The sequence below is a fragment of the Triturus cristatus genome, chromosome 1_1 (genome assembly GCF_964204655.1).
Source record: "Triturus cristatus chromosome 1_1, aTriCri1.1, whole genome shotgun sequence".
NCBI lineage: Eukaryota > Metazoa > Chordata > Amphibia > Caudata > Salamandridae > Triturus > Triturus cristatus.
In genome coordinates, this window is record NC_140579.1 from 570,606,256 (window position 1) to 570,678,344 (window position 72,089).

Consider the following 72,089-nt stretch of genomic DNA (forward strand, 5'->3'; position numbering starts at 1 on the left):
ACCTCCTACACTACACAACCACCACGGCATTGCCTAAACCCTAAAACACTACCTCCAGCCTGACCCCCTTCACTACCCAAACACCAATGCACTACCCTAAACCATAAAACTCTACCCCCAGCCCGACCCCTACACTACCCAAACACAGCTGCACTACCCTAAACCCTAAAACACTACCCCCAGCACGACCCCCTACACTACCCAAACACCGCTACACTACAATAAACCCTAAAACACTACCTCCGCACAACCCCCTACACTACACAAACACTGCTGCACTACCTTAAACCTAAAAGCAATACCCCCAGCACGACCCCTACACTACACAAACACCACTACACCACCCTAAACCCTAAAACACTACCCCCTACACTACACAAACACCAATGCACTACCCTAAACCCTAAAACACTACCCCCGGCACAACCCCCTACACTACCCAAACACCACTGCACTACCCTAAACCCTAAAACACTACCCCCAGCAGAACCCCCTACCCTACCCAAACACCACTGCACTACCCTAAACCCTAAAACACTACCCCCAGCAGTACTCCCTACACTACCCAAACACCACTACACTATCCTTAACCCTAAAACACTACCCCAGCACGAACCCCTACACTACCGAAATACACCACTGCACTACCTTAAACCCTAAAACACTACCCCCAGCATGACCCCTACACTCCCCAAACACCACTGCACTGCCCTAAACCCTAAAATACTACCCCCAGCACGACCCACTACACTACACAAACACCAGTGCACTACCCTAAACCCTAAAACACTACCCCCAGTACGACTCCCTACACTACACAAACACCACTGCACTGCTCTAAACCCTAAAACACTACCCCCAGCATGACCCCCTACACTACACAAACACCACTGCACTACCCTAAACCCTAAATCTACCCCAAGCATGATCCCCTACACTACACAACCATCACTGCACTACCCTAAATCCTAAAACACTACCACCAGCACGACCCTCTACATTACACAAACACTACTGCACTACCCTAAACCCTGAAACACCAGCCCTAGCATGACGCCCCACACTGCCCGAACCCACTGCACTGCCCTAAACTCTGAAACACCAGCCCCAGCAAGACCCTCTACACTGCCCAAACAACACATGCCCTAAACCCTGAAACACCACCCCCAGCAAGACCCCCTACTGTGCCCGAACACCACTACCCTAAACCCTGAAACACCACCCCCAGCAAGACCCCCTACACTGCCCTAACACCACTGCACTGCCCTAAACCCTGAAGCAACATACCCTGCACAACCCCTACACTGCCCGAGCACCACTGCACTGCCCTAAACCCTGAAACACCAAGCCTGCACGACCCCCTACACTGCCCGAACACCACTGCTCTGCCCTAAACCCTAAAAAACCACCCACAGCACGACCCCTACACTGCCCGAACACCACTGCTCTGCCCTAAAACACCACCCCCAGCACGACCCCCTACACTACCCGAACACCACTGCACTGCCCTAAACCCTGAAATAACACCCCCTGCAAAACCCCCTACACTGCCCGAGCAGCACTGCACTACCCTAAACCCTGAAACACCAACCCTGCATGACTCTCTTCACTGCCGGAACACCACTGCTCTGCACTAAACCCTACAACACCACCCCCAGCACGACCCCCTACACTGCCCGAACACCACTGTTCTGCCATAAACTCTAAAACACCACCCCCAGCATGACCCCCTACACTGCCCGACTACCACTGCACTGCCCTAAACCCTAAAACACCACACCCAGCACGACCCACTACACTGCCCAAACACCACTGCACTGCCCTAAACCATAAAACACCACCCCAGCACGACCCCCTACACTGCCGAACACCACTGCACTGCCCTAAACCATAAAACACCCACGCCAACACGACCCCCACACTGCCCGAACACCACTGTACTACCGTAAACCCTAAAACACCACCCCAGCACGACCCCCTACACTGCCCGAACACCATAGCACTGCCCTAAACCCTAAAACACTACCCCCAGCATGACCCCCTACAATACCCGAACACCACTTCACTGACCTAAACCCTAAAACACTGCCCCCAGCACGACCCGTATACTACCCAAACACCACTGCTCTGCTGTAAACTCTAAAACAGTTCCCCCAGCATGACCTCCTACACTACACAACCACCACGGCATTGCCTAAACCCTAAAACACTACCTCCAGCCTGACCCCCTTCACTACCCAAACACCAATGCACTACCCTAAACCATAAAACTCTACCCCCAGCCCGACCCCTACACTACCCAAACACCGCTGCACTACCCTAAACCCTAAAACACTACCCCCAGCACGACCCCCTACACTACCCAAACACCGCTACACTACAATAAACCCTAAAACACTACCTCCGCACAACCCCCTACACTACACAAACACTGCTGCACTACCTTAAACCTAAAAGCAATACCCCCAGCACGACCCCTACACTACACAAACACCACTACACCACCCTAAACCCTAAAACACTACCCCCTACACTACACAAACACCAATGCACTACCCTAAACCCTAAAACACTACCCCCGGCACAACCCCCTACACTACCCAAACACCACTGCACTACCCTAAACCCTAAAACACTACCCCCAGCAGTACTCCCTACACTACCCAAACACCACTACACTATCCTTAACCCTAAAACACTACCCCAGCACGAACCCCTACACTACCGAAATACACCACTGCACTACCTTAAACCCTAAAACACTACCCCCAGCATGACCCCTACACTCCCCAAACACCACTGCACTGCCCTAAACCCTAAAATACTACCCCCAGCACGACCCACTACACTACACAAACACCAGTGCACTACCCTAAACCCTAAAACACTACCCCCAGTACGACTCCCTACACTACACAAACACCACTGCACTGCTCTAAACCCTAAAACACTACCCCCAGCATGACCCCCTACACTACACAAACACCACTGCACTACCCTAAACCCTAAATCTACCCCAAGCATGATCCCCTACACTACACAACCATCACTGCACTACCCTAAATCCTAAAACACTACCACCAGCACGACCCTCTACATTACACAAACACTACTGCACTACCCTAAACCCTGAAACACCAGCCCTAGCATGATGCCCCACACTGCCCGAACCCACTGCACTGCCCTAAACTCTGAAACACCAGCCCCAGCAAGACCCTCTACACTGCCCAAACAACACATGCCCTAAACCCTGAAACACCACCCCAAGCAAGAACCCCTACTGTGCCCGAACACCACTACCCTAAACCCTGAAACACCACCCCCAGCAAGACCCCCTACACTGCCCTAACACCACTGCACTGCCCTAAACCCTGAAACAACATACCCTGCACAACCCCTACACTGCCCGAGCACCACTGCACTGCCCTAAACCCTGAAACACCAAGCCTGCACGACCCCCTACACTGCCCGAACACCACTGCTCTGCCCTAAACCCTAAAAAACCACCCACAGCACGACCCCTACACTGCCCGAACACCACTGCTCTGCCCTAAAACACCACCCCCAGCACGACCCCCTACACTACCCGAACACCACTGCACTGCCCTAAACCCTAAAACACCACCACCAGCACGACCCCCTACTCTACCCGAACACCACAGCCCTACCCTAAACCCTAAAACACGACCCCCAGCACGATCCCCTATACTACCCAAACACCACTGCTCTGCCCTAAACCCTAAAACAGTAACCCAGCACGACCCCTTACACTACAAAAACACCACTGCACTACACTAAACCCTAAAACACTACCCCCAGCAGTACCCCCCTACACTACACAAACACCACTGCACTCCCCTAAACCCTAAACCACTATCCCCAGCACGACCCCCTGCACTACACAAACACCGCTGCACTACCCTAAACCCTAAGACACTACCCCCAGTATGACCCCGTACACTACACAAACACCACTGCACTGCCCTAACCCTAAAACACTAACCCCAGCCCGAACCCCTTCACTACCCAAATACCAATGCACTACCCTAAACCCTAATACACTACCCACAGCCCGACCCCCTACACTACCCAAACACAGATGCACTACACTAAACCCTAAAACACTACCCCCAGCACGACCCCCTACACTACACAAACACCACTGCACTAAACCCTAAAACGCTACCCCCTACACTGCACAAACACCACTGCACTACTCTAAACCATAAAAAATGACCCCAGCACGACCCCCTACACTACCCAAATACCACTGCACTACCCTAAACCCTGAAACACCACCCCCAGCAAGACCCCCTACTGTGCCCGAACACCACTACCCTAAACCCTGAAACACCACCCCCAGCAAGACCCCCTACACTGCCCTAACACCACTGCACTGCCCTAAACCCTGAAGCAACATACCCTGCACAACCCCTACACTGCCCGAGCACCACTGCACTGCCCTAAACCCTGAAACACCAAGCCTGCACGACCCCCTACACTGCCCGAACACCACTGCTCTGCCCTAAACCCTAAAAAACCACCCACAGCACGACCCCTACACTGCCCGAACACCACTGCTCTGCCCTAAAACACCACCCCCAGCACGACCCCCTACACTACCCGAACACCACTGCACTGCCCTAAACCCTGAAATAACACCCCCTGCAAAACCCCCTACACTGCCCGAGCAGCACTGCACTACCCTAAACCCTGAAACACCAACCCTGCATGACTCTCTTCACTGCCGGAACACCACTGCTCTGCACTAAACCCTACAACACCACCCCCAGCACGACCCCCTACACTGCCCGAACACCACTGTTCTGCCATAAACTCTAAAACACCACCCCCAGCATGACCCCCTACACTGCCCGACTACCACTGCACTGCCCTAAACCCTAAAACACCACACCCAGCACGACCCACTACACTGCCCAAACACCACTGCACTGCCCTAAACCATAAAACACCACCCCAGCACGACCCCCTACACTGCCGAACACCACTGCACTGCCCTAAACCATAAAACACCCACGCCAACACGACCCCCACACTGCCCGAACACCACTGTACTACCGTAAACCCTAAAACACCACCCCAGCACGACCCCCTACACTGCCCGAACACCATAGCACTGCCCTAAACCCTAAAACACTACCCCCAGCATGACCCCCTACAATACCCGAACACCACTTCACTGACCTAAACCCTAAAACACTGCCCCCAGCACGACCCGTATACTACCCAAACACCACTGCTCTGCTGTAAACTCTAAAACAGTTCCCCCAGCATGACCTCCTACACTACACAACCACCACGGCATTGCCTAAACCCTAAAACACTACCTCCAGCCTGACCCCCTTCACTACCCAAACACCAATGCACTACCCTAAACCATAAAACTCTACCCCCAGCCCGACCCCTACACTACCCAAACACCGCTGCACTACCCTAAACCCTAAAACACTACCCCCAGCACGACCCCCTACACTACCCAAACACCGCTACACTACAATAAACCCTAAAACACTACCTCCGCACAACCCCCTACACTACACAAACACTGCTGCACTACCTTAAACCTAAAAGCAATACCCCCAGCACGACCCCTACACTACACAAACACCACTACACCACCCTAAACCCTAAAACACTACCCCCTACACTACACAAACACCAATGCACTACCCTAAACCCTAAAACACTACCCCCGGCACAACCCCCTACACTACCCAAACACCACTGCACTACCCTAAACCCTAAAACACTACCCCCAGCAGTACTCCCTACACTACCCAAACACCACTACACTATCCTTAACCCTAAAACACTACCCCAGCACGAACCCCTACACTACCGAAATACACCACTGCACTACCTTAAACCCTAAAACACTACCCCCAGCATGACCCCTACACTCCCCAAACACCACTGCACTGCCCTAAACCCTAAAATACTACCCCCAGCACGACCCACTACACTACACAAACACCAGTGCACTACCCTAAACCCTAAAACACTACCCCCAGTACGACTCCCTACACTACACAAACACCACTGCACTGCTCTAAACCCTAAAACACTACCCCCAGCATGACCCCCTACACTACACAAACACCACTGCACTACCCTAAACCCTAAATCTACCCCAAGCATGATCCCCTACACTACACAACCATCACTGCACTACCCTAAATCCTAAAACACTACCACCAGCACGACCCTCTACATTACACAAACACTACTGCACTACCCTAAACCCTGAAACACCAGCCCTAGCATGATGCCCCACACTGCCCGAACCCACTGCACTGCCCTAAACTCTGAAACACCAGCCCCAGCAAGACCCTCTACACTGCCCAAACAACACATGCCCTAAACCCTGAAACACCACCCCAAGCAAGAACCCCTACTGTGCCCGAACACCACTACCCTAAACCCTGAAACACCACCCCCAGCAAGACCCCCTACACTGCCCTAACACCACTGCACTGCCCTAAACCCTGAAACAACATACCCTGCACAACCCCTACACTGCCCGAGCACCACTGCACTGCCCTAAACCCTGAAACACCAAGCCTGCACGACCCCCTACACTGCCCGAACACCACTGCTCTGCCCTAAACCCTAAAAAACCACCCACAGCACGACCCCTACACTGCCCGAACACCACTGCTCTGCCCTAAAACACCACCCCCAGCACGACCCCCTACACTACCCGAACACCACTGCACTGCCCTAAACCCTAAAACACCACCACCAGCACGACCCCCTACTCTACCCGAACACCACAGCCCTACCCTAAACCCTAAAACACGACCCCCAGCACGATCCCCTATACTACCCAAACACCACTGCTCTGCCCTAAACCCTAAAACAGTAACCCAGCACGACCCCTTACACTACAAAAACACCACTGCACTACACTAAACCCTAAAACACTACCCCCAGCAGTACCCCCCTACACTACACAAACACCACTGCACTCCCCTAAACCCTAAACCACTATCCCCAGCACGACCCCCTGCACTACACAAACACCGCTGCACTACCCTAAACCCTAAGACACTACCCCCAGTATGACCCCGTACACTACACAAACACCACTGCACTGCCCTAACCCTAAAACACTAACCCCAGCCCGAACCCCTTCACTACCCAAATACCAATGCACTACCCTAAACCCTAATACACTACCCACAGCCCGACCCCCTACACTACCCAAACACAGATGCACTACACTAAACCCTAAAACACTACCCCCAGCACGACCCCCTACACTACACAAACACCACTGCACTAAACCCTAAAACGCTACCCCCTACACTGCACAAACACCACTGCACTACTCTAAACCATAAAAAATGACCCCAGCACGACCCCCTACACTACCCAAATACCACTGCACTACCCTAAACCCTAAAACACTACCCCCAGCAGTACCCCCTACACTACCCAAAAACCACTGCACTACCCTAAACCCTAAAACTCTATCCCCAGCAGTACCCCCTACACTACCCAAACACCACTGCACTACCCTAAACCCTAAAACACTAACCCCAGCAGTACCCCTACACTACCCAAACACCACAGCACTACCCTAAACCCTAAACCACTACCCCCAGCATGACCCCTACACTACCCAAACACCACTGCACTACCCTAAACCCTAAAACACTACCCCAGCACGATTCCCTACACTACCCAAACACCACTGCACTACCCTAAACCCTTAATCTACCCCAGCACGACTCCCTACACTACCCAAACACCACTGCATTACCCTAAACCCTAAATCTACCCTGGGCACGACTCCCTACACTACCCAAACACCACTGCACTACCCTAAACCCTAAAACACTACTCCCAGCTGTACTCCCCACACTACCCAAACACCACTGCACTACCCTTAACTCTAAAACACTACCCCAGCACGAACCCCTACACCACCCAAACACCACTGCACTACCTTAAACCCTAAAACACTACTTTCAGCACGACCCCCTACACTCCCCAAACACCACTGCACTACCCTAAACCGTAAAAAGTTACCCCCAGCATGACCCCCTACACTACACAAACACCAGTGCACTACCCTAAACCCTAAATCTACCCCAAGCATAATCCCCTACACTACAAAAACATCACTGCACTACCCCAGACCCTAAAACACTACCACCAGCACGACCCTCTACATCACACAAACACCACTGCACTGCCCTAAATCCTGAAACACCAGCCCCAGCACAACCCCCTACACTGCCCGAACACCACTGCACTGCCCTAAACCCTGAAACACCAGCCCCAGCAAGACCCCCTACACTGCCCGAACAACACTGCCCTAAACCCTGAAACACCACCCCCAGCAAGACCCCCTTCACTGCCCGAACACGACTCACCCTTAAACTCCATCCCAAGCAAGACCCCCTACACTGACCTAACACAACTGCACTGCCCTAAACCCTGAAACATCACCCCCTGCACAACCCCCTACACTGCCCGAGCACCACTGCACTGCCCTAAACCCTGAAACACCAACCCTGCACGACCCCCTACACTGCCCGAACACCACTGCTCTGCCCTAAACCCTAAAACACCACCCGAGCACGACCCCCTACACTGCCGAACACCACTGCTCTGCCCTAAACCATAAAACACCACCCCCAGCACGACCCCTTACACTGCCCGAACACCACTGCACTGCCCTAAACCATAAAACACCACCCCCAGCACAACCACCTACACTGCCGACCACCACTGCACTGCCCTAAACCATAAAACACCACCGCCAGCACAAACCCCTACACTGCCCGAACACCACTGCACTGCCCTAAACCATAAAACACCACCCCCAGCACAACCACCTACACTGCCGACCACCACTGCACTGCGCTAAACCATAAAACACCACCGCCAGCACGAACCCCTACACTGCCCGAACACCACTGCACTGCCCTAAACCCTAAAACACCAACCCCAGCATGACCCCTACACTGCCAGAACACAACAGCATTGCGCTAAACCCAAAATAACTACCCCCAGCATGACACCCTACACTACCAGAACACCACTGCACTGCACTAAACCCTAAAACACTAGCCCGAGCAGGACCCCCTATACTACCTATACACCACTACTCTGACGTAAACCCTAAAACAGTACCCCAGCATGACCACCAACACTACACAAACACCACTGCACTGCCCTAAACCCTAAAACACTACCCCCAGCCCGACCCCCTTCACTACCCAAAAACCAATGCACTACCGTAAACCCCAAAACACTACCTCCAGGCCGACACCCTACACTACCCAAACACTGCTACACTATCCCAAAACCTAAAACACTACCCACAACATGACCCCTACACTACCCAAACACCGCTGCACTACCATAAACCCTAAAACACTATCCCCACACGACACCCTACACTACACAAACACCGCTGCACTACCCTAAAGCCTAAAACACTACCCCCAGCACAACCCCCTACACTACACAAACACCACTGCACTACCCTAAACCCTAAAACACTACCCCCTACACTACACAAACACCACTGCACTACCATAAACCCTAAAACATTACCCCCAGCACAACCCCCTACACTACCCAAAAAGCACTGCACTACCCTAAACCCTAAAACACTACCCCCAGCAGTACCCCTACACTACCCAAACAGCACTGCACTACCCTAAAACACTACCCCCAGCAGTACCCCCTACACTACCCAAACACCACTGCACTACCCTAAGCCCCAAAACACTACCCCAGTAGTAACCCCTACACTACCCAAACACCACAGCACTACCCTAAACCCTAAACCAATACCCCCAGCCCGACCCCCTACACTACCCAGGCACCACTGCACTATCCTAAACCCTAAAACACTACCCCCAGCACGACCTCCTACACTACCCAAACACCACTGCACTACCATACACCCTAAAACACTGCCCCCCGCACGACCCCCTACTCTACCCAAAGACCACTGCACTACCCTAAACCATAAAACACGACCCCCTACACTACACAAACACCACTGCACTACCCTAAACCCTAAAACACCAACCCCAGCACCCCCCCTATACTACCCAAACACCACTGCACTGCCCTAAACCCTGAAACACTAACCCCCAGCACGACCCCCTACACTACCCAAACACCACTGCACTATCCTAAACCCTAAAACACTACCCCCAGCACAACCCCCTACACTACCAAAACACCACTGCACTACCCTAAACACTAAAACACTAGCACCTGCACGACCCCATACACCACACAAAGACTACTACACTACCCTACACCCTAAAACACGACCCCCTGCACTACACAAACACCGCTGCACTACCCTAAACCCTAAGACACTACCCCCAGCATGACCCTGTACACTACACAAACACCACTGCACTATCCTAAACCCTAAAACACTACCCCCTACACTACCCAAACACCACTGCACTACCCTAAACCCTAAAACACTACCCCCAGCACGACCCCCTACACTACCCAAACATCACTGCACTACCCTAAACCCTAAAACACTACCCCCAGCAGTACCATCTATACTACCCAAACACCACTGCACTACCATAAACCATAAAACACTACCCCCAGCCCGACCGCCTTCACTACCCAAAAACCAATGCACTACCCTAAACCCCAAAACACTACCTCCAGGCCAACACCCTACACTACCCAAACACCGCTACACTATCCCAAAACCTAAAACACTACCCCCAACATGACCCCTACACTACCCAAACACCGCTGCACTACCATAAACCCTAAAACACTACCCCCACACGACACCCTACACTACACAAACACCGCTGCACTACCCTAAAGCCTAAAACACTACCCCCAGCACAACCCCCTACACTACAAAAACACCACTGCACTACCCTAAACCCTAAAACACTACCCCCTACACTACACAAACACCACTGCACTACCCTAAACCCTAAAACATTACCCCCAGCACAACCCCCTACACTACCCAAACAGCACTGCACTACCCTAAACCCTAAACCAATACCCCCAGCCGACCCCCTACACTACCCAGGCACCACTGCACTATCCTAAACCCTAAAACACTACCCCCAGCACGACCTCCTACACTACCCAAACACCACTGCACTACTATACACCCTAAAACACTGCCCCCCGCACGACCCCTTACTCTACCCAAAGACCACTGCACTACCCTAAACCATAAAACACGACCCCCTACACTATACAAACACCACTGCACTACCCTAAACCCTAAAACACCAACCCCAGCACCACCCCTATACTACCCAAACACCACTGCACTACCCTAAACCCTTAAACACTAAGCCCCAGCACGACCCCCTACACTACACAAACACCACTGCACTATCCTAAACCCTAAAACACTACCCCCAGCACAACCCCCTACACTACCAAAACACCACTGCACTACCCTAAACCCTAAAACACTACCCCCAGCACGACCCCCTACACTACCCAAACATCACTGCACTACCCTAAACCCTAAAACACTACCCCCAGCAGTACCATCTATACTACCCAAACACCACTGCACTACCCTAAACCATAAAACACTACCCCCAGCAGTACCCCATACACTACCCAAACACCACAACTGCACTACCCTAAACCCTAAAGCACTACCCCAGCAGTAACCCCTACACCACGGAAACATCATTGCACTACCCTAAACCACTACCCCCAGCCCGACCCCCTACACTACCCAGGCACCACTGCACTACCCTAAACCCTAAAACACTACCCACAGCACGACCTCCTACACTACCCAAACACCACTGCACTAACATACACCGTTAAACACTGCACCCCGCATGACCCCCTATACTACCCAAAGAGCAATGCACTACCCTAATCCCTAAAACACGATCCCCTACACTACACAAACACCGCTGCACTACCCTAAACCCTAAAACACTACCCCCAGCACGACCCCCTACACTACACAAACACCACTGCACTACCCTAAATCCTAAAACACTACCCCCTACACTGCACAAACACAATTCCACTACCCTAAACCCTAAAAAACCACACCCAGCTAGACCCCCTACACTACCCAAACACCACTGCACTACCCTAAACCCTAAAACACTAACCCCCAGCACGAGCCCCTACACTACCCAAACACCACTGCACTACCCTAAACCCTAAAACACTACCACCCGCATGACCCCCTACACCACCCAAACACCACTACACTACCCTACACCCTAAAACATGACCCCCTACACTACACAAACACCGCTGCACTACCATAAACCCTAAGACACTACCCCCAGCATGACCCCGTACACTACCCAAACACCACTGCACTACCCTAAACCCTAAAACACTACCCCCATCAGTACCACCTATACTACCCAAACACCACTGCACTACCCTAAACCCTAAAACACTACCCCCAGCAGTACCCCCTACACTACACAAACACCACTGCACTTCCCTAAACCCTAAACCACTATCCCAGCACGACCCCCTGCACTACACAAACACCGCTGCACTACCCTAAACCCTAAGACACTACCCCCAGCATGACCCCGTACACTACACAAACACCACTGCACTACCCTAAACCCTAAAACACTACCCCCTACACTACCCAAACACCACTGCACTACCCTAAACCCTAAAACACTACCCCCAGCACGACCCCCTACACTACCCAAACACCACTGCACTACCCTAAACCCTAAAACACTACCCCCAGCAGTACCACCTATACTACCCAAACACCACTGCACTACCCTAAACCCTAAAACACTACCCTCAGCAGTACCCCCTACACTACCCAAACACCACCACTGCACTACCCTAAACCCTAAAACACTACCCCAGCAGTAACCCCTACAATAACGAAACACCATTGCACTACCCTAAACCCTAAAACACTACCCCCAGCAGTACCCCCTACACTACCCAAACTCCACTGCACTACCCTAAACCACTACCCCCAGCCCGACCCCCTACACTACCCAAACACCACTGCACTACCCTAAACCCTAAATCTACCCTCAGCACGACCCCCTACTCTACCCAAACACCATTGCACTACCCTAAACCCTAAAACACTACCCCCAGCAGTACCCCCTACACTACCCAAACTCCACTGCACTACCCTAAACCACTACCCCCAGCCCGACCCCCTACACTACCCAGGCACCACTGCACTAGCCTAAACCCTAAAACACTACCCCCAGCACGACCTCCTACACTACCCAAACACCACTGCACTAACATACAGCCTAAAACACTACACCCTGCATGACCCCCTATACTACCCAAAGACCACTGCACTACCCTAAACCCTAAAACACAACCCCCTACACTACAAAAACACCGCTGCACTACCCTGAACCCTAAAACACTACCCCCAGCACGACCCTCTACACTACACAAACACTACTCCACTACCCTAAACCCTAAAGTACTCCCCCAGCACGTCTCCCTACACTACCCAAACACCACTGCACTACCCTAAACCCTAAAACACTACCACCCGCATGACCCCCTACACCACCCAAACACCACTACACTACCCTACACCCTAAAACATGACCCCCTACACTACACAAACACCGCTGCACTACCATAAACCCTAAGACACTACCCCAGCACGACCCTCAACACTACCCAAACACCAGTGCACTACCCTAAGCACTAAAACACTACCCCAACATAACCCCCTACACTACACAAACACCACTGCACAGCCCTAAACCCTAAAACACTACCCCCAGCATGACCCCCTACACTACACAAACACCACTGCACTACCCTAAGCACTGAAACACTACCCCAACACAACCCCCTACACTACCCGAACACCACAGCACTGCCCTAAACCCTAAAACACGACCCCCAGCACGACCCCCTATACTACCCAAACACCTCTGCTCTGCCCTAAACCCTAAAACAGTACCCTAGCACGACCCCCTACACTACAAAAACACCATTGCACTACCCTAAACCCTAAAACACTACCCCCAGCAGTACCCCCTAAACTACACAAACACCACTGCACTCCCCTAAACCCTAAACCACTATCCCCAGCACGACCCCCTGCACTACACAAACACCACTGCACTACCCTAAACCCTAAGACACTACCCCCAGCATGACCCCGTATTCTACACAAACACAACTGCACTACCCTAAACCCTAAAACACTACCCCCTACACTACCCAAACACCACTGCACTACCCTAAACCCTAAAACACTACCCCCAGCATGACCCCCTATACTACCCAAACACCACTGCACTACCCTAAACCCTAAAACACTACCCCCAGCAGTACCCCCTACACTACCCAAACACCACCACTGCACTACCCTAAACCCTAAAACACTACCCCAGCAGTAACCACTACACTACCGAAACACCATTGCACTACTCTAAACCCTAAAACACTACCCCCAGCAGTACCCCCTACACTACCCAAACTCCACTGCACTACCCTAAACCCAAAAACCCTAAAACACCACACCCAGCACGACCCCCTACACTACCCAAACACCACTGCACTACCCTAAACCCTAAAACACCCCCCAGCACGTCTCCCTATACTACCCAAACACCACTGCTATACCCTAAACCCAAAATCTACCCCCAGCATGACCCCCTACACTACCCAAATACCACTGCACTACCCTAAACTCAAAATCTACCCCAGCATGACCCCTACACTACCCAAACACCACTGCACTACCCTAAACCCTAAATCTACCCTCAGCACGACCCCCTACTCTACCCAAACACCACTGCACTACCCTAAACCCTAAAACACTACCCCCAGCACAACCCCCTACACTACACCAACACCACTGCACTACCCTAAACCCTAAAACACTACCCCAGCACGACCCCCTACACTACCCAAACACCAGTGCACTACCCTAAACACTAAAACACTATCCCAACACAACCCCCTACACTACACAAACACCACTGCACTGCCCTAAACCCTAAAACACTACCCCCAGCATGACCCCCTACACTACACAAACACCACTGCACTACCCTAAACCCTAAATCTACCCCAATCATGACCCCTTACACTACACAAACATCACTGCACTACCCTAAACCCTAAAACACTACCACCAGCACAACCCTCTACATTAGACAAACACCACTGCACTACCCTAAACCCTGAAACACCAGTGCCAGCACGACCCCCAACACTGCCTGAACACCACTGCACTGCCCTATACCCTGAAACACCAGCCCCAGCAAAGACCCCCTACACTGCCCAAACAACACTGCCCTAAACCCTGAAACACCAGCCCCAGCAAGACCCCCTACACTGCCCGAACACCACTACCCTAAACCCTGAAACACCACCCCCAGCAAGACCCCCTACACTGCCCTAACACCACTGCACTGCCCTAAACCCTGAAACATCACCCCCTGCAAGACCCCCTACACTGCCCGAGCAGCACTGCACTACCCTAAACCCTGAAACACCAACCCTGCATGACCCTCTTCACTGCCGGAACACCACTGCTCTGCCCTAAACCCTACAACACCACCCCCAGCACGACCCCCTACACTGCCGGAACACCACTGCTCTGCCCTAAACCCTACAACACCACCCCCAGCACGACCCCCTACACTGCCCGAACACCACTGTTCTGCCATAAACCCTAAAACACCACCCCCAGCATGACCCCTACACTGCCCGACTACCACTGCACTGCCCTAAATCCTAAAACACTACCCCCAGCATGACCCCCTACACTACCCGATCACCACTTCACTGACCTAAACCCTAAAACACTACCCCCAGCATGACCCCCTATACTACCCAAACACCACTGCTCTGCCCTAAACCCTAAAACAGTACCCCAGCACGACCCCCTACACTACAAAAACACCACTGCACTACCCTAAACCCTAAAACACTACCCCCAGCAGTACCCCCTACACTACACAAACACCACTGCACTCCCCTAAACCCTAAACCACTATCCCCAGCACGACCCCCTGCACTACACAAACACCACTGCACTACCCTAAACCCTAAGACACTACCCCCAGCATGACCCCGTATACTACACAAACACCACTGCACTACCCTAAACCCTAAAACACTACCCCCTACACTACTCAAATGCCACTGCACTACCCTAAACCCTAAAACACTACCCCCAGCACGACCCCCTACACTACCCAAACACCACTGCACTACCCTAAACCCTAAAACACTACCCCCAGCAGTACCACCTATACTACCCAAACACCACTGCACTACCCTAAACCCTAAAACACTACCCCCAGTAGTACCCCCTACACTGCCCAAACACCACCACTGCACTACCCTAAACCCTAAAACACTACCCCAGCAGTAACCCCTACACTACCGAAACACCATTGCACTACCCTAAACCCTAAAACACTACCCCCAGCAGTACCCCCTACACTACCCAAACTCCACTGCACTACCCTAAACCACTACCCCCAGCCCGACCCCCTACACTACCCAGGCACCACTGCACTAGCCTAAACCCTAAAACACTACCCCCAGCACGACCTCCTACACTACCCAAACACCACTGCACTAACATACAGCCTAAAACACTACACCCTGCATGACCCCCTATACTACCCAAAGACCACTGCACTACCCTAAACCCTAAAACACGACCCCCTACACTACAAAAACACCGCTGCACTACCCTGAACCCTAAAACACTACCCCCAGCACGACCCTCTACACTACACAAACACTACTGCACTACCCTAAACCCTAAAGCACTCCCCCAGCACGTCTCCCTACACTACCCAAACACCACTGCACTACCCTAAACCCTAAACCACTACCACCCGCATGACCCCCTACACCACCCAAACACCACTACACTACCCTACACCCTAAAACATGACCCCCTACACTACACAAACACCGCTGCACTACCATAAACCCTAAGACACTACCCCAGCACGACCCCCAACACTACCCAAACACCAGTGCACTACCCTAAGCACTAAAACACTACCCCAACATAACCCCCTACACTACACAAACACCACTGCACAGCCCTAAACCCTAAAACACTACCCCAAGCATGACCCCCTACACTACACAAACACCACTGCACTACCCTAAGCACTAAAACACTACCCCAACACAACCCCCTACACTACCCGAACACCACAGCACTGCCATAAACCCTCAAACACGACACCCAGCACGACCCCCTATACTACCCAAACACCACTGCTCTGCCCTAAACCCTAAAACAGTACCCCAGCATGACCCCCTACACTACAAAAACACCACTGCACTACCCTAAACCCTAAAACACTACCCCCAGCAGTACCCCCTGCACTACACAAACACCACTGCACTCCCCTAAACCCTAAACCACTATCCCCAGCACGACCCCCTGCACTACACAAACACTGCTGCACTACCCTAAACCCTAAGACACTACCCCCAGCATGACCCCGTACACTACACAAACACCACTGCACTACCCTAAACCCTAAAACACTACCCAAACACCACTGCACTACCCTAAACCCTAAAACACTACCCCCAGCATGACCCCCTACACTACCCAAACTCCACTGCACTACCCTAAACCCTAAAACACTACCCCCAGCAGTACCACCTATACTACCGAAACACCACTGCACTACCCTAAACCCTAAAACACTACCCCCAGCAGTACCCCCTACACTACCCAAACACCACCACTGCACTACCCTAAACATTAAAACACTACCCCAGCAGTAACCACTACACTACCGAAACACCATTGCACTACTCTAAACCCTAAAACACTACCCCCAGCAGTACCCCCTACACTACCCAAACTCCACTGCACTACCCTAAACCACTACCCCCAGCCCGACCCCCTACACTACCCAGGCACCACTGCACTAGCCTAAACCCTAAAACACTACCCCCAGCACGACCTCCTACAATACCCAAACACCACTGCACTAACATACAGCCTAAAACACTACACCCTGCATGACCCCCTATACTACCCAAAGACCACTGCACTACCCTAAACCCTAAAACACGACCCCCTACACTACAAAAACACCGCTGCACTGCCCTAAACCCTAAAACACTACCCCCAGCACGACCCCCTACACTACACAAACACCACTGCACTACCCTAAAACACTACCCCCTACACTGCACAAACACAACTCCACTACCCTAAACCCTAAAACACCACACCCAGCACGACCCCCTACACTACGCAAACACCACTGCACTACCCTAAACCCTAAATCTACCCCAGCATGATCCCTACACTACCCAAACACCACTGCACTACCCTAAACCCTAAATCTACCCTCAGCACGACCCCCTACTCTACCCAAACACCACTGCACTACCCTAAACCCTAAAACACTACCCCCAGCACAACCCCCTACTCTACACCAACACCACTGCACTACCCTAAACCCTAAAACACTACCCCAGCACGACCCCCTACACTACAAAAACACCATTGCATTACCCTAAACCCTAAAACACTGCCCCCAGCACGACCCCCTGCACTACCCAAACACCAGTGCACTACCCTAAACACTAAAACACTACCCCAACACAACCCCCTACACTACACAAACACCACTGCACTGCCCTAAACCCTAAAACACTACCCCCAGCATGACCCCCTACACTACACAAACACCAATGCACTACCCTAAACCCTAAATCTACCCCAATCATGACCCCTTACACTACACAAACATCACTGCACTACCCTAAACCCTAAAACACTACCACCAGCACAACCCTCTACATTAGACAAACACCACTGCACTACCCTAAACCCTGAAACACCAGCGCCAGCACGACCCCCAACACTGCCTGAACACCACTGCACTGCCCTATACCCTGAAACACCAGCCCCAGCAAAGACCCCCTACACTGCCCGAACAACACTGCCCTAAACCCTGAAACACCACCCCCAGCAAGACCCCCTACACTGCCCGAACACCACTACCCTAAACCCTGAAACACCACCCCCAGCAAGACCCCCTACACTGCCCTAACACCACTGCACTGCCCTAAACCCTGAAACATCACCCCCTGCAAGACTCCCTACACTGCCCGAGCAGCACTGCACTACCCTAAACCCTGAAACACCAACCCTGCATGACCCTCTTCACTGCCGGAACACCACTGCTCTGCCCTAAACCCTACAACACCACCCCCAGCACGACCCCCTACACTGCCCGAACACCACTGTTCTGCCATAAACCCTAAAACACCACCCCCAGCATGACCCCTACACTGCCCGACTACCACTGCACTGCCCTAAACTCTAAAACACCACACCCAGCACAACCCACTACACTGCCCAAACACCACTGCACTGCCCTAAACCATACAACACCACCCCAGCACGACCCCCTACACTGCTGAACACCACTGCACTGCCCTAAACCATAAAACACCAACCCCAACACGACCCCCACACTGCCCGAACACCACTGTACTACCCTAAACCCTAAAACACCACCCCCAGCACGACCCCCTACACTGCCCGAACACTATAGCACTGCCCTAAACCCTAAAACACTACCCCCAGCATGACCCCCTACACTACCCGAACACCACTTCACTGACCTAAACCCTAAAACACTACCCCCAGCAGACCCCCTATACTACCCAAACACCACTGCTCTGCCCTAAACCCTAAAACAGTACCCCAGCACGACCCCCTACACTACAAAAACACCACTACACTACCCTAAACCCTAAAACACTACCCCCAGCAGTACCCCCTACACTACACAAACACCACTGCACTACCCTAAACCCTAAACCACTATCCCCAGCACGACCCCCTGATCTACACAAACACCACTGCACTACCCTAAACCCTAAGACACTACCCCCAGCATGACCCCGTACACTACACAAACACCACTGCACTACCCTAAACCCTAAAACACTACCCCCTACACTACCCAAACACCACTGCACTACCCTAAACCCTAAAACACTACCCCCAGCACGACCCCCTACACTACCCAAACACCACTGCACTACCCTAACCCTAAAACACTACCCCCAGCAGTACCACCTATACTACCCAAACACCACTGCACTACCCTAAACCCTAAAACACTACCCCCAGCAGTACCGCCAACACTGCCCAAACACCACCACTGCACTACCCTAAACCCTAAAACACTACCCCAGCAGTAACCCCTACACTACCGAAACACCATTGCACTACCCTAAACCCTAAAACACTACCCCCAGCAGTACCCCCTACACTACCCAAACTCCACTGCACTACCCTAAACCACTACCCCCAGCCCGACCCCCTACACTACCCAGGCACCACTGCAATAGCCTAAACCCTAAAACACTACCCCCAGCACGACATCCTACACTACCCAAACACCACTGCACTAACATACAGCCTAAAACAATACACCCTGCATGACCCCCTATACTACCCAAAGACCACTGCACTACCCTAAACCCTAAAACACGACCCCCTACACTACAAAAACACTGCTGCACTGCCCTAAACCCTAAAACACTACCGCCCAGCACGACCCCCTACACTACACAAACACCACTGCACTACCCTAAAACACTACCCCCTACACTGCACAAACACAACTCCACTACCCTAAACCCTAAAACACCACACCCAGCACGACCCCCTACACTACCCAAACACCACTGCACTACCCTAAACCCTAAAACACTAACCCCCAGCACGACCCCCTACACTACCCAAACACTACTGAACTACCCTAAACCCTAAAGCACTCCCCCAGCACGTCTCCCTACACTACCCAAACACCACTGCTATACCCTAAACCCAAATTCTACCCACAGCATGACCCCCTACACTACCCAAACACCACTGCACTACCCTAAACCCAAAATCTACCCCAGCATGACCCCTACACTACCCAAACACCACTGCACTACCCTAAACCCTAAATCTACCCTCAGCACGACCCCCTACTCTACCCAAACACCACTGCACTACCCTAAACCCTAAAACACTACCCCCAGCACAACCCTCTACACTACACCAACACCACTGCACTACTCTAAACCCTAAAACACTACCCCAGCACAACCCCCTACACTACCCAAACACCACTGCACTACCCTAAACCCTAAAACACTACCCCAGCACGACCCCCTACACTACAAAAACACCATTGCACTACCCTAAACCCTAAAACACTGCCCCCAGCACGACCCCCTACACTACCCAAACACCAGTGCACTACCCTAAACACTAAAACACTACCCCAACACAACCCCCTACACTACACAAACACCACTGCACTGCCCTAAACCCTAAAACACTACCCCCAGCATGACCCCCTACACTACACAAACACCACTGCACTACCCTAAACCCTAAATCTACCCCAATCATGACCCCTTACACTACACAAACATCACTGCACTACCCTAAACCCTAAAACACTACCACCAGCACAACCCTCTACATTACACAAACACCACTGCACTACCCTAAACCCTGAAACATCAGCCCCAGCACAACCCCCAACACTGCCTGAACACCACTGCACTGCCCTATACCCTGAAACACCAGCCCCAGCAAAGACCCCCTACACTGCCCGAACAACACTGCCCTAAACCCTGAAGCACCACCCCCAGCAAGACCCCCTACACTGCCCGAACACCACTACCCTAAACCCTGAAACACCACCCCCAGCAAGACCCCCTACACTGACCTAACACCACTGCACTGCCCTAAACCCTGAAACATCACCACCTGCAAGACCCCCTACACTGCCCGAGCAGCACTGCACTACCCTAAACCCTGAAACACCAACCCTGCATGACCCTCTTCACTGCCGGAACACCACTGCTCTGCCCTAAACCCTACAACACCACCCCCAGCACGACCCCCTACACTGCCCGAACACCACTGTTCTGCCATAAACCCTAAAACACCACCCCCAGCATTAACCCCCTACACTGCCCGACTACCACTTCACTGCCCTAAACCCTAAAACCCTAAAACACCACATCCAGCACGACCCACTACACTGCCCAAACACCACTGCACTGCCCTAAACCATAAAACACCACCCCAGCACGACCCCCTACACTGCCGAACACCACTGCACTGCCCTAAACCATAAAACACCAACCCCAACACGACCCCCACACTGCCCAAACACCACTGTACTACCGTAAACCCTAAAACACCACCCCCAGCACGACCCCCTACACTGCCCGAACACCATAGCACTGCCCTAAACCCTAAAACACTACCCCCAGCATGACCCCCTACACTACCCGAACACCACTTCACTGACCTAAACCCTAAAACACTACCCCCAGCACGACCCGTATACTACCCAAACACCACTGCTCTGCCGTAAACTCTAAAACAGTACCCCCTACACTACACAACCACCACGGCATTGCCTAAACCCTAAAACACTACCTCCAGCCCGACCCCCTTCACTACCCAAACACCAATGCTCTGCCGTAAACTCTAAAACAGTACCCCCAGCACGACCCCCTACACTACACAAACACCACGGCACCACCCTAAACCCTAAAACACTACCCCCTACACTACACAAACACCACTGCACTACCCTAAACCCTAAAACTCTACCCCCGGCACAACCCCCTACACTACCCAAACACCACTGCACTACCCTAAACCCTAAAACACTACCCCCAGCAGTACCCCCTACACTACCCAAACACCACTGCATTACACTAAACCCTAAAACACTACCCCCAGCAGTACCCCCTACACTACCCAAACACCACTACACTACCCTTAACCCTAAAACACTACCCCAGCACGAACCCCTACACTACCGAAATACACCACTGCACTACCTTAAACCCTAAAACACTACCCCCAGCACGACCCCCTACACTCCCCAAACACCACTGCACTGCCCTAAACCCTAAAAGACTACCCCCAGCACGACCCACTACACTACACAAACACCAGTGCACTACCCTAAACCCTAAAACACTACCCCCAGTACGACTCCATACACTACACAAACACCACTGCACTGCCCTAAACCCTAAAACACTACCCCCAGCATGACCCCCTACATTACACAAACACCACTGCACTACCCTAAACCCTAAATCTACCCCAAGCATGATCCCCTACACTGCACAACCATAACTGCACTACCCTAAATCCTAAAACACTACCACCAGCACGACCCTCTACATTACACAAACACTACTGCACTACCCTAAACCCTAAAACACTACCCCAGCACGACCCCCTACACTACAAAAACACCATTGCCCTACCCTAAACCCTAAAACACTGCCCCCAGCACGACCCCCTACACTACCCAAACACCAGTGCACTACCCTAAACACTAATACACTACCCCAACACAACCCCCTACACTACACAAACACCACTGCACTGCCCTAAACCCTAAAACACTACCCCCAGCATGACCCCCTACACTACACAAACACCACTGCACTACCCTAAACCCTAAAACACTACCCCCAGCAGTACCACCTATACTACCCAAACACCACTGCACTACCCTAAACCCTAAAACACTACCCCCAGCAGTACCCCCTACACTACCCAAACACCACCACTGCACTACCCTAAACCCTAAAACACTACCCCAGCAGTAACCACTACACTACCGAAACACCATTGCACTACTCTAAACCCTAAAACACTACCCCCAGCAGTACCCCCTACACTACCCAAACTCCACTGCACTACCCTAAACCACTACCCCCAGCCCGACCCCCTACACTACCCAGGCACCACTGCACTAGCCTAAACCCTAAAACACTACCCCCAGCACGACCTCCTACAATACCCAAACACCACTGCACTAACATACAGCCTAAAACACTACACCCTGCATGACCCCCTACACTACCCAAAGACCACTGCACTACCCTAACCCCTAAAACACGACCCCCTACACTACAAAAACACCGCTGCACTGCCCTAAACCCTAAAACACTACCCCCAGCACGACCCCCTACACTACACAAACACCACTGCACTACCCTAAAACACTACCCCCTACACTGCACAAACACAACTCCACTACCCTAAACCCTAAAACACCACACCCAGCACGACCCCCTACACTACCCAAACACCACTGCACTACCCTAAACCCTAAAGCACCCCCCAGCACGTCTCCCTACACTACCCAAACACCACTGCTATACCCTAAACCCAAAATCTACCCCCAGCATGACCCCCTACACTACCCAAACACCACTGCACTACCCTAAACCCAAAATCTACCCCAGCATGACCCCTACACTACCCAAACACCACCGCACTACCCTAAACCCTAAATCTACCCTCAGCACGACCCCCTACTCTACCCAAACACCACTGCACTACCTTAAACCCTAAAACACTACCCCCAAGCATGACCCCCTACACTCCCCAAACACCACTGCACTGCCCTAAACCCTAAAACACTACCCCCAGCACGACCCACTACACTACACAAACACCAGTGCACTACCCTAAACCCTAAAACACTACCCCCAGTACGACTCCATACACTACACAAACACCACTGCACTGCCCTAAACCCTAAAACACTACCCCCAGCATGACCCCCTACACTACACAAACACCACTGCACTACCCTAAACCCTAAATCTACCCCAAGCATGATCCCCTACACTGCACTACCCTAAATCCTAAAACACTACCACCAGCACGACCCTCTACATTACACAAACTCTACTGCACTACCCTAAACCCTGAAACACCAGCCCTAGCACGACCCCCTACACTGCCCGAACCCACTGCACTGCCCTAAACTCTGAAACACCAGCCCCAGCAAGACCCTCTACACTGCCCAAACAACACATGCCCTAAACCCTGAAACACCACCCCCAGCAAGACCCCCTACTGTGCCCGAACACCACTACCCTAAACCCTGAAACACCACCCCCAGCAAGACCCCCAACACTGCCCTAACACCACTGCACTGCCCTAAACCCTGAAACATCATCCCCTGCACGACCCCTACAATGCCCGAACACCACTGCTCTGCCCTAAACCCTAAACAACCACCCCAAGCACGACCCCCTACACTGCCCGAACACCACTGCTCTGCCCTAAAACACCACCCCCAGCACGACCCCTTACACTGCCCGAACACCACTGCACTGCCCTAAACCCTAAAACACCACCACCAGCACGACCCCCTACTCTACCCGAACACCACAGCACTGCCCTAAACCCTAAAACACGACCCCCAGCACGACCCCCTATACTACCCAAACACCACTGCTCTGCCCTAAACCCTAAAACAGTACCCCAGCACGACCCCCTACACTACAAAAACACCACTGCACTACCCTAAACCCTAAAACACTACCCCCAGCAGTACCCCCTACACTACACAAACACCACTGCACTCCCCTAAACCCTAAACCACTATCCCCAGCACGACCCCCTGCACTACACAAACACCGCTGCACTACCCTAAACCCTAAGACACTACCCCCAGCATGACCCCGTACACTACACAAACACCACTGCACTACCCTAAACCCTAAAACACTACCCCCTACACTACCCAAACACCACTGCACTACCCTAAACCCTAAAGCACTACCCCCAGCACGACCCCCTACACTACCCAAACACCACTGCACTACCCTAAACCCTAAGACACTACCCCCAGCAGTACCACCTATACTACCCAAATCAATCAATCAATCAAGCATTTGTATAGCGCGCTACTCACCCGGAGGGTCTCAAGGCGCTTGGGGGAGGGGGGTCCGCTACTGCTCGAACAGCCAGGTCTTGAGTTGCTTCCTGAAGGAGAGGTGGTCTTGGGTCAGGCGGAGGTGGATGGGGAGGGAGTTCCACGTCTTGGCAGCCAGGTAGGAGAAGGATCTTCCTCCTGTTGTGGCTCTTCGGATGTGGCTGTTTGATCGAAGCTGGCGGGTGGGAGTGTAGAAGGTCACGCGGTCGTTGAGGTATCTTGGGCCTTGGTTGTGGAGAGCTTTGTGTGCGTGGGTGAGGAGTCGGAACGTGATTCTCTTGCTGACGGGGAGCCGGTGCAGGTTTCTCAGGTGTACGGAGATGTGGCAGTGTCGGGGAATGTCCAGGATGAGGCATGCTGAGGCGTTCTGGATGCGCTGGAGTCGTTTCTGGAGTTTGGCTGTGGTTCCGTCATAGAGGGAGTTGCCGTAGTCCAGTCGGCTGGTGACGAGGGCCTGGGTGACCGTCTTCCTGATTTCGGTGGGGATCCACCGGAAGATCTTACGTAGCATGCGTAGGATTTTGAAGCATAATGCGGAGACGGCGTTGACTTGTCTGGTCATGGAGAGGGAGGAGTCCAGGACGAAGCCAGGTTGCGTGCATGGTCCGTTGGTTTGGGTGCGCTGCCAAGGGCAGGGGGCCACCGGGAGTCATCCCAGGCTGAGGGTGATGATCCCAGGATGAGGACTTCCGTCTTATCGGAGTTCAGTTTCAGGCGGCTGTTCGTCATCCACTCGGCTACGTCTTTCATCCCTTCGTGTAGGTTGGTTCTGGCGGTGGCGGGGTCGTTGGTGAGGGAGAGGATCAGCTGGGTGTCGTCGGCATAGGAGATCATGTTGAGGTTGTGTTGGCGTGCGATGGCTGCGAGGGGGCTCATGTAGATGTTGAAGAGGGTGGGGCTGAGTGATGATCCTTGTGGTACGCCGCAGATGACTTTGGTGGCCTCGGATCTGAATGGGGGTAGGCGGACTCTCTGTGTTCTTCCGGCGAGGAAAGAGATGATCCATTCCAGTGCCTTCTTCTGGATACCGATGTTGTTGAGGCGCTGCACTAGGGTGCGGTGGCAGACCGTGTCGAACGCCGCGGAGATGTCCAGGAGGATGAGGGCCGTTGTTTCCCCGTTGTCGAGCAAAGCTCGGATGTCGTTAGTGGCTGCGATGAGGGCGGTCTCGGTGCTGGGCACGACCCCCTACACTACCCCAAACACCACTGCACTACCCTAAACCCTAAAACACTACCCCCAGCAGTACCCCCTACACTACCCAAACACCACCACTGCACTACCCTAAACCCTAAAACACTACCCCAGCAGTAACCCCTACACTACCGAAACACCATTGCACTACCCTAAACCCTAAAACACTACCCCCAGCAGTACCCCCTACACTACCCAAACTCTACTGCACTACCCTAAACCACTACCCCCAGCCCGACCCCCTACACTACCCAGGCACCACTGCACTAGCCTAAACCCTAAAACACTACCCCCAGCACGACCTCCTACACTACCCAAACACCACTGCACTAACATACAGCCTAAAACACTACACCCTGTATGACCCCCTATACTACCCAAAGACCACTGCACTACCCTAAACCCTAAAACACGACCCCCTACACTACAAAAACACCGCTGCACTGCCCTAAACCCTAAAACACTACCCCCAGCACGACCCCCTACACTACACAAACACCACTGCACTACCCTAAAACACTACCCCCTACACTGCATAAACACAACTCCACTACCCTAAACCCTAAAACAACACACCCAGCACGACCCCCTACACTACCCAAACACCACTGCACTACCCTAAACCCTAAAACACTAACCCCTAGCACGACCCCCTACACTACCCAAACACTACTGCACTACCCTAAACCCTAAAGCACTCCCCCAGCACGTCTCCCTACACTACACAAACACCACTGCTATACCCTAAACCCAAAATCTACCCCCAGCATGACCCCCTACACTACCCAAACACCACTGCACTACCCTAAACCCAAAAGCTACCCCAGCATGACCCCTACACTACCCAAACACCACTGCACTACCCTAAACCCTAAATCTACCCTCAGCACAACCCCCTACTCTACCCAAACACCACTGCACTACCCTAAACCCTAAAACACTACCCCCAGCACAACCCCCTACACTACACCAACACCACTGCACTACCCTAAACCCTAAAACACTACCCCAGCATGACCCCCTACACTACCCAAACACCACTGCACTACCCTAAACCCTAAAACACTACCCCAGCACGACCCCCTACACTACAAAAACACCATTGCACTACCCTAAACCCTAAAACACTGCCCCAGCACGACCCCCTACATTACCCAAACACCAGTGCACTACCCTAAACACTAAAACACTACCCCAACACAACCCCCTACACTACACAAACACCACTGCACTGCCCTAAACCCTAAAACACTACCCCCAGCATGACCCCCTACACTACACAAACACCACTGCACTACCCTAAACCCTAAATCTACCCCAATCATGACCCCTTACACTACACAAACATCACTGCACTACCCTAAACCCTAAAACACTACCACCAGCACAACCCTCTACATTACACAAACACCACTGCACTACCCTAAACCCTGAAACATCAGCCCCAGCACAACCCCCAACACTGCCTGAACACCACTGCACTGCCCTATACCCTGAAACACCAGCCCCAGCAAAGACCCCCTACACTGCCCGAACAACACTGCCCTAAACCCTGAAGCACCACCCCCAGCAAGACCCCCTACACTGCCCGAACACCACTACCCTAAACCCTGAAACACCACCCCCAGCAAGACCCCCTACACTGCCCTAACACCACTGCACTGCCCTAAACCCTGAAACATCACCCTCTGCAAGACCCCCTACACTGCCCGAGCAGCACTGCACTACCCTAAACCCTGAAACAACAACCCTGCATGACCCTCTTCACTGCCGGAACACCACTGCTCTGCCCTAAACCCTACAACACCACCCCCAGCACGACCCCCTACACTGCCCGAACACCACTGTTCTGCCATAAACCCTAAAACACCACCCCCAGCATTAACCCCCTACACTGCCCGACTACCACTGCACTGCCCTAAACCCTAAAACACCACATCCAGCACGACCCACTACACTGCCCAAACACCACTGCACTGCCCTAAACCATAAAACACCACCCCAGCACGACCCCCTACACTGCCGAACACCACTGCACTGCCCTAAACCATAAAACACCAACCCCAACACGACCCCCACACTGCCCGAACACCACTGTACTACCGTAAACCCTAAAACACCACCCCCAGCACGACCCCCTACACTGCCCGAACACCATAGCACTGCCCTAAACCCTAAAACACTACCCCCAGCATGACCCCCTACACTACCTGAACACCACTTCACTGACCTAAACCCTAAAACACTACCCCCAGCACGACCCATATACTACCCAAACACCACTGCTCTGCCGTAAACTCTAAAACAGTACCCCCTACACTACACAACCACCACGGCATTGCCTAAACCCTAAAACACTACCTCCAGCCCGACCCCCTTCACTACCCAAACACCAATGCTCTGCCGTAAACTCTAAAACAGTACCCCCAGCACGACCCCCTACACTACACAAACACCACTGCACTACCCTAAACCCTAAAACTCTACCCCCGGCACAACCCCCTACACTACCCAAACACCACTGCACTACCCTAAACCCTAAAACACTACCCCCAGCAGTACCCCCTACACTACCCAAACACCACTGCATTACCCTAAACCCTAAAACACTACCCCCAGCAGTACCCCCTACACTACCCAAACACCACTACACTACCCTTAACCCTAAAACACTACCCCAGCACGAACCCCTACACTACCGAAATACACCACTGCACTACCTTAAACCCTAAAACACTACCCCCAGCACGACCCCCTACACTCCCCAAACACCACTGCACTGCCCTAAACCCTAAAACACTACCCCCAGCACGACCCACTACACTACACAAACACCAGTGCACTACCCTAAACCCTAAAACACTACCCCCAGTACGACTCCATACACTACACAAACACCACTGCACTGCCCTAAACCCTAAAACACTACCCCCAGCATGACCCCCTACACTACACAAACACCACTGCACTACCCTAAACCCTAAATCTACCCCAAGCATGATCCCCTACACTGCACAACCATCACTGCACCACCCTAAATCCTAAAACACTACCACCAGCACGACCCTCTACATTACACAAACACTACTGCACTACCCTAAACCCTGAAACACCAGCCCTAGCACGACCCCCTACACTGCCCGAACCCACTGCACTGCCCTAAACTCTGAAACACCAGCCCCAGCAAGACCCTCTACACTGCCCAAACAACACATGCCCTAAACCCTGAAACACCACCCCCAGCAAGACCCCCTACTGTGCCCGAACACCACTACCCTAAACCCTGAAACACCACCCCCAGCAAGACCCCCAACACTGCCCTAACACCACTGCACTGCCCTAAACCCTGAAACATCATCCCCTGCACGACCCCTACAATGCCCGAACACCACTGCTCTGCCCTAAACCCTAAACAACCACCCCAAGCACGACCCCCTACACTGCCCGAACACCACTGCTCTGCCCTAAAACACCACCCCCAGCATGACCCCTTACACTGCCCGAACACCACTGCACTGCCCTAAACCCTAAAACACCACCACCAGCACGACCCCCTACTCTACCCGAACACCACAGCACTGCCCTAAACCCTAAAACACGACCCCCAGCACGACCCCCTATACTACCCAAACACCACTGCTCTGCCCTAAACCCTAAAACAGTACCCCAGCACGACCCCCTACACTACAAAAACACCACTGCACTACCCTAAACCCTAAAACACTATCCCCAGCAGTACCCCCTACATTACACAAACACCACTGCACTCCCCTAAACCCTAAACCACTATCCCCAGCACGACCCCCTGCACTACACAAACACCGCTGCACTACCCTAAACCCTAAGACACTACCCCCAGCATGACCCCGTACACTACACAAACACCACTGCACTACCCTAAACCCTAAAACACTACCCCCTACACTACCCAAACACCACTGCACTACCCTAAACCCTAAAGCACTACCCCCAGCACGACCCCCTACACTACCCAAACACCACTGCACTACCCTAAACCCTAAAACACTACCCCCAGCAGTACCACCTATACTACCCAAATCAATCAATCAATCAAGCATTTGTATAGCGCGCTACTCACCCGGAGGGTCTCAAGGCGCTTGGGGGAGGGGGGTCCGCTACTGCTCGAACAGCCAGGTCTTGAGTTGCTTCCTGAAGGAGAGGTGGTCTTGGGTCAGGCGGAGGTGGATGGGGAGGGAGTTCCACGTCTTGGCAGCCAGGTAGGAGAAGGATCTTCCTCCTGTTGTGGCTCTTCGGATGTGGCTGTTTGATCGAAGCTGGCGGGTGGGAGTGTAGAAGGTCACGCGGTCGTTGAGGTATCTTGGGCCTTGGTTGTGGAGAGCTTTGTGTGCGTGGGTGAGGAGTCGGAACGTGATTCTCTTGCTGACGGGGAGCCAGTGCAGGTTTCACAGGTGTACGGAGATGTGGCTGTGTCGGGGAATGTCCAGGATGAGGCATGCTGAGGCGTTCTGGATGCGCTGGAGTCGTTTCTGGAGTTTGGCTGTGGTTCCGTCGTAGAGGGAGTTGCCGTAGTCCAGTCGGCTGGTGACGAGGGCCTGGGTGACCGTCTTCCTGATTTCGGTGGGGATCCACCGGAAGATCTTACGTAGCATGCGTAGGATTTTGAAGCATAATGCGGAGACGGCGTTGACTTGTCTGGTCATGGAGAGGGAGGAGTCCAGGACGAAGCCCAGGTTGCGTGCATGGTCCGTTGGTTTGGGTGCGCTGCCAAGGGCAGGGGGCCACCGGGAGTCGTCCCAGGCGGAGGGTGATGATCCCAGGATGAGGACTTCCGTCTTATCGGAGTTCAGTTTCAGGCGGCTGTTCGTCATCCACTCGGCTACGTCTTTCATCCCTTCGTGTAGGTTGGTTCTGGCGGTGGCGGGGTCGTTGGTGAGGGAGAGGATCAGCTGAGTGTCGTCGGCATAGGAGATCATGTTGAGGTTGTGTTGGCGTGCGAGTGATGATCCTTGTGGTACGCCGCAGATGACTTTGGTGGCCTCGGATCTGAATGGGGGTAGGCGGACTCTCTGTGTTCTTCCGGCGAGGAAGGAGATGATCCATTCCAGTGCCTTCTTCTGGATACCGATGTTGTTGAGGCGCTGCACTAGGGTGCGGTGGCAGACCGTGTCGAACGCTGCGGAAATGTCCAGGAGGATGAGGGCCGTTGTTTCCCCGTTGTCGAGCAAAGCTCGGATGTCGTTGGTGGCTGCGATGAGGGCGGTCTCGGTGCTGGGCACGACCCCCTACACTACCCCAAACACCACTGCACTACCCTAAACCCTAAAACACTACCCCCAGCAGTACCCCCTACACTACCCAAACACCACCACTGCACTACCCTAAACCCTAAAACACTACCCCAGCAGTAACCCCTACACTACCGAAACACCATTGCACTTCCCTAAACCCTAAAACACTACCCCCAGCAGTACCCCCTACACTACCCAAACTCTACTGCACTACCCTAAACCACTACCCCCAGCCCGACCCCCTACACTACCCAGGCACCACTGCACTAGCCTAAACCCTAAAACACTACCCCCAGCACGACCTCCTACACTACCCAAACACCACTGCACTAACATACAGCCTAAAACACTACACCCTGCATGACCCCCTATACTACCCAAAGACCACTGCACTACCCTAAACCCTAAAACACGACCCCCTACACTACAAAAACACCGCTGCACTGCCCTAAACACTAAAACACTACCCCCAGCACGACCCCCTACACTACACAAACACCACTGCACTACCCTAAAACACTACCCCCTACACTGCATAAACACAACTCCACTACCCTAAACCCTAAAACAACACACCCAGCACGACCCCCTACACTACCCAAACACCACTGCACTACCCTAAACCCTAAAACACTAACCCCTAGCACGACCCCTACACTACCCAAACACTACTGCACTACCCTAAACCCTAAAGCACTCCCCCAGCACGTCTCCCTACACTACCCAAACACCACTGCTATACCCTAAACCCAAAATCTACCCCCAGCATGACCCCCTACACTACCCAAACACCACTGCACTACCCTAAACCCAAAAGCTACCCCGGCATGACCCCTACACTACCCAAACACCACTGCACTACCCTAAACCCTAAATCTACCCTCAGCACGACCCCCTACTCTACCCAAACACCACTGCACTACCCTAAACCCTAAAACACTACCCCCAGCACAACCCCCTACACTACAGCAACACCACTGCACTACCCTAAACCCTAAAACACTACCCCAGCACGACCCCCTACACTACCCAAACACCACTGCACTACCCTAAACCCTAAAACACTACCCCAGCACGACCCCCTACACTACAAAAACACCATTGCACTACCCTAAACCCTAAAACACTGCCCCCAGCACGACCCCCTACACTACCCAAACACCAGTGCACTACCCTAAACACTAAAACACCACCCCAACACAACCCCCTACACTACACAAACACCCCCACACTGCCCTAAACCCTAAAACACTACCCCCAGCATGACCCCCTACACTACACAAACACCACTGCACTACCCTAAACCCTAAATCTACCCCAATCATGACCTCTTACACTACACAAATATCACTGCACTACCCTAAACCCTAAAACACTACCACCAGCACAACCCTCTACATTACACAAACACCACTGCACTACCCTAAACCCTGAAACACCAGCCCCAGCACAACCCCCAACACTGCCTGAACACCACTGCACTGCCCTATACCCTGAAACACCAGCCCCAGCAAAGACCCCCTACACTGCCCGAACAACACTGCCCTAAACCCTGAAGCACCACCCCCAGCAAGACCCCCTACACTGCCCGAACACCACTACCCTAAACCCTGAAACACCACCCCCAGCAAGACCCCCTACACTGCCCTAACACCACTGCACTGCCCTAAACCCTGAAACATCACCCCCTGCAAGACCCCCTACACTGCCCGAGCAGCACTGCACTACCCTAAACCCTGAAACACCAACCCTGCATGACCCTCTTCACTGCCGGAACACCACTGCTCTGCCCTAAACCCTACAACACCACCCCCAGCACGACCCCCTACACTGCCCGAACACCACTGTTCTCCCATAAACCCTAAAACACCACCCCCAGCATTAACCCCCTACACTGCCCGACTACCAATGCACTGCCCTAAACCCTAAAACACCACATCCAGCACGACCCACTACACTGCCCAAACACCACTGCACTGCCCTAAACCATAAAACACCACCCCAGCACGACCCCCTACACTGCCGAACACCACTGCACTGCCCTAAACCATAAAACACCAACCCCAACACGACCCCCACACTGCCCGAACACCACTGTACTACCGTAAACCCTAAAACACCACCCCCAGCACGACCCCCTACACTGCCCGAACACCATAGCACTGCCCTAAACCCTAAAACACTACCCCCAGCATGACCCCCTACACTACCCGAACACCACTTCACTGACCTAAACCCTAAAACACTACCCCCAGCACGACCCGTATACTACCCAAACACCACTGCTCTGCCGTAAACTCTAAAATAGTACGCCCTACACTACACAACCACCACGGCATTGCCTAAACCCTAAAACACTACCTCCAGCCCGACCCCCTTCACTACCCAAACACCAATGCTCTGCCGTAAACTCTAAAACAGTACCCCCAGCACGACCCCCTACACTACACAAACACCACAGCACCACCCTAAACCCTAAAACACTACCCCCTACACTACACAAACACCACTGCACTACCCTAAACCCTAAAACTCTACCCCCGGCACAACCCCCTACACTACCCAAACACCACTGCACTACCCTAAACCCTAAAACACTACCCCCAGCAGTACCCCCTACACTACCCAAACACCACTGCATTACCCTAAACCCTAAAACACTACCCCCAGCAGTACCCCCTACACTACCCAAACACCACTATACTACCCTTAACCCTAAAACACTACCCCAGCACGAACCCCTACACTACCGAAATACACCACTGCACTACCTGAAACCCTAAAACACTACCCCCAGCACGACCCCCTACACTCCCCAAACACCACTGCACTGCCCTAAACCCTAAAACACTACCCCCAGCACGACCCACTACACTACACAAACACCAGTGCACTACTCTAAACCCTAAAACACTACCCCCAGTACGACTCCATACACTACACAAACACCACTGCACTGCCCTAAACCCTAAAACACTACCCCCAGCATGACCCCCTACACTACACAAACACCACTGCACTACCCTAAACCCTAAATCTACCCCAAGCATGATCCCCTACACCGCACAACCATCACTGCACTACCCTAAATCCTAAAACACTACCACCAGCACGACCCTCTACATTACACAAACACTACTGCACTACCCTAAACCCTGAAACACCAGCCCTAGCACGACCCCCTACACTGCCCGAACCCACTGCACTGCCCTAAACTCTGAAACACCAGCCCCAGCAAGACCCTCTACACTGCCCAAACAACACATGCCCTAAACCCTGAAACACCACCCCCAGCAAGACCCCATACTGTGCCCGAACACCACTACCCTAAACCCTGAAACACCACCCCCAGCAAGACCCCCAACACTGCCCTAACACCACTTCATTGCCCTAAACCCTGAAACATCATCCCCTGCACGACCCCTACAATGCCCGAACACCACTGCTCTGCCCTAAACCCTAAACAACCACCCCAAGCGCGACCCCCTACACTGCCTGAACACCACTGCTCTGCCCTAAAACACCACCCCCAGCACGACCCCTTACACTGCCCGAACACCACTGCACTGCCCTAAACCCTAAAACACCACCACCAGCACGACCCCCTACTCTACCCGAACACCACAGCACTGCCCTAAACCCTAAAACACGACCCCCAGCACGACCCCCTATACTACCCAAACACCACTGCTCTGCCCTAAACCCTAAAACAGTACACCAGCACGACCCCCTACACTACAAAAACACCACTGCACTACCCTAAACCCTAAAACACTACCCCCAGCAGTACCCCCTACACTACACAAACACCACTGCACTCCCCTAAACCCTAAACCACTATCTCCAGCATGACCCCCTGCACTACACAAACACCGCTGCACTACCCTAAACCCTAAGACACTACCCCCAGCATGACCCCGTACACTACACAAACACCACTGCACTACCCTAAACCCTAAAACACTACCCCCTACACTACCCAAACACCACTGCACTACCCTAAACCCTAAAGCACTACCCCCAGCACGACCCCCTACACTACCCAAACACCACTGCACTACCCTAAACCCTAAAACACTACCCCCAGCAGTACCACCTATACTACCCAAATCAATCAATCAATCAAGTATTTGTATAGCGCGCTACTCACCCGGAGGTGCTCAAGGCGCTTGGGGGAAGGGGGTCCGCTACTGCTCGAACAGCCAGGTATTGAGTTGCTTCCTGAAGGAGAGGTGGTCTTGGGTCAGGCGGAGGTGGATGGGGAGGGAGTTCCACGTCTTGGCAGCCAGGTAGGAGAAGGATCTTCCTCCTATTGTGGCTCTTCGGATGCGGGGGACAGCGGCGAGGGCGTGGCTGTTTGATCGAAGCTGGCGGGTGGGAGTGTAGAAGGTCACGCGGTCGTTGAGGTATCTTGGGCCTTGGTTGTGGAGAGCTTTGTGTGCATGGGTGAGGAGTCGGAACGTGATTCTCTTGCTGACGGGGAGCCAGTGCAGGTTTCTCAGGTGTACGGAGATGTGGCTGTGTCGGGGAATGTCCAGGATGAGGCATGCTGAGGCGTTCTGGATGCGCTGGAGTCGTTTCTGGAGTTTGGCTGTGGTTCCGTCGTAGAGGGAGTTGCCGTAGTCCAGTCGGCTGGTGACGAGGGCCTGGGTGACCGTCTTCCTGATTTCGGTGGGGATCCATCGGAAGATCTTACGTAGCATGCGTAGGATTTTGAAGCATAATGCGGAGACAGCGTTGACTTGTCTGGTCATGGAGAGGGAGGAGTCCAGGACGAAGCCCAGGTTGTGTGCATGGTCCGTTGGTTTGGGTGCGCTGCCAAGGGCAGGGGGCCACCGGGAGTCGTCCCAGGCGGAGGGTGATGATCCCAGGATGAGGACTTCCGTCTTATCGGAGTTCAGTTTCAGGCGGCTGTTCGTCATCCACTCGGCTACGTCTTTCATCCCTTCGTGTAGGTTGGTTCTGGTGGTGGCGGGGTCGTTGGTGAGGGAGAGGATCAGCTGGGTGTCGTCGGCATAGGAGATCATGTTGAGGTTGTGTTGGCGTGCGATGGCTGCGAGGGGGCTCATGTAGATGTTGAAGAGGGTGGGGCTGAGTGATGATCCTTGTGGTACGCCGCAGATGACTTTGGTGGCCTCGGATCTGAATGGGGGTAGGCGGACTCTCTGTGTTCTTCCGGCGAGGAAGGAGATGATCCATTCCAGTGCCTTCTTCTGGATACCGATGTTGTTGAGGCGCTGCACTAGGGTGCGGTGGCAGACCGTGTCGAACGCCGCGGAGATGTCCAGGAGGATGAGGGCCGTTGTTTCCCCGTTGCCGAGCAAAGCTCGGATGTCGTTGGTGGCTGCGATGAGGGCGGTCTCGGTGCTGGGCACGACCCCCTACACTACCCCAAACACCACTGCACTACCCTAAACCCTAAAACACTACCCCAGCAGTACCCCCTACACTACCCAAACACCACCACTGCACTACCCTAAACCCTAAAACACTACCCCAGCAGTAACCCCTACACTACCGAAACACCATTGCACTTCCCTAAACCCTAAAACACTACCCCCAGCAGTACCCCCTACACTACCCAAACTCTACTGCACTACCCTAAACCACTACCCCCAGCCCGACCCCCTACACTACCCAGGCACCACTGCACTAGCCTAAACCCTAAAACACTACCCCCAGCACGACCTCCTACACTACCCAAACACCACTGCACTAACATACAGCCTAAAACACTACACCCTGCATGACCCCCTATACTACCCAAAGACCACTGCACTACCCTAAACCCTAAAACACGACCCCCTACACTACAAAAACACCGCTGCACTGCCCTAAACCCTAAAACACTACCCCCAGCACGACACCCTACACTACACAAACACCACTGCACTACCCTAAAACACTACCCCCTACACTGCATAAACACAACTCCACTACCCTAAACCCTAAAACAACACACCCAGCATGACCCCCTACACTACCCAAACACCACTGCACTACCCTAAACCCTAAAACACTAACCCCTAGCACGACCCCTACACTACCCAAACACTACTGCACTACCCTAAACCCTAAAGCACTCCCCCAGCACGTCTCCCTACACTACCCAAACACCACTGCTATACCCTAAACCCAAAATCTTCCCCCAGCAAGACCCCCTACACTACCCAAACACCACTGCACTACCCTAAACCCAAAAGCTACCCCGGCATGACCCCTACACTACCCAAACACCACTGCACTACCCTAAACCCTAAATCAACCCTCAGCACGACCCCCTACTCTACCCAAACACCACTGCACTACCCTAAACCCTAAAACACTACCCCCAGCACAACCCCCTACACTACACCAACACCACTGCACTACCCTAAACCCTAAAACACTACCCCAGCACGACCCCCTACACTACCCAAACACCACTGCACTACCCTAAACCCTAAAACACTACCCCAGCACGACCCCCTACACTACAAAAACACCATTGCACTACCCTAAACCCTAAAACACTGCCCCAGCACGACCCCCTACACTACCCAAACACCAGTGCACTACCCTAAACACTAAAACACCACCCCAACACAACCCCCTACACTACACAAACACCCCCACACTGCCCTAAACCCTAAAACACTCCCCCAGCATGACCCCCTACACTACACAAACACCACTGCACTACCCTAAACCCTAAATCTACCCCAATCATGACCCCTTACACTACACAAATATCACTGCACTACCCTAAACCCTAAAACACTACCACCAGCACAACCCTCTACATTACACAAACACCACTGCACTACCCTAAACCCTGAAACATCAGCCCCAGCACAACCCCCAACACTGCCTGAACACCACTGCACTGCCCTATACCCTGAAACACCAGCCCCAGCAAAGACCCCCTACACTGCCCGAACAACACTGCCCTAAACCCTGAAGCACCACCCCCAGCAAGACCCCCTACACTGCCCGAACACCACTACCCTAAACCCTGAAACACCACCCCCAGCAAGACCCCCTACACTGCCCTAACACCACTGCACTGCCCTAAACCCTGAAACATCACCCCCTGCAAGACCCCCTACACTGCCCGAGCAGCACTGCACTACCCTAAACCCTGAAACGCCAACCCTGCATGACCCTCTTCACTGCCGGAACACCACTGCTCTGCCCTAAACCCTACAACACCACCCCCAGCACGACCCCCTACACTTCCCGAACACCACTGTTCTCCCATAAACCCTAAAACACCACCCCCAGCATTAACCCCCTACACTGCCCGACTACCAATGCACTGCCCTAAACCCTAAAACACCACATCCAGCACGACCCACTACACTGCCCAAACACCACTGCACTGCCCTAAACCATAAAACACCACCCCAGCACGACCCCCTACACTGCCGAACACCACTGCACTGCCCTAAACCATAAAACACCAACCCCAACACGACCCCCACACTGCCCGAACACCACTGTACTACCGTAAACCCTAAAACACCACCCCCAGCACGACCCCCTACACTGCCCGAACACCATAGCACTGCCCTAAACCCTAAAACACTACCCCCAGCATGACCCCCTACACTACCCGAACACCACTTCACTGACCTAAACCCTAAAACACTACCCCCAGCACGACCCGTATACTACCCAAACACCACTGCTCTGCCGTAAACTCTAAAATAGTACCCCCTACACTACACAACCACCACGGCATTGCCTAAACCCTAAAACACTACCTCCAGCCCGACCCCCTTCACTACCCAAACACCAATGCTCTGCCGTAAACTCTAAAACAGTACCCCCAGCACGACGCCCTACACTACACAAACACCACGGCACCACCCTAAACCCTAAAACACTACCCCCTACACTACACAAACACCACTGCACTACCCTAAACCCTAAAACTCTACCCCCGGCACAACCCCCTACACTACCCAAACACCACTGCACTACCCTAAACCCTAAAACACTACCCCCAGCAGTACCCCCTACACTACCCAAACACCACTGCATTACCCTAAACCCTAAAACACTACCCCCAGCAGTACCCCCTACACTACCCAAACACCACTATACTACCCTTAACCCTAAAACACTACCCCAGCACGAACCTCTACACTACCAAAATACACCACTGCACTACCTTAAACCCTAAAACACTACCCCCAGCACGACCCCCTACACTCCCCAAACACCACTGCACTGCCCTAAACCCTAAAACACTACCCCCAGCACGACCCACTACACTACACAAACACCAGTGCACTACCCTAAACCCTAAAACACTACCCCCAGTACGACTCCATACACTACACAAACACCACTGCACTGCCCTAAACCCTAAAACACTACCCCCAGCATGACCCCCTACACTACCCAAACACCACTATACTACCCTTAACCCTAAAACACTACCCCAGCACGAACCCCTACACTACCGAAATACACCACTGCACTACCTTAAACCCTAAAACACTACCCCCAGCACGACCCCCTACACTCCCCAAACACCACTGCACTGCCCTAAACCCTAAAACACTACCCCCAGCACGACCCACTACACTACACAAACACCAGTGCACTACCCTAAACCCTAAAACACTACCCCCAGTACGACTCCATACACTACACAAACACCACTGCACTGCCCTAAACCCTAAAACACTACCCCCAGCATGACCCCCTACACTACACAAACACCACTGCACTACCCTAAACCCTAAATCTACCCAAGCATGATCCCCTACACTGCACAACCATCACTGCACTACCCTAAATCCTAAAACACTACCACCAGCACGATCCTCTACATTACACAAACACTACTGCACTACCCTAAACCCTGAATTACCAGCCCTAGCACGACCCCCTACACTGCCCGAACCCACTGCACTGCCCTAAACTCTGAAACACCAGCCCCAGCAAGACCCTCTACACTGCCCAAACAACACATGCCCTAAACCCTGAAACACCACCCCCAGCAAGACCCCCTACTGTGCCCGAACACCACTACCCTAAACCCTGAAACACCACCCCCAGCAAGACCCCCAACACTGCCCTAACACCACTGCATTGCCCTAAACCCTGAAACATCATCCCCTGCACGACCCCTACAATGCCCGAACACCACTGCTCTGCCCTAAACCCTAAACAACCACCCCAAGCGCGACCCCCTACACTGCCCGAACACCACTGCTCTGCCCTAAAATACCACCCCCAGCACGACCCCTTACACTGCCCGATCACCACTGCACTGCCCTAAACCCTAAAACACCACCACCAGCACGACCCCCTACTCTACCCGAACACCACAGCACTGCCCTAAACCCTAAAACACGACCCCCAGCACGACCCCCTATACTACCCAAACACCACTGCTCTGCCCTAAACCCTAAAACAGTACACCAGCACGACCCCCTACACTACAAAAACACCATTGCACTACCCTAAACCCTAAAACACTACCCCCAGCAGTACCCCCTACACTACACAAACACCACTGCACTCCCCTAAACCCTAAACCACTATCCCCAGCATGACCCCCTGCACTACACAAACACCGCTGCACTACCCTAAACCCTAGGACACTACCCCCAGCATGACCCCGTACACTACACAAACACCACTGCACTACCCTAAACCCTAAAACACTACCCCCTACACTACCCAAACACCACTGCACTACCCTAAACCCTAAAGCACTACCCCCAGCACGACCCCCTACACTACCCAAACACCACTGCACTACCCTAAACCCTAAAACACTACCCCCAGCAGTACCACCTATACTACCCAAATCAATCAATCAATCATGTATTTGTATAGCGCGCTACTCACCCGGAGGGTCTCAAGGCGATTGGGGGAGGGGGGTCCGCTACTGCTCGAACAGCCAGGTATTGAGTTGCTTCCTGAAGGAGAGGTGGTCTTGGGTCAGGCGGAGGTGGATGGGGAGGGAGTTCCACGTCTTGGCAGCCAGGTAGGAGAAGGATCTTCCTCCTATTGTGGCTCTTCGGATGCGGGGGACAGCGGCGAGGGCGTGGCTGTTTGATCGAAGCTGGCGGGTGGGAGTGTAGAAGGTCACGCGGTCGTTGAGGTATCTTGGGCCTTGGTTGTGGAGAGCTTTGTGTGCATGGGTGAGGAGTCGGAACGTGATTCCCTTGCTAACGGGGAGCCAGTGCAGGTTTCTCAGGTGTACGGAGATGTGGCTGTGTCGGGGAATGTCCGGGATGAGGCATGCTGAGGCGTTCTGGATGCGCTGGAGTCGTTTCTGGAGTTTGGCTGTGGTTCCGTCGTAGAGGGAGTTGCCGTAGTCCAGTCGGCTGGTGACGAGGGCCTGGGTGACCGTCTTCCTGATTTCGGTGGGGATCCACCGGAAGATCTTACGTAGCATGCGTAGGATTTTGAAGCATAATGCGGAGACAGCGTTGACTTGTCTGGTCATGGAGAGGGAGGAGTCCAGGACGAAGCCCAGGTTGCGTGCATGGTCCGTTGGTTTGGGTGCGCTGCCAAGGGCAGGGGGCCACCGGGAGTCGTCCCAGGCGGAGGGTGATGATCCCAGGATGAGGACTTCCGTCTTATCGGAGTTCAGTTTCAGATGGCTGTTCGTCATCCACTCGGCTACGTCTTTCATCCCTTCGTGTAGGTTGGTTCTGGCGGTGGCGGGGTCGTTGGTGAGGGAGAGGATCAGCTGGGTGTCGTCGGCATAGGAGATCATGTTGAGGTTGTGTTGGCGTGCGATGGCTGCGAGGGGGCTCATGTAGATGTTGAAGAGGGTGGGGCTGAGTGATGATCCTTGTGGTACGCCGCAGATGACTTTGGTGGCCTCGGATCTGAATGGGGGTAGGCGGACTCTCTGTGTTCTTCCGGCGAGGAAGGAGATGATCCATTCCAGTGCCTTCTTCTGGATACCGATGTTGTTGAGGCGCTGCACTAGGGTGCGGTGGCAGACCGTGTCGAACGCCGCGGAGATGTCCAGGAGGATGAGGGCCGTTGTTTCCCCGTTGCCGAGCAAAGCTCGGATGTCGTTGGTTGCTGCGATGAGGGCGGTCTCGGTGCTGGGCACGACCCCCTACACTACCCCAAACACCACTGCACTACCCTAAACCCTAAAACACTACCCTCAGCAGTACCCCCTACACTACCCAAACACCACCACTGCACTACCCTAAACCCTAAAACACTACCCCAGCAGTAACCCCTACACTACCGAAACACCATTGCACTACCCTAAACCCTAAAACAGTACCCCCAGCAGTACCCCCTACACTACCCAAACTCCACTGCACTACCCTAAACCACTACCCCCAGCCCGACCCCCTACACTACCCAGGCACCACTGCACTAGCCTAAACCCTAAAACACTACCGCCAGCACGACCTCCTACACTACCCAAACACCACTGCACTAACATACAGCCTAAAACACTACACCCTGCATGACCCCCTATACTACCCAAAGACCACTGCACTACCCTAAACCCTAAAACACGACCCCCTACACTACAAAAACACCGCTGCACTGCCCTAAACCCTAAAACACTACCCCCAGCACGACCCCCTACACTACACAAACACCACTGCACTACCCTAAAACACTACCCCCTACACTGCATAAACACAACTCCACTACCCTAAACCCTAAAACAACACACCCAGCACGACCCCCTACACTACCCAAACACCACTGCACTACCCTAAACCCTAAAACACTAACCCCTAGCACGACCCCCTACACTACCCAAACACTACTGCACTACCCTAAACCCTAAAGCACTCCCCAGCACGTCTCCCTACACTACCCAAACACCACTGCTATACCCTAAACCCAAAATCTACCCCCAGCATGACCCCCTACACTACCCAAACACCACTGCACTACCCTAAACCCAAAAGCTACCCCAGCATGACCCCTACACTACCCAAACACCACTGCACTACCCTAAACCCTAAATCTACCCTCAGCACGACCCCCTACTCTACCCAAACACCACTGCACTACCCTAAACCCTAAAATACTACCCCCAGCACAACCCCCTACACTACACCAACACCACTGCACTACCCTAAACCCTAAAACACTACCCCAGCACGACCCCCTACACTACCCAAACACCACTGCACTACCCTAAACCCTAAAACACTACCCCAGCACGACCCCCTACACTACAAAAACACCATTGCACTACCCTAAACCCTAAAACACTGCCCCCAGCACGACCCCCTACACTACCCAAACACCAGTGCACTACCCTAAACACTAAAACACTACCCCAACACAACCCCCTACACTACACAAACACCACTGCACTGCCCTAAACCCTAAAACACTACCCCCAGCATGACCCCCTACACTACACAAACACCACTGCACTACCCTAAACCCTAAATCTACCCCAGCATGACCCCCTACACTACCCAAACACCACTGCACTACCCTAAACCCTAAATCTACCCTCAGCACGACCCCCTACTCTACCCAAACACCACTGCACTACCCTAAACCCTAAAATACTACCCCCAGCACAACCCCCTACACTACACCAACACCACTGCACTACCCTAAACCCTAAAACACTACCCCAGCACGACCCCCTACACTACAAAAACACCATTGCACTACCCTAAACCCTAAAACACTGCCCCCAGCACGACCCCCTACACTACCCAAACACCAGTGCACTACCCTAAACACTAAAACACTACCCCAACACAACCCCCTACACTACACAAACACCACTGCACTGCCCTAAACCCTAAAACACTACCCCCAGCATGACCCCCTACACTACACAAACACCACTGCACTACCCTAAACCCTAAATCTACCCCAATCATGACCCCTTACACTACACAAACATCACTGCACTACCCTAAACCCTAAAACACTACCACCAGCACAACCCTCTACATTACACAAACACCACTGCACTACCCTAAACCCTGAAACACCAGCCCCTGCACGACCCCCAACACTGCCTGAACACCACTGCACTGCCCTATACCCTGAAACACCAGCCCCAGCAAAGACCCCCTACACTGCCCGAACAACACTGCCCTAAACCCTGAAACACCACCCCCAGCAAGACCCCCTACACTGCCCTAACACCACTGCACTGCACTAAACCCTGAAACATCATCCCCTGCACGACCCCTACACTGCCCGAGCACCACTGCACTGCCCTAAACCCTGAAACACCAAGCCTGCACGACCCCCTACACTGCCCGAACACCACTGCTCTGCCCTAAACCCTAAAAAACCAGCCCCAGCACGACCCCCTACACTGCCCGAACACCACTGCTCTGCCCTAAAACACCATCCCCAGCACGACCCCCTACACTGCCCGAACACCACAGCACTGCCCTAAACCATAAAACACCACCCCCAGCATGACTCCCTACACTGCCGAACACCACTGCACTGCCCTAAACCCTAAAATGCCACCACCAGCACAACCCCCTTCTTTACCCAAACACCACAGCACTGCGCTAAACCCTAAAACACTACCCCCAGCATGACCCCCTACTCTACCCAAACACCACTGCACTGCCCTAAACCCTATAACACGACCCCCAGCATGACCCCCTATACTACCCAAACACCACTGCTCTGCCCTAAACCCTAAAACAGTACCCCAGCACGACCCCCTACACTACAAAAACACCACTGCACTGCCCTAAACCCTAAAACACTACCCCCAGCCTGACCCCCTTCACTACCCAAACATCACTGCTCTGCCGCAAACCCTAAAACACTACCCCCGCACGACCCCTACACTACACAAACACCGCTGCACTACCCTAAACCCTAAAACACTACCCCCAGCACGACCCCCTACACTACACAAACACCACTGCACTACCCTAAACCCTAAAACACTACCCCCTACACTACACAAACACCACTGCACTACCCTAAACCCTAAAACACTACCCCCAGCATGACCCCCATTCACTACCCAAACACCACTGCACTACCCTACACCCTAAAACACTACCCCCAGCAGTACTCCCTACATTACCCAAACACCACTGCACTACCCTAAACCCTAAAACACTACCCCCAGCAGTACGCCCTACACTACCCAAACACCACTGCACTACCCTAAATCCTAAACCACTACCCCCAGCACGACCCCCTACACTACCCAAACACCACTGCAGTACCCTAAACCCTAAAACACTACCCCCAGCACGATCCCCTACACTACCCAAACACCACTGCACTACCCTAATCCCTAAAACACTCCCCCAGCACGACTCCCTACACTACCCAAACACCACTGCACTACTCTAAACCCTAAATCTACCCCAGCACGACCCCCTACACTACCCAAACACCACTGCACTACCCTAAACCCTAAATCTACCCTCGGCACGACCCCCTACACTACCCAAACACCACTGCACTACCCTAAACCCTAAAACACTACCCCCAGCAGTACCCTCTACACTACCCAAACACCACTGCACTACCCTTAACCCTAAAACACTACCCCAGCACGACCCGCTACACTACAGAAACATCACTGCACTACCCTAAACCCTAAAACACTACCCCCAACATGACCCCCTATACTACACAAACACCACTGCACTACCCTAAAACACTACCCTCAGCACGACCCCCTACACTACCCAAACACCACTGCACTACCCTAAACCCTAGAAAAGTAACCACCACCCCATGCCCAATCCCCCTTACCTTTCACTCCTCATGGTTCCCTCTCTTCGTGGTTCCTGATTCATGTCATCTCTGAGGGGCGGTGGACGTCGTTGTGAGGAAACGGAACAGCCTCTGTTTCCTTACAATGACGTGGATCGTCTACATTTTTTTAGAAATCCTGGTCATTTACCATACATACCTTTACAACAAAATTTGTTGTAAAGCCATGCGTGGTAAATGACCATGTGTTCTAAAAAAATGCGTAGTAATGACTTTGCGATGTATAACGCATGCATGGTAATGGTACCGCGAAGTAAAAAAGTCGTTGTAACATCTGTTTACCGATCGAAGCTCGCCCCTGTTCTTCAGTGAGTCGTTTATTTGATAAATTAGGAGGAAGGAATGTGTTTTTTTTACCGAAAAGTGCAGTCCCGGCTGTTGTATTGTGAAACTGTCTGCGTGGCCCGGTTTAACTTCCGGTGAGAGAGTGGAAGAGTCTGTTTGGATCTAAAGGGGTTCTGCTGTTGGACGTGGCCGGCGCGACACGTCATCAGAAAACACAGCTAATGGAAAGCGTTGTCCCCGAAGTGTGGAGCAGTGCCATGAGAGGTCAACGAGTGTGCGTTCCACCGCAGTATGACCATACCGCGTGACCCATGTGCCGACTCCAGTGTACCGAAGGCAGAAGCGGCATCCAACGCAGGTCCTCTTCAAGACCGTTGTAGCACTAATTCTACATTTTGGAACTAGGGCATTTTAACCTTGTTGTTCCTGCCAGATACAAAGAGAAGATCCTGTGTTATTCAGTGCCCTCGTTACCTTTTCTGTGGGTAGTGGTGCTTGTCACTTCGCTGCCCCGCTGGTGCACACAACTGGGCTCCCCACCTCGTGTGCCATCTGCAAGGCCTCTGCCCTCGGATCACTGGTTTCGGTTTCTGGAGTGGCAACATAAACAGTTCAGACTAGCCTGAACACTTAGGTGAATATCCCCTACGCCAGCATTCCGCGGAAATTCTTTCCTAGCTCTCCCACGACGATATCATAATAGAACGGCTCAGCTCGCGACACCGTATGACGTCATAGGAGCCATAAGAGGACCTCGTCGGCGTGCTGACGTCAGTTCCACCCATTTTTTACAGGCCACCGAGGTAAACAGGTGGACCGGCACATTTTCACATGTATACATAGTATACTAAATATATATATAAATATATATATATATATATATATATATATATATATTCACAGAAAAAACCATAGGTTTCAGGCACGTTATAGTTAGGAATTAGCATTTAAAAAACCTCAGAAATTCACTGAAAAAACCATAGGTTTCAGGGGTGTTATAGTTAGCTGGACTTTTCACTTGTACAAAACCATTGAAATTCCCCCGTTATAGTTAGTTCAGCTAACTATAACTCGCGCGCCCGCAATGCACTGCTGATGACGTCACATATTACATCACTCATGACATGGTCAGTGACATCACTCATGACATCACTGATGACATCTCAAATGACATCACTGATGACATCACTGATGACATCATCCAGTGAATGTGTGTTTTTCTGAAAATTAAATATGTTTTATATATGTATATCTCAAGGTCGATGGAAGAATAAATGGGTATATAAGTGTCTAAATGGATGATTTGTTTTTGAAAAATTGATTGTGTAACTGACTGATTAAGTGTATCATAGTGAATACATGGCTTAGTGAGTAATGTTTAAATATGTAAATATCTGTATCAGTCTCTCACTTTGTGTATAAGTGGCTGCATGGGTTGGTGAGTAGCTACATGGGTGTCTATATAGGTTATTAGTTGTTTTTTTGAGTATCAGTCTGAGTGTCTGCATGGTTCGGTGGGGGGTATTACGTAGTGCATAGGTGCATGAATGAGTGACTCACTGTTTGTATGTGTTGAACACAGCATGTGTGCAGGACTGTATGGGTGGATGAGTGTGTGTATGGGTGTGTTAGTGAGTGAATGACTGTCTCAATAATGTCTTTATGAGTAACTACATATGTTTTAAACTAGTATATGTGACTATTGGTGTATATATGTGAGTATATGTGAGAGTGAGAGATTGAAAGAGTTCCTGTATGAATACGTATGTGTTTCTATAAGTGATTGTTTAAAAGACTAAGTATGTGTAAGTTTCCGTAGAAGTAAGTATGGTGGTGTGTGTATAACTGTATATGCAAGTAAATGTATGTTTGATTCTTTATTAGCATGAGTGACTATGTGTGTGAGTAACTCTATGGATGAGTGGCATTGTGTAACAGGATGTATAGGTGTATGAGTACATATGATGAGTGAGTACATGTATGAGTGACTGTATAGGACTGTTGGTGAATGAGTGGATGTGTATGTGGATCTTAGAATTACTGAAGAGGTTGTTGTAACTGGTATTGGTATGTCCATTGTTTTGAAAATTTTAGTCTCTATATTTGAATGTGTGTATCAAAGGTTATATTAGGGTGAGAGGAGGTCTGCCACTCTATCACAAGGATGATGTCATCAGTGATGTCATCAGTGATGTCATTTGAGATGTCATCAGTGATGTCATGAGTGATGTCACTGACCATGTCATGAGTGATGTAATATGTGACGTCATCAGCAGTGCATTGCGGGCGCGCGAGTTATAGTTAGCTGAACTAACTATAACGGGGGAATTTCAATGGTTTTGTACAAGTGAAAAGTCCAGCTAACTATAACACCCCTGAAACCTATGGTTTTTTCAGTGAATTTCTGAGGTTTTTTAAATGCTAATTCCTAACTATAACGTGCCTGAAACCTATGGTTTTTTCTGTGAATTTCAAAGGTTTTTTAAATGCTAATTTCTAACTATGCCTACAGAGATAGGACATGTGAAGAAAGAAGAAAAAATGCACAGAAAGAAACAAAAGAAGTGCAGAAAGAAGCAACAGAAGTCCTCAAATACGAAGATAAGTGCAGGAAGAAGGATAACGTGCAGAAAGAACAAAAAGAAGAGCAGAAAGAAGCCTTGTTGCAAAATCATCCTGTACCCTCAACTTTTTCAGACGGATACTGGTGGTAACTGAGTCTGACTAACCAGTCCTAGAGCCAGTGCTATGTTAAAAGACACTTAGAATACAGTGAAAACACCTACATACACTAGGGAACATTATGCGTTGGGGTCCCCCTGTGATTAGCATGACCTCCTCTGTAAGCCCCTAGTATATAATAGGGCATGGGGATTAAAACTACCTCTTCAAACAGGCCACAGGGCGTTTTTGCACACGTTAACTCAGGCCCCGTCCCCTCCCTTCACCACTGTGTAAACACGCCCTGTGTCCATTTTTAGTTGGGAGATTAAGTTCATTTGAATCCTGAGGGTCCCTAGGGTCCAACTAGCCCACTAGGTACCTCCAGTAAGTGCCACAGAGCTGCGTTGCAGAGAGGTGTAAAAAGTGGCACGGCCTAGACCACCTCTCTGCAATGCAGCTCAGTGGCGCTTACTGGAAGCACTTGGTGGGCTAGTTAGCCCCCAGGGGCCCTCAGTATTGAAGGGAAATTATATCCCCAATTTAAAACGTGCCATAGTGCGTGTTTGCACACGTCACCTCAGGCCCCGTCCCCTCCCTTCACCACTGTGTAAACGCGCCCTGTGGCTGTTCTAAGTTGAGAGATTAAGTCCCCTTGAATCCTAAGGGTCCCTAGGGTCAAACTAGACCACTAGGTACCTCCAGTAAGCGCCACAGAGCTGCGTTGCAGAGAGGTGTAAAAAGGGGCTTGGCCTCAGAACACCTGGCTGCAGCGCAGCTCCCTGGCGCATACTGGAGATGCCTGTTGGGGGCGCGTTTGCAGAGTGCTGCACGGAGGGGGCATGGCCTCCGGCACGATGCCAGTCTTTTATTTATTTTAGTTTTTTAAGAAGGGGGGCTGTTTGGTTCCCCTTCTTATTCTAATTTATTGGCCCTGATGACCCCATCCCCCAGGGCCAGTCTCCTAATTATATTTTTTTGACCCCAATCCCCAGGGCCGGCCACTGTTTTTTATTATTTTTAAAAAATATATATTTATAGACACACCTAGGACATGCTGGACAAACCGTACGTACCTATCACCATGACGATTTGCGTGATATTCATTAAAAGGCGACTATGCATGCAATGAATCCACGTGGAATGTATTTACACCACTAGTGAAGCTCTGACATGTCTGATGCCCTACCGTGCCTAATCCTGGTAGACACCCTTGTCGTTTATTTATACAAACATGGGTAGCTATTGACGGGCACATTTAATACACATGCACACCAAGCCATTCAAAGGGGATTCGACAAAAATTCGACCAAAACTATGCAAGAAACCCCCCTCACGGTTAATAAAACACACATCCACTGCCGGATGTGTAATACTTTTTATTTTACTCTCTGGAAAGGGGACGAACATCACTTGAGAGTCACAGCGTGCTCCTGACAGAGCCCAATGCTGTGTTACACCCACCATTGCCTGCCGAGTGCCACACACCTCTGTGTTGTATTCCACTAGCTAGTGCATATACTATGACACTCTCTAGCCCATGTGCACTGTAACACCACCCCGTGAATATGTCATGCCACACTTGTCTTCGCACGGGTTATATTGCCCCATCTAACGTGCCTTTCTCGATGCCTATGTTATAACGCACAGTGCTATGCCATACATATTACAATCTGGGATCCATATCTTTGTCACAGTGCATATGCAACGTTACACTCCCCAGCACATATTTTATATTACAACTTTAGAGACTAGTTAGGTTACACAACACTGCCCTGTGCATATTACACTCCAAGGCGCATATCGCATAGCACGCGCTAGTGCCTGTGCTATCTCGCGCTCTCCAATGAATCTGTCATTGCGCACAATGTATTGCATATTATATTTCACGCCCGGTTCATCTTATATCACACTTTTTGGTGCATAGTTTATACCATACACTATATCTAGTTTTCATTTTCAATCGTGCTCTCAGGACTATGTTCTATATAACACTGTGTTCACCTAACCTTTTCACGGGCATTACATTTTGCGATAGGGGGTGGAGGGTCAGGGGGTGTTTCTGCCAAGTGAGCCCGGAGTCACAGTCACAAACGTCCTCTTCTTCCTGAATAAAAGTGAGATTATGCTGCATACTTGTTCATATTTTAAGTAGTTCGCACAGACACAATGTTTTAAAAACAAGAAAGTTCCTAATACCCGCCTTCTCTGAACAGTTAGCTTGCTGCCCCATCCCCTTCCTCCCTATCCTCTGTTGTGTGAATCCATGGACTAGCCTCCTCCCTCCTGCCATGCATGGTCTGATGTGCTGCCACTGCCCTCAATTTAGTATGATGTACCAGTCCACTCCTCCTGCCCTCCATTGCCCAATTCTATGCCCCATCATTGACCTCCTGCTTAAACTCTGTGCTTAGCTTGCTGCCCCTATTCTCCTTCCCCCTGCCCTCCGATGTCTTTGTGCATGCCCCTGCTCCATCCTTTTTGCCCACCATGTCCCATGGACCTGCCACTCCTATCTACTCTGAGTGTTCTGTTGAGCTGCCACTCCCCTCCCACCTGCCTAGCATTGTCAGATGACTGTAACCTGTCCCTGCCACCTCCACCCTGCCTGTCCACATGCCATGCCCCTATCCTCTTCCTCCTGTCCTACATGGTCCATTGTACTGCCACACCCTTCTGCCCTCCCTGGTCTGTTGTGCTGCAACTGCTCCTCCTGCCTGCCCCGTGTGGTCTGTTGTGAGGTCCCTTCCCCTGAACTTTCTTGTCTGTGCACAGGTCCTGACCCTCCCTTCTATCCTCCATCATCCTTTGTGCATGCCCCTCCACCCTCCTTCTTGCCCATCATAGCCATTGTGCTGCCACTAACTCTCCCACTTGCCATGCATGGTCTTCTGTGCTGCCATGGCCCCTCCCACCTTCCCTGTGTGGTCAGTTAGCTGCCCCTGACCCCCTCCCACCTTCCCTCCATGGTCTGTGTGTATGCCATCACAGTCTCACTGTTGCTCTTCATGGTGTGTCTTGCTTCTAGTGCCCATCCTGCCTGACCTCCATGGCTATCTTGCTGCTCCTGCCCTGCCCCCTTGCCCCCAGCCCTACTCCCTCCCTCCTGGCTTGTCTGTTCCATTGTAATGCCCCTGATCCGTCCCTCCTGCCCTTTATGGCCTGTTATGCTGCAGCTTTCTCTCCTGTCTGTCCATTATGGTCAGCTAACTACCATTGCCTCTTGCCCCTCTGTTCTCTGTTGTCCATATGCATGGTCCTGTCCCCTCCCTCTTGCTTTCTATGGATTGTTGTGCTGCACTCCCGTCCTGCATGCCCTGTGTGGTGTATTGTGCTGCTGCAAACCCTGATGCCTGCCCTGCAGGGTCAGTTTGGTGCACCTCTCCATGTCCCTCCTGTCCTCTGTTATCCAAGTCCACGTCCCTATCCCATTTCCTTCCATGATCCAATGTACCATACTTGCGAACATTTTGAACTTGGTAAGAGGGAGATTTTGAAAAAATACTGGGGTATTGATTTTCCCCTTTGAGTTACATTGAAAAAGAGGATATTGTAGACAGGAGACAGATCAAATAAAGCCCATTTGAGCTTAAAAACATTGGACGTTTCCTGGCTGAATCGGGTCTGTTGGCATGTATGGTTGTACTACCATTGCCTCTTCCTTCTGCCCACAATGGTCTATTACATTGCCACAGCCTTGAAAGAGGGTAGATTTTGTATCACAGGGGGCTCCTGGCCCGTTCTGTCCACACCTGAAGTATGAGACCCTTGTCCTTGCCCTGCCAGCTGCATTTGTAGGCCGTATTAAATTGACCAGCGGGTCCTGTGTTGCTATATAATTATCCTGAGACATCCTTACCACTCAGCCAGCATAAAACCCCTGTGTAGGCCCTTCTGTTCAATATGTAGGCCTCTTTGTTAAATTGACCATAGCTCTGCAATTTTAGTGTATAGCAGTCTGAAGGCAGGTCTGCGAGGCCTTCTGATCCAAACTAGTAGCCCCCACCCTACCCGAGTGCTCCGTGCTCGGTATCAAAGTTCAACATCCCCCTGAAGCTGTCGACATACAGTAGGCTGCATCCTGGACTGGTACTTGCTTCCTGGGCAGGTTTCCCGCTTTTAAGGAAGTGGCAACCGCAGAGCGTCAAGTTAGGAGAACTGAGGAGATTTTATACATGAATATATTGAATTCCCGTACAATATCCATTATTTTCTGCTTGCTCTATGGAACTTACGATAAGCGATTGGCCTGAGAGACTGACCTTTTCACCCAGTCCATTGTCAGCATTAAGTGGGTAAATGACGAAATGTCTGGTAAAATCTGCAGACGAAGCTTTTGGGTAGCATACGTAGGTAGATGTAGCGTGCAAAGGAGCCCACAAAATGATATAAAAAGGGAGCACCCACAGATATCGACGGACTACCTCGCCGTCTGTATGTAGGTTAACAGGCAGTGCAGGTTTTTCCCAAGAGCTGGGAGCTCTTGTCTTCCTTTGCTTAAAATGTCTTGCTCTGCTTTGCTTGAAGTATCTTATTCTATTTTACCTATATGAAATGTCATGTTATGTTTAACCATTGTTCTCTTTACTTTTGCATTTAAAAGATTTTGTATTGTAATTGCAGGAATGCTTGCTCTAAGAGTAAACGTGAGTGTTCCTAGGTAACATTTTCCTTGGTGTAACTTGTTTCTCATGATGCATTTATAGATGTGTTTTCTCTCTCTCTCTGTCAGTACATTAATTGAGATACAGAGAATATTATGACAGCTGTATGATTATCTGGATTCTGTATTTTGTACTTTATGTCTCTATTCTGCGGTTTCTTTGAAGTTGCATCTTCTCATTAAACTGCCATTGTATTCTGCCTCCAATTCCATGTCTCATATGTCTGTTTTCTTCATTTTTGGAGCAAGCGTTCCTAGGCACCCCGGCTCAAATTAAGGTGCCCCTTTTGTCCCTGACTCACTCTCCTGCTCAGTTCTGTGGTGGCTCCCGGGGATCTGGGGACCGCCCCTAGCTTCCTTGACCCATAATAGATCTTCCCTCCAACAGCCTCTCTTGCAAGTCCTGTATTGTTGGTTTGTTGCCCCTGCCCCCCTTTCCACTGCCCTCCATAGTCTGTTGTGCTTCCACGGCCCTTCCTGCCTGCTCAGTGCGGTTAAATTGTTGCCTTTGCACCCTCCTACCTGCCTTCAATTTTCAGAGTCCGTGCCCCTGGCCTCTGCCTCTCAACAGTATCCTAATGAACAACTAGATTGCTAACATTCTATATTTATTACAAAAGTGTGGAACGCCTAACATCATTTTGATGTAATCAAAACTGTAATACCTAGAGCATTTCCTTTAGAAATTACATATATGAGAGGGTCTTATTGGCATCAAAATTATGGTTAGTGCTCTAAAAGAATAAAATAAGGACATATTTTCTGAGTTTTCAAATAGCGACAAAGCACTTTTAAATTATTTGTTATCTTTATGTTTTTTTATCCAGTTGACCACTTGATTAAATGTTGCACTTAGGGGAGAGGATGTGGTGTTACTTCCAGAACTGCAGACTTTGCAACTGGGGAACCAGGTTGAAGTTTCTGCTTCAGCTCGACATTCTGTGATTCTGGTCAAATCACTTAGTCTCCCCATGTCTACAACCAAAATGAATTTGTTCTTGTGTGATGTAACCAATGCTCATGTAAAGCACTCCAATACCTGACAAGTCTGCACTATATAACACTGCAAAAACACAAAATAATAAGTGTTTTGCACATTTCTGTCATTGGGCTATATTTGGGCTACATCTGGGTGATTTTGGGCTACATTTGGGCTCTTTTGTCTCCGGTGGCCATCTTGGGAGATTTATTTGTTATGAAGTTTCCTAATTTCCTCATGTACTGCAGTCTCCTCAGTAGGAAATGCTTTCAGTTTTTTACTTTGATTCCATCATGAAGGTATTCAGATATGTCACACATTTGCCATAAATTCTGAATGTTAGCACTCTAGTTGCTCATTAGATCACTGTAGTAAAACTACTGCACCATGGAAGTCTGCTCCTGGTATTAAAAGTGCATGTTTCAGTCTGCATGTCAGAATCTTTTAATGAAATAGAAGAGGATTTGAGAAGTCACTCAAAATGTGCCCTCATTTTCTTTCTTCAGCATTAATCATAATTTCTATGGCAAAATGAACCTCCTCATTGTGTTCCTTTTTAAATTAAATGTTTTAAGTGTTACCAGTTTATTCCAATCAAGATGGCTTCAGGTGTGCCATACTTTTGTCATAATGAAGACAGTAAGCGCTCTAGTTGTTTTTAAGAACATTCTGGGACATTCTGTCATTGGGCTATACTTGGGCTACATCTGGGTGATATTTGGGCTACATTTGGGCTCTTTTGTCTCTGGTGGCCATCTTGGGAGACTTATTTGTTATGAAGTTTCCTAATTTCCTCATTTACTGCAGTCTCCTCAGTAGGAAATACTTTCAGTTTTTTACTTTGATTCCATCAAGAAGGCATTCAGATGTGTCACACATTTGCCATAAATTCAGAATGTTAGCACTCTTTTTGCTCATTAGATCACTGTAGTAAAGCTACTGCTCACCAGGGAAAACTGCTGCTGGTATTGAAAGTGCATGTTTCAGTCTGCATGTCAGAATTTTTTAATGAAATAGAAGAGGATTTGAGAAGTCACTCAAAATGTGCCCTAATTTTTCTTTCTGCAGCACTAATCATACTTTTTATGGAAAAATGAACCCCCTCATTTTGTTCCTTTTTAAATTTAATGTTTTAAGAGTTACCACTTTAATCCAAGCAAGATGGCTTCAGGTGTGCCATACGTTTATCATAAGTAGGACTGTTAGCGCTCTAGTAGTTCTTTGGAACACTCTGGGAAGCTGCAGTAGAACACAAAGGAATCAACTGACAGTCTCTGCCCTTGTTGGATGTACATGTTTTACTGAGAATGTCAGACTTCATTCTCACATGACTGAGAAAGATAATGTGAATTTACAGAAAATAAGCTCTCAGTTTAGCCTATAGATCACCTTCCAAACCTCTGTGGTAAAAGCATGAGAAAATATTTTTCTCTCAATCATGATATCCCAGCAGAAGGCTTTTTCACATGGTGAAATCACCTTAGAACATACCACAATTCCTAAAATGAGTATGGTACCATCAACAAATGATGTATAATGTAACTAAAGTCTTAAAACCTTCTATTAACTGCAATGCTTTTTAATGAGGTGCTATCATGTATATTGGTCCCAAGATGGCTGCCAACACTTCTTGGATGAAGTGCTGACAGCCAATCAGATCTCAGGATGAGATGTGTGGTTAGGCTCCGCCCACATATATATATGCTTTTAAATGCTATTTTCTCAGGAAATACTGAACAGATTTACACCAGACCTGCAAAAGGCACTTCCTTGACCTTATGGCTACCTCTCTGCCACATTTCAAGTAATTCTGTTCAGCCGTTCGGGCTGTAGCTGTGTCTAAAGGTCCTATGGAAAAATGCATGGGGAAAACGTGTTTTGGGACCCCCCTTTTTTCTCGGCCCCTGCTTGACGAATCCCCCCGAGACTTTCAGGGTAGGAGCGTAGCGTAGCGCCCCACCTATTTTGAAAATTTCGCGAGGATTCGTCGACCGGTGCCAAAGTTATTCCAAATAGAATGTTGCGGATTTCCTATGGAAACAGGGTCCTAACTATAACTACCTACTGGCGACCGCCAGTAGGTAATATATATATATATATATTCCAAGAACATCACGTTCTGAACAAAGTCAACGTGCAGCGCACTCCCGGCTCAATCAAAAAATCACTTTATTTGTTTCCGTGAAAACTAACACACGCGTTCCGGCACCCTGGCCTTTGTCAGTGTCAGTTTGTTTACTCAATAAACACACTTAACTCCTTCAGCGCTCATGACGGAGCCACTCCATCATGAGCCACGGGTGCCGTGTGCTCATGACGGAGTGGTTGGCCGCCGCTCCTCCCACGCTGCGCTGATTCCCCGCCTGTGCGGGCGATTAGCACAGTGGGCGGAGTCATGACGGAACCACTCCGTCATGAGCACAGCTCAACCGTGGCTCATGACGGAGTGGCTCCGTCATGAGCACAGCGCCACCGCGCTGCCCCCAAATCCCCCCCAGCGCTGCGGCGGAATGCCCGCCGCAGCGAAGGGGTTAAATAACAAGTTACCTCATTGGACAGTAGGGCTGGCAAGCAGAATATGAGCAACGTTCAGTCTCATTGATTTATTTACTTCATTTCCAGTTTTGCCTTTGTATGAGTTTTCTATATAATACATATATGCACAGCATAGGCATTTAGCTTCTCTACATTGATTAATTTTCATATGATTTTAATATGGATATTTTATCAAGATGTATTTTAATTATTGTTATCGGTGTTTGAATTTAATCTTTTATAAACTAATAGATTTTTAGCACTTGCACTTTCACTATGTTTACATATTTATTCTTTTATTGTAAACTGCGATCCTTGCACATTTGTCCGTATACAAATACGTATTTGTAAAATCTCCAATAATATGTTAAATAATATTTTGTACTATGGTTACATATGAGATTTCAAAAATTTGGCGGCAACTAATGTCTGTTTTCACTGTTTGGTCACCGATATAAAAGCTCTGATTGGCCGCAAGCATGTAATGTGATCAAGACAGTTGTTTACTGTCGAAACGCGTTATGCTGCTACTTAGCCAAAATTGCTGACAACTTTGAGCAATAAAACTGCACTGAATTCTCCAACACGCTGTGGTCTGTACCTGTTTTTTCCGGAATTTGGAGAATAGACGGGACGGTGATACTTTGTATACATTTTGGGGAAGTTTGGCCGTCTTCCTCTCTACGGACCCTCTCTTCGTACCGGGCTGGCAGAATCATACAGCCAGCATTTCACAAGGAACTCGGAAGGAGTATTTCTTTCAAGCCAGCCCCCCGCAGCCGAATCAGAGGCACGTCAACGCTTTCCCGCGTATACCCTGCTTCCCGGACTCAGCCAACGACTCAACGGAGGTCGGAGGACGCCGACGAGAAGAAGGAGTGACTCCGGAAGGGTAAGCGGCATTAGCGACACCTCACAAGTGGCTCACAAGCGGGTGATTGAGATTCGTGTTTGTAACATCATCAGCGCTGAGTGCAATTCAGTCACAACAACAAACAAGCGCAGGAGTGCAGATACTTTGTTGCCACACACAGCAGCATTAATATTACAAAATGGCTACATCAGCAGACGCGCTGCGAGCCAGAGAAGCTACAGCAGATGCTCTATTTGCGAGTCTTCCTAGTACCGATATAACTCATAATGGAAACAAGGAAGGTTCAGATGCCGATCATGACGTTAAAACGATGTTAAGGAATTTAGAAAAACTACTAAAGACTGAATTGACCAAATGGTGGGAGAAAAAAAGCCTGGAGAAATATAGAGAAGTGGGCCGTGTCCCACGAGGTCTTAGAATACTAACTGCACCCTCATTTGAAAACCCTAATCCCTCAATGCTGAAAGAATGGGCTAATAATAATCTGGAAGCATCCATGAACATGGTATCAATCTTAATAAAGTACGCGGAGATTGATAGAAATGAGATCCTAAAGAAAATTGAATCTGTAAATATCACATTGGATGCACATGAGCAGAAGGATTTCATTAAAAAATATCGTGAGGACATAAAAACGAGATTAACCAAACACGAAGAAACAATCAAAGCAAGAAAAATATGGAAATTTTCAAGGGACAAAACTGACTATGAAACCGGAAGGGTATTCACTTTCTCAAGAAAATTCGACAATGCCAAAAGACAAGCATTGACTGCTAAAAATAGTACTGTTAACAATGAAGCCCAAGAGAGGAACAACACACCAAGTACAGATACTAGCCCTGCAAGCAGTAATTGTGATTCCGATGATAGTGCCTCAAATAGCCATCTAACAAGACTCCCAACAGATTATACCCCTTCGGAGGAATTGGGGTTTCTCATAGACGATCGCCGCCACACATTACGCTCACACGATCCCGAGAGAACAAATGCCGGGAAAACAACATCAGGAGAAAACAAAGGAGAAAAGCCCAGAGGCAGAGGAAGAGGCAGAGGGAACAGGGGGAGAAAATGGCAATAACGGAATCAAATCAATCAGCCCCAGATAACACCGTTATAAATCTATCCAACATTGAACTAACGGTAGCAGAATTACAACTACTTTCACTGGGTCTATCTTTCTGTCCAGGCGAACGTTTTAAATACCCACAAACAAGAGTTGATGTTTTTAAATTTATAAGAAAGTTGAAACTGAAAAAGCATTTCAAACAAAACAAGATGTTGGAAAAAATCACCATCACTGAAACCACCAACTCCTTTGATGCACTCTTTCAAGTATGTGATATTCCATTACTACGCTCTGTACACGCCCTAGCACAAGGAGAACCTAACACCACTCAAACAACACAAGAAGACATGTTAGCTATGGGCATACGAGACAATGCAACTATCCCAACACCTTTCAGACCACCTTCATCATTTATCCCGATGATGCCCCGGGATGCGATTGATATTTTCAATGACTGCGTTACAGAAGATTTAAAAAAATTGAATTTAAAAACTTTACGCACAAACAAACAAAGAAAGTATAAAGAAGTACAATACTCCAAATTGATGCGAAAACTTCAATCACATGAAGATCTAATTATTAACAAATCGGACAAAGGTGGCAACATTGTCCTATGGCCACGGCAAATGTATATGGCAGAAGCACACAGACATTTGGGAGATAATGAATGCTATGTCAAAGCAACTTTCAATGACTTGAAAAAAACCAAAGAAAAAATATTCAAGGACCTATCCAATTGGAAAAGAATGGGACTGCTAACTAAAAATGAATTTGATTTTTTAAAAAATGACCATCCTATTACCCCGGTAATTTATTTTATCCCGAAGGTACACAAAATGATCAATCCAGTCCCAGGGAGACCCATAATATCAGCTCAAAAGGGACTCCTAGAAAACATGTCCAAATATGTGGATTTTTTCCTACACGAACACGTAGAAAAATTGGATTCATACATTCGGGACACCACCCATTTCTTATCCAAACTACAAACCATTGAATGGCATCAAGAATATATCTTTTTGGTTATGGACATTAGTTCCCTATATACAAGCATTGGACATGCCGATGGAATAGCTGCTAATCATTATTATTTATCTAAACGCCCCAGCATGTTTTATCAACATAATGTTATGTTACTTGACATGATCAACATATGTTTAACAAACAACGTCTTTATTTTCAACAAGGAAGTGTTCCAGCAGCTACGCGGGGTGGCGATGGGGGCGTGTTTTTCCCCCAGCTACGCTTGTCTCCATGTAGGCTGGTGGGAGGAGCGTGTCCTCAGAGCCACCCACAAGGAGCTGTTTGACACTCATGTCATTAGATGGTGGCGTTTCATAGATGATGTGTTTGTTATATGGAGGGGAAACAAAGAATCAGCTTTCAAATTTGTTGAAACTATAAACGTCAATGCTCTGAACCTGAATTTCACGGCAGATATAAATGAAAAGTCTACACAGTTTTTAGACACAGAAATTTACATCAGGGACAACTCTATCCATACGAAACTACATAGAAAAAGCACTGCGGGTAATGCCATATTACATGCTACGAGCTTTCACCCCTATCATTTGATCAACAGCATCCCCTATGGAGAATTCTTGAGGATCAAACGAATATGCAATACTGATGAGGACCTCAAGATATGCCAGAGTGAGGCATTCAATAGATTCATCCATCGAGGGTATAACAAAAAGGAACTCCTCATAGCTATGAACAAAGCAAACACATGCAGTGCTAATGTAGAAGATAATGAAACAATTTCCACTACTAAAAAGACAGAATCTGAAAATGCAATTAGACTGATTACACCCTACAGCCAACAAAATAAACAAATCAAAAGGATTATTTATAAAAATTGGCCTATTGTTAAAACAGATCTCACTATGTCCCAATTAGTGCCCGAATTGCCTAAAATTACTTTCAGGCGAGCTCCCTCCATGAGAGATGCATTAGTAAGATCTAGTCCAGAAGTTACCAAAGCCACTAGCAACTGGCTAACCACTACCAAAAAAGGCTTCTTTAAATGCAGCTCATGTAGAGCTTGCAAATTCGGCATCAATACTCAGGAAGTTACAGGAATGGTGACATCTAATCCTATCACTATTTCCAAAATGCTCACATGCCGTACTGAGTTTGCAGTGTATGTCTTACAATGTACTTGTAAACTCAGATATGTAGGAAGTACTAAACTCCAAGTCTTCAATCGGATCCTACAGCACTTGCGAGCAATAGTTAATTCAGACCCCAGTTACCCGGTAGCACGTCATTTTAAACATGTACATAACAATAATCTTAATGACCTTAGCTACTTCGTCATAGATATGATACCCAAATCCATCAGAGGGGGCAATAGGGAGAAAAAACTGCGGCAACTAGAGTCATATTACATCTTGACTCTAGATTCCAAAATGCCTAATGGTCTGAATAACAGTGAAGAATTGCACCATTTCCTGTAACTTATTCCTGTATTATTTATCTGGGACATTAATACTGTCTTAATACCCTGATGTATATCTGCCATCCATGTTTTAAACCCTTATATTGTGCTATGTTATCAGGCTTTTATTGAATTTTTAGATGTGTTTTTTATCATAGGTTTTACTGGGGCTCCGGTTTTACTTAGGATTTTAAACAATCTATTATTGATATGATCGCCGATACAGGCAGATATATTTGGCTCTATACTTATGTAGCACCTGCTATTATCTGTGCGTATTAATTACTTGTAAACTCTCTATAGGCACGTTATACTATCAACTTTACAAAATATATCTCTCTAGCACTAGCACGTTATATGATATACATAGCTGGTATGTGAAGTATATATCACAACCTCACATGAGGCAGATAGAATATGAGCAATGTTCAGTCTCATTGATTTATTTACTTCATTTCCAGTTTTGCCTTTGTATGAGTTTTCTATATAATACATATATGCACAGCATAGGCATTTAGCTTCTCTACATTGATTAATTTTCATATGATTTTAATATGGATATTTTATCAAGATGTATTTTAATTATTGTTATCGGTGTTTGAATTTAATCTTTTATAAACTAATAGATTTTTAGCACTTGCACTTTCACTATGTTTACATATTTATTCTTTTATTGTAAACTGCGATCCTTGCACATTTGTCCGTATACAAATACGTATTTGTAAAATCTCCAATAATATGTTAAATAATATTTTGTACTATGGTTACATATGAGATTTCAAAAATTTGGCGGCAACTAATGTCTGTTTTCACTGTTTGGTCACCGATATAAAAGCTCTGATTGGCCGCAAGCATGTCATGTGATCAAGACAGTTGTTTACTGTCGAAACGCGTTATGCTGCTACTTAGCCAAAATTGCTGACAACTTTGAGCAATAAAACTGCACTGAATTCTCCAACACGCTGTGGTCTGTACCTGTTTTTTCCGGAATTTGGAGAATAGACGGGACGGTGATACTTTGTATAGTATACTAAATATATATATAAATATATATATATATATATATATATATATATATATATATATATATTCCAAGAACATCACGTTCTGAACAAAGTCAACGTGCAGCGCACTCCCGGCTCAATCAAAAAATCACTTTATTTGTTTCCGTGAAAACTAACACACGCGTTCCGGCACCCTGGCCTTTGTCAGTGTCAGTTTGTTTACTCAATAAACACACTTAACTCCTTCAGCGCTCATGACGGAGCCACTCCATCATGAGCCACGGGTGCCGTGTGCTCATGACGGAGTGGTTCCGTCATGCTGCGGCCGTTGGCCGCCACTCCTCCCACGCTGCGCTGATTCCCCGCCTGTGCGGGCGATTAGCACAGTGGGCAGAGTCATGACGGAACCACTCCGTCATGAGCACAGCTCAACCGTGGCTCATGACGGAGTGGCTCCGTCATGAGCACAGCGCCAACGCGCTGCCCCCAAATCCCCCCCAGCGCTGCGGCGGAATTCCCGCCGCAGCGAAGGGGTTAAATAACAAGTTACCTCATTGGACAGTAGGGCTGGCAAGCAAAATAGACAGAGGACTTGCCGTTACTCATGAAAATCGACGTTACCACAGTGGCCATTTTAGCCTACTTCCTCAACAAGAATTTATAATGAAAATTCATTACAGAGAGATAACGGCATTTCCAAGTACACTGTCATGTAAATAAAATAAAATACAAAATATAAATGACAAATTATAAGAACGCAATTTCCCAACGCTCTCTAATGAGCATGTCAGTATGGCATATTTATAACCACTTATGCGTTTCATTGTTGCAAAATTGAGCCCACCAATGGGCTGTTATCCCGCAGAAGTCGTTATGCAGGCGATGCCATAACGAATAGATCGCATAAAACATATGTATATATAAGGAATGCGCCCAACAAAATTGTGTGTACAGAAAAAGAGGGAGGTTCATCAGATCCGCACATATTATTATATACATTTGTATCAAAGCAGAATAGAAAACATAGTCTCAAGTGACCAATGGTTTAACCAATGAAGGACCACAATTCCTCCTCCATGTTCAGTCCCCCAGGGGTGCGTGTTTGGAGCTCGATAATAAAACGTCCTTCCAATTGACGCAACTCCTTCACCCTGTCTCCTCCTCTTTCAGTCACGGGGACATGATCTAAGCAAAAATAACTAAGTCTGTCACTTCGACATTCATGTTTTTCTGCGAAATGCCTCGCTACTGGGTAGGTTGCATCATGATTAGTGATTGCCCGTGTGTGCTCCAATATTCGCTTCTTAGCGGGATGGATGGTACTCCCAATGTATTGAAGACCACACGGGCATATCAAACAGTAGATGACAAAGCTAGTATTGCAATTCATGAACTTGTTGATGGTGCATGTCCCCTTCCTACCAGGAACAACATATTCTTTTACTTTTTGGCTGTTCTTACATGCCTTGCACGAGGCACAGGGATAGAAACCAACTAGAGTATTTTTGGAAGCACGGTCAGAAAAGTGACTGCGCACCAGCAAATCTTTTAGTGACTTACTTTTGCGGTATGTAACCTCAGGTTTGTCTGGTATGATTTTACCAATAATGCTATCGGTCTGCAACATTCTCCAGTTTTTCTCTACCAGCTTCCTGACGGTTCCGGCTTCTGTGGAGAAACCTAAAATAAGTCGAGGACTTTCTGCCTTTTCTTCTTCTTGGATCTTCTTTGATTCATTTGATCCAAGTAGTGATAGCCTTAAAAGTGCAGGCAATTGAGAGGCAGTTTCATTTAAGAGACTGTTGGTATAACCTCTTTGTCTGAATCTTCCTAGAGATTCACTTGCTGCCTGGGTATAATCCTCGGGGAGTGTGCAATTCCTTTTAAGACGCAACAACTCCCCATTTGAAATACTATGGATTAATGACCGAGGATGCTGGCTTTTGTAGTGCAAGACTGTGTTCCCTGCAGTGGGTTTTCGGTAAACTCTGACCCTCTAGAGGTGCTTAGGGGGTCCCAGAAGGACCCCCTGGGGCCCCCTTTTTTTTCAAAAATGGCAAAATGCGCGCAGGGTACGCGCATCCTATCGCGTTTGGTGCATCGATCCTCTCGCGTTGGGTGCGCGGATCCAAGGAAAAAAAAATTGAAAAAAGACAAGAAATAATTGGTTGTATGACAACTTTCTACACTGAAAGGCATGATTCTTATTGGTTAACAAAAACTGATTGTAAGGAACATTATATATGATAAGCTGATATGTTGAAAAGTCAAGCACAGTTGCTGTCTTGTTTAGCAACATTGTATGCTGAACTTGTGACCTGTGTGCTCAGTGCAGTGTTCCATGACCTGTTTCTATGGTAACAGGCAGAAGGCAGATTGGGGGAATGGTTGAAATGTATTTCATTTGGAAAGGGTTGAAATGTTTAACCAATAGAGATGTGTGTTTGCTTTTAAATTTATGTGTGAAGGATTGTGATTTGACGTGTATATGTATATGTGTGGAAAATGAAAGGGAATCTTTGCCATTCTTTGTTTTTGCTGAGAGGTGCACAGTGCAGAGATTCTGTAAAAGAAAATATGGTGTGTGACTGATATCTGGTGTGTGACTGATATACTTCTTAATCTACAAAACAACTTGAAAGGTGAGTTATTTAATTGCGAGGGGATGTATGTAGACTATTTTGATTTTAATCAGACTAATGTATTTCTCCTGCTAAAGTGTAGAGAGTACTTTTTTTCTCTACAATCTTATTGACAGTGTGTGTGCATGTAGAAACCATTCTGTGATAGGCATTTGTGTTTTCCATGTGTTTGCAGACAGATAACTGTGCTGTTTTTATATTTTGGTAGAATTAGAAACCAGTCATTGTTTATGAATTTGTGAAATGAGTTATGTTTCTATACTAAAATGTAGTACTCCTTCTAGATGAAGAAATGTGTTTTGGTATAGTGCAAGGGATAGTGTTGTTTGTCTAGAATCACACAGTGAGTATGTGTGCATTTGGGAACCACTGTGAGAGAAGCATTTGGTAACATCGTGTATTTTCTGACAGATAACTGTTTTAAAACCTGTCATGTTGTCAAGTTTTAGTAGCATTAGAAGCCAGTCTTTGCTTATGCATTGATAAAATAAGTCATGCTTTGACACTAATGTGCTGTACTTTAATATGTAGATTGTGTGTAGTCTCCTTACCCCTAGCACAGTAGTGAATGAGTTTTTGTAAGCTGCTGGATAGTGTTGCTTGTCTAGAATCACACTGTGAGTCTGTGTGCATTTGGGAACCACTGTGAGAGAAGTATTTGGTAACATCGTGTATTTGCTGACAGATAACTGTTTTCAACCTGTCTTGTTGTCAAGTTTTAGTAGCATTGGAAGGCAGTTTTTGATTAAATGAGTCAGGCTTTGACACTAATGTGCTGTACTTTAATATGTAGATTGTGTGTAGTCTCCTTACCCCTTGCACAGTAGTAAATGAGTTTTGGTAAGCTGCTAGGGATAGTGTTGCTTGTCTAGAATCACACTGTGAGTCTGTGCGCATTTGGTAACAACTGTGAGAGAAGCATTTGGTAACATCGTGTATTTGCTGACAGATAACTCTTTTAAAAACTGTCATGTTGTCAAGTTTTAGTAGCATTAGAAGCCAGTCTTTGCTTATTTGTTGATTAAATGAGTCATGCTTTGACACTAATGTGCTGTACTTAAATATGTAGATTGTGTGCAGTACCCTTACCTCTTCTAGACTAGTGAATGAGTTTTGGTAAACTACTAGGATAGTGTTGCTTGTCTAAAATCACACTGTGAGTCTGTGTGCATTTGGGTAAGGATTGTGATAGAAGCATTTGGTAACATCGTGTATTTGCTGACAGATAACTGTTTTAAAACCGGTCATGTTGTCAAGTTTTAGTAGCTTTAGAAGCCATTCTTTGCTTATGCATTAATAAAATGAGTCATGCTTTGACACTAATCTGCTGTACTTAAATATGTAGATTGTGTGCAGTACCCTTACCTCTTCTAGACTAGTGAATGAGTTTTGGTAAACTCCTAGGATAGTGTTGCTTGTCTAAAATCACACTGTGAGTCTGTGTGCATTTGGGTAAGGATTGTGATAGAAGCATTTGGTAACATCGTGTATTTGCTGACAGATAACTGTTTTAAAACTGGTCATGTTGTCAAGTTTTTTTAGCTTTAGAAGCTATTCTTTGCTTATGCATTGATAAAATGAGTCAGGGTTTGACACTAAAGTGCAGTCCCATGTACTATTCTCTTCACTGTGCCAGAACTGAAAATGTAAAAGTTTTACCCAGGCACTGTCCTAGCAGTAGTCTCATGATTTAGTCAGTTTCCAAGTACTCATGTTGTGAACCATACATTACCACATAGACTGCTTCAAATGTCTATGCAGTATGCATGCAGTCTTCTAACATACTATACACTTGTCTTTCACACCTTCAATTCCGTAGTCAGTATCCATACAGTCCAGCAAACATCCTGTTACTCCCTTTGCACTCCTCTAGTGACCCATTCAGTACCAAGTACTAATCCATTCACTGTGTCAAAAGCCAACCACTTATAAATTCACCCAGGCACTCTCCTTGCTGTACTCTAATCATTCCGTCAGTTCCCAAGTACTCATGCAGTGAGCCAGGCCTTAGCACATAGACTGCTTCAAATGCCTATTCACTATGCATGCAGGCCTCTAACCACCCACACAGTTGTCTTTCACACCTTCAATTCCCCAGTCAGTATTCATACACTTCTAGCAAACACCCTGTTACTCACCCAGTGTGTCTCCTTATAGTACTGTAATCATTCAGTCAGTTAGCATGTAGTCTTTTAGTGAGGTAGGCTTTAGGGCATGAACTGCTTCAAAGTAGTATGCACTATGCATGTAGTGTTTTAACCATCGTCACACTTGTGGTTCAGGGCTATAGTTTCTTAGTCAGTTTTTATATAAAATGTGTTTGTACAGTAATGGAATAGTATACATTTGAAAGTTATTAATATACATTTATTTGTGATTCTTTTTTACAGATACTGTTTTTCAACGTAAAAATAGAGAAATCATGCCAGAAAAAAAAAAAAAAGAAAAGAAACTCAGAAAGGTGCAGGAGCAGGAGTGTTTCTCATCCATTTGCACTCTTCTCGTGCAAGATTGTTTGGATGAAGGGTCCTTAGGGGTTTCATCATACTTGCCGTGCCGTACGAGTATTTCTTGTTAGGATCCCCTCGCAACAGAACTCTTTGGCAAATCTTGCACGTGACCAAGGTGGCATTGATCTTTGTTTGCCCCTCGGGAAAAGTAAAACATTTCCACACCACTGAAGAAAAACGTTGTGGGCGTGGTGCCTCCTCCAAAAACTCATCCTTAGATTTGGTGAATATTTTAAGGCGACAACATTTACAGTTTTTGTAAGTTAAACTTATAAAATGTTGTTAGCCGTAAGCATTTTATTTATCTGTGATTTGTATCTTGTGGTATTTTTCTGAGAATAACATGTTGGGTCTTTTTTAACAATCTTTCTGATTGTTTTTTTTTTGCCCGCTGTTAAGTCATGAGTACGATTGAAATCACTATTTTTAGTGAAATTCAATATATTCTGAGAACAGCAAAAAAGGCAAACAAATTACTTTGTGGAAATTATGCTGTGTTGTAAAAAATGTATTATTACATGTTATCATTTTTTTTTCCTTTTCTTTCACAGATCCAAATTTTAAAATAAGCAATTTATATGAATTTAGATTGCAATGAAAATCTGAAAAAAATGTATACCATTTTTTATTCCTATTACTGTGAAGGTAAGTTTAACTAAATCTCAATAGGCAGAATGAGGAGGTCTGCAAGAAGCTACAAAGTTGAAACACGTTTCTAAAAACACTCTGTTTATACCTATGTAGTTTTGAAATCTGACCATAATCAGATATCATGTGACCTGCAAAAAAAGAGATTTGAGGGGTTCATAAAATTTTCCCATGGTAGCTATTGAAGGACCACAATCATTTAAATCATTCTTCTTTGAACATCTTTGCAGACAAAACTCTGTGCTTACCTTCTATCATTCGCAAGGAATTTTAAAACCGGAAATATGTCACTTTTTGTAACATAGTTATTGCGCAAGACACTCTTTCATATTCACAAAGAGAGGAAAAGGCACTCTGTGCTCTTTTTATACTCCATGTAAATACAACCTCATTATGCACACCAGTTTGCGTTGAAAGGGTGTTCTATAAGTGTTGTTGTGCATGATTGCACTGAATACTCATAGAACAAGACACATGTCTAGATTTATCAGAAATCATAAATCTCGATATGTGTGTGAATGCTGCACCATTCTAAAATTGGTGTAGGAAAGCACAACAAGGAGAATTGTTTTCATTTCTCCACATTTTTTATATCTTCAATGCATGCTACAATGCTCAGCATACATTTAAAGAGAAAAATGCCTTTACTGATTGTTTTTGTGCAGGAAGGTGTGTCTTCCTGCACAAAAACAAACAGCACATGACACAGATATCCTTGCACTATGGTGCAAGGGTGCCTGTGTCACCACATGGCTGCAGTTTAAGCAGCCGTGCAGAGGGAAGCATAGATTTGCAACATATATATGTACAAATGTTGCATCCCTGTGCTTCGGAAGTACTACAACACACTGCAGTTAAAGAGGTTACTGTGTGATGCTGCAGCACTTCCTCATAGTTCTGCACTTATACATTCACCATACGCTACTAATGCATTCATTCAGTCAATTACATACTACACATACATTCATCTAAACTTTCACACACTAACAAAGAAATGTACCTCTTTTTTTAAACCAGGAAAGTTAGTTCTTACAAGAACTTGTTTTTTTCTTCTTTTTTGTTTTTTATTTTTTTTGGGGTTATCTGAAATTGTTTCAATTTTTGGGGGTTTTTCTGCAAAAAAAAAAAACAGGAGGAACCAAACAATGAACTTCAGGGAACAATAAAAAAAAAAAAAAAACTAGCAAATGTGACTTTCTTGCCGGCGGCAGATCAGATTGATCGACTGCTCACCGTAGCACAAAGTCGCATTGCACTTAGTGCAGAACACTTTTAAAAATTGAAATTGAGGACAGATGTCCACATTTTGGGCTGATGGATGCACTCTTGAAGTGCTCGGCTGCGAAGAGGTGGAAGGCGCAGGGGCAGGAGTGTTTCTCATCCGTTTGCACTCTTCTCGTGCAAGATTGTTTGGATGAAGGGTCCTTAGGTGCTTCATCATACTAGCCGTGCCGCACAAGTATTTCTTGTTAGGATCCCCTCGCGACAGCACTCTTTTGCAAATCTTGCATGTGACCAAGGTGGCATTAATCTTATTCTGCCCCTCTGGAAAAGTAAAAAATGTCCACACCACTGAAGAAAAACGTTCTTTGCATGGTGCCTCCTCCAAAAATTCATCCTCAGATGTATGAGGAGATGCAGGTGATGCCTGCTGCCCTGAAGCCATTTTTAGTTGAAAAAAGTTAGAGCTAAGTGTAAACTTAGTCTAAAAAAATCTTCTTCTCTGCAACGAGATGCTCCTCCAAAGAGGGTCAAAGAAGAATGATTGAATTGGGTGGGGTCTTTCAATAGTTAGAAGAGGAAGTGTAATGAACCAATCAAATCTCTTTTTTTGCAGGTCACATGGGATCCGCGCACCTTGCGCATACGCAGCTCGCACCCAGCGTGCCTCCGCAAAATTGAATTAAAAAAAATTATAAGATTAGATGTAAAAATATATTAGTTTTAAGACTAGTTTAGAGTTTGTCTTCAATTAATATTCACATGAAATACATATATATATGTTTTTTTAAATGTTAAATATTTCGCGGGGTCCGCGCACCTACCGCATCATAGACGCAGATGACGCATCGCGGAAGTGCGTAAACGTCGCGTTATATACATCGAACGTGTCGCGCATAGGCTGGGAGTCGCGTACCTGTCGCATTGTGATCGCGCACTAAACACGTACCCAACGCATACCATGCGCGGATGCTAACGCGTAGGGATCGGGAACATGGGGAAAATATATATAAAATAAAGTTTTGAACATATAGTTAAAGAAATATTTTTAAAAATATGTTTGAAAAACCCAATAAAAACAAATATTTTTTAATTTTTAAAAGAATTAATTAAAAAAATAAATTAAAAAAATGGTGATAAAAAGAATTTCAAACAAACATAATTAATGAAATTGACACACTGAATTTGAAAAATATAGAAATCCAATGAAAATCATTAAACATGATATCTTTAGAGATAAGTTATAGATAGGAATTAGCATTTAAAAAACCTTTGAAATTGACTGAAAAAACCATAGGTTTCATGCACGTTATAGTTAGGAATTGGCATTTAAAAAACCTTTAAAATACACTTAAAAAACCAAAGGTTTCATGCACGTTATAGTTAGGAATTGGCATTTAAAAAACCTTTGAAATTCACTAAAAAAACATAGGTTTCAGGGGCGTTATAGTTAGCTGGACATTTCCCCCATACAAAACCCTAGAAATTCCCCTGTTATAGTTAGTTCAGCTAACTATAACTTGTGCCCCCGCAATGCACTGCTGATGACGTCACATATTACATCA